Here is a 60,948-nt window from a genome sequence, read left to right on the forward strand (position 1 = left end):
AGCACTTTCCAACTTTAGATATATTCTCTAATAACATTTTCAAAGCTATTTTTCAAAAGGCTTATTAAAATTTTAGCTAAGTAACTTCTATAGCCATTTTCGAATATTTTTAGCAAATGCCTTCAAATTTAGCCAATTTTGAGAAAAATTCTATTTCAAATATAAAGTCTTTCGAATCTAACTAACTTTTCTCAAAAAGGCTTTTCAAAAGTTACCTAAGTGCTTTTTCGAATTGTGCTAAGTTACTTTTCAAAGTCAAAATAATCTTCCTTAGTTAAAAACTTAAAACTATCTTAAAAGATCTTCTCTGAATCCTTAACATTTACTTAGCTAAATGTTTTACAAAGAAAATTTCTTCTAAGTGATTGTGTTTTTTTCAAAAGAAAAAAGGTTTTTCAAATTTAACTAAGTGTTTTGATATCACAAAACTAGCTAAGTTATTTCTCAAAGTTGAAATAATTTATGACTTAGCTAAAAGTCTTACAAGAACATTTCTTCTAAAAAGCTAAGTATTTTTTCAAGGTATGAGTAAACCTTTCTCAAAATCTTTTTCAAATCTATCTAAGTACATGGTTTCTTTACTCTCCTTATATTTTGATGTATGGCAAAGGGGTTGAGTAGCATAAAATTCAAAAAAAAAGCTCTAATTAAGGGGGAGCCTTACACCTTAAAGTTTTAGCTTAAGTTTTTTTTGCGTCTAAAAATTATTTGCATCTAAAATTGTTTACTTATGCTTGTTTATACTAAAACTCTAAAAAATTATTACTTATGCATCTGTTTACTTATGCCTGTTTTTACTTAACTTTGAATTTCGGATGCTTCCCGCACCAACAATCGAACCCGCGTTTTGATAATGGCAAAGGGTTCAAAATTAAGTTATGTTATGATCTAACAGTTTGAATGAGCTTGCAGGAAAGTTCTAAGTGTAATTAGGCAAAAGTCCTAGCTGCGGTTAGACAGGTGGAAAACCCTAAGGGGTGGTAACCCTAGGTCATAGGGGGTGGTAACCCTATGCGAAAAGTCTTGGCGAGTCGAGGACTTCAGGCAAAAAGTCCTAGGGGGTGGTAACCCTAGGTGGAAAGTCCTAGTGTCGCGAACCAGGTGGAAAACTGGATGGGTCGGGGAGCGGACGTCCAGCACAAAGTCCGGAAGCATCGAGCGCCATGCAAAAGTCCAGTCGATTTGGAAGACTGGACTGGCATCAGGTAATCTCTCCTGAGGGGAGTAGGTGAGGACGTGTTCCCCGGAAGAGGGAACAGTAGGCTTCGGTTTGACCTAGGGTTTCCATTCGAAAATCCGAAGGCAGAACCGGACAGTCCGAAGACTGCCAAACTTAAGCTTCTTATATATTCTGTTTTGTTCTAACTCTGTTTTGCAGGAAACTAACAGTTTTGTGCAGGGCTAGAACTGACCGGGATCGGTCGACCGAACCTTGGGATCGGTCGACCGGGATCGGTCGACCGAACCTTGGGATCGGTCGACCAAGCCCCCAAGCCAGCAGATCAGAATCCCAGAGATTGGACCAGGCTCGACCAGAGGATCAGTCGACCGAACCTTGGGATCGGTCGACTGAACCAAGGATCAGCTACGATTGGATCAGGCCAAGTTGATCAAGTCAGAGAAGCAGATCGGTCGACCAAACGGCAGGATCAGTTGATCGAACCCGGGATAAGACTTGACCAGATCGAAGCGGAGCGAGCGGATCGGGCCGATCGGATGAGGAGGAGATCGCCTGATCGGTCGACCGAACCAGGGGATCGGTCAACCGATCCGCCTCGGGTCAAAGCTGATCCTGAACTTCGAGGATCTGGATCAAATCCATAAAAGCTATAAAAGGGGCTTCGAGCTGCAGCTTCATGAATGAATCTCGAACAGAACAACCGGTGCTTTTGAACGCTCTCCGAACGCTTCCACCACGCGTTGCTACTCCGACAACTGACGACCTTGTTTCTTCAATCCCTCTGTATTGTCGGTATCATTTATTTATTCAGCACTTGTAATCATCAATTGTAAAAGTTTTTCGGATTGATAGTAATTACCCACCGAAAGCGATCTTCGATGGCGGGTCTTACAGTAGGAGTCGCCACAGGCTCCGAACCAAGTAAACCCCTGGTTTCCTTTGTGTGTGCTGATTTCGTTTATCATTTTCGCTGCTTTAATTTGAACGTTCTACGAATACAAATATTGTGAAAGTCACGTGCGTTATTCTCTAGCGCTTTCGATCCAACATATTAGGGTTGCTATCTCAAAGGGGCCTCCACCTTACAGTGGAGATTCAAAAATTTATGAGGTTTATCATGATATTGTGGTGGAGCGATGGAATAAAAAACAATACACCTCTATATTGTTTGGTACATTCTTTCAATCCAAGGTAAAACTCTAAAATATTTTAACTAATTTTTAGAAAATTATAAATATTAGTTCATGTTTAATTATCAATCTTTTTATATAGATATTATAGCAATGAGTGGCTCCAATAATCTCCCAATTGTCTTCCTCCACATAGGGAAATCGAAGTTTCAAGAAAAAGGAAAAAGTGCATTGAAAGATATTACTCCTATTCATCATAACGAAAAAGTGCCAATGAGGAGTTTGCCTCTTTTTTAGCATCCATTGATGATTTTTATAATAAAAATACAATGCATGATCGAGGTTTGATGTCTCCAACTAAGTGGTGGGTTATCCATGGTACTTCCATACCGACTCTTCAAAGTTTAGCTTTAAAGCTACTTGGTCGGTCTTCTTCTTCTTGTTGTTGTGAGAGAAATTGGAGCGCCTATAATTTCATCCACTCATTGAAAAGAAACAAAATACTACCACAAAGAATGAAAGATTTGGTGTATGTTCACTCCAATATTCGTCTTTTGTATAAGAGGAGCCCACATTATAGTGAAGGAGAAAGCAAGATGTGGGATGTTGGAGCGGATGCATTTGATTCCATGGATATAGAGGGTGCTACTACCCTTAAAACTGTCAATTTATCTCTTGATGAACTTGAATTAGAGTCAGTCTTATTTACTGAGGAAGTGTTGATGATGAGACCGACATGGATGTTTGATTTCTTTTCAAAATTTACCTTATTATCGTATCTGTATCATATTCGATAGGATACCTCGACCCATATTCATGTAGCATAGATGGTCAGTAGTTGCTACACATTGTAAAAATTATATGCTAGTTTTTGTTGGTGCAGCAGGGCCGACAAGAGGGGGGTGAATTGCCTGTAAAATAAAAACAACCCCTTTCTTCTTCTTTTGACTTAGATTAGTAGCATAAGTTAATTAATCAAAAACAATTGACATAAAGAAATAGCAACTTAAAAGAGTAGGTAAAAGGTCAGGATTTATTTTGTTACAAACTAAATGGTTGTTAATCCAAGGCAGATGAAAGCTCACTAAAATTCTCCTTCATTGAAGGCGGAGAAGCCTTTTACACACGTTGACAACTCAGAAATAACTAGGAAAGTTAATACAAAAGTTGTTGTTCAGTTGTACATTCTTTTCTAGGTTCAGAGGTCTTTTTATAGCCCCTAAAAAATCTTATCCGAGGTTGGAAGGTGCCTCCAACAAGGTGGAAGGTGCCTCCAGTGAGGCAAACGAAGATAAAGTTTTATCTTCGCTAATGGTTAATTCTGCTAGTCTAAGGCACCTTCAAAGGATTAAAGGCGTCTTCTATCGGTGGTTGAAGACGTCTTCCCACTGAAAGGCATGGAGGTGCCTCCAACCACATTGAGTGTGCCTCCAGCAGCTCTGTAACTCCTCCTAGGCTCTTCCACTGCTCCGATCGCCTGGGTGATTTCCTCCATTCGAAATTGAACTCACCCGGACTCATCTTCCGGCTTTCTCCTCGAGCAAGTTTTCTTCCTGGCTTCTTTCCCCTCGAACGTCGTGCACATTCTTCTCGTCCACTGGTGTACTCTTCCGCAACATTTCGTCCCTCGGATGCACCGAGCCCGTCGGCTCTCTCCCGTGCCATCCTAGCTGCATCTTCCGCTCGACTTCTTGTGTTCCTAAGCTTCTACACACTTAGACACAAGGTTCAAATACAACAGGACCTAACTAAACTTAGTTGACCACATCAAAACAACCACAGGTTCTATAAAAATCCAAGGAGGTCATCCCTAAAGTATGTAAAGGCAAGGAACATATTGTGTGTTTCTTGTGCAATCAAAAAGGACATTATCAGAGTCAATGTCCTAAAGGGAAGAAGATGACCAAGAACAAAAGAGGAAACTCAACTCAAGGGGGAGCTCTTAAGAGTAAACCCAAGGTATCATTTATTGAATCAATTCCTTTAAGTCATGATAAAAAGCATGCTAGGTCTAATCTTTATCAATTTAATACAATTTATCATGAAAATAGGAAGCGTGATAGGGTTAAAGAAAAATATGTAGCATATCATGCTAAGACTACCTCACCTAAGGTTAGAAAGGTAGATAATAATTTAGGCAAAAACTCTAAGGATTTTAGGTATATAACTAAAAAGAAAAATGCCTAAGGGAATCAAGAAAAATCGAAATCTAAGGATTTAAAAATGGAAAATCAAGTCTTAGGATCAAGACTTGATAAGTTAGAAAAGACCCTAAAAATGATGGAAAATATCTTTAAAGGGTCAAATGAACAAAACCTAGGAATAGATAGGCAAGAGCCATTTAATGGTCATAGAGGTTTGGGTTACAAACCTAAAGCCAGGAAGGATGTCCCTTCTTATTATAGAGTTCCATATAGTTATGGAACCAACCCTAAGTCTAAAGGTCAAGTCAAGATTACAAGGGAGGCTATCCCTAGAGTTAATCTTGAAAAGACCAATGTGACTAAGGCTTTCAAGAAGCCTAAGAAAATTACTAAGAATGTCACAAGGGTTATCCCAAGAGTTGACCTAGAAGAATCTAGTGTAACCAAGGCCTCTAAAAAATCTAGAAAGGTCATTAGGAGGTATCAAGGGAAGTTATCCCTAGTGAATACCTAGAACACCCAAAGAGTATTAATCAGTTTTGGGTTCTTAAGAGTGTATTCTCTATATCCTAAAGGGATTTAGAGAGTGTCAACTCTAATTGGAAGGAGTTAACTTAACCTTGAAGAAGTTGACACTTGGAGGACATCTTCAAGGTAATTATACACCTTGAAAATGAGAAGGATTAATTGTTTACTCTTTTGGAAGAGTAATATGTGCCAAAATTTAAGAAATTGGACTTAATTAAAATTGGCACAAATAGGAAGAGTTAAAGAAATGCCAAGTTAGGATTTTAACATTTTCTTGGGAGAAAAAGAAACAACTTAGGATTAACTTTGACTTAGCAAATGGTTAAGGGTAGAAACACTTAGATAGATAATCTAGGTATTTCTTTTATACTAAATTACCATGATTGTTTGCCCATCATATGTCAAGACATCATATTTTACATTCATATTTGTTAGAAAAAATAAAAAATATTATGTCATATCATACATATATCATATAACTATAATAGATTTTTTTTTTTTTTGAAATACTCATTTTGATGCATGTCATAAATCATCATACATTATTTTAATTCCTTTTAATTAGGGGTAATAACATTAATCTGTAGGATCGAAAGTGCTAGAGGGGAGGAGGGGGAGGGGGGAGGTGAATAGCGCTCGTGGCTATTTCGTTCGTTTAGAAAAACTTAAATTAAATACGCATCGGAATAATAAAACACAAGCGCCAAGGGTACTTGGTTCGGAACCTGTGATGACTCCTACTCTTAGGCTCACGCTCGTTAAGCATTTACTTCGGGCAATCACTATCAATTTGAAAGTTACAATTTGAAGTAAAATATAAATGAAAAACTTATACCGACAAATAAGGAATTAGTAAACTTGAAGCTTCTGGTCGTCGAAGTCGAGTTGCAGCTTTATCATATCGTCCTTTGAGCAGCACACGGAAGACAGATTGTGTTTTTAGTTGTTGTTTTGCTGTTGGTCGAACCAGGCATATATAGCTTGTTGAGGGTGCCCTCAACCTCATTGAGGGTGCCTCCAATCCCCGGGTCAACCGCGCGTAGATAAGCCCTGCTTTGTCGCTGTTTATCCTCCTGAGGGCGCCTCCAAGCTCCATGGAGGCCGCCTCCATCAGCATCCAGGATGCCCTCCATCCAGCGTCCAAGGCGCCCTCCATCCAACATCCAGGGCTCCCCCAAGCTCCATAGAAGGTGCCCTCGTGCTTTGCTGAGGGGTTGTCAACCACGTGACCCGAGGAGCCTCCAAGCTCCATGGAGGGCGCCCCGGAACTATTCATCCGAGGCTTTCTTGTTCACTTTACGTCCTGCAAGGTATGTTAGTCTACAAACAAAGTATACCCTACAAAATAGAGTTAGTACAATAAAATAAGACAAATCAAAGTAATTTTGACAGTCACCGGACTATCCGATTCTGACTTCGGATTTCCCCTCCGGAAATTCTAGGTTGAACTGACATCTATTGTTCTTTTACTGGGGAGCGTGTTCTCACCTACTCTACTCAGGAGAGTTTACTTGTTGTCAATTGATCCTCCAAACCAGCTGGACTTTTGCTCAGCGCCCAAAGCTTCCGGTCTTCATGCTGGGCGTCCGCTTCACGACCCGTCCAGTCTTCCACCTGGTTCACGACACCATGATGTCAACCTAGGGTTGCACCCCCTAGGATTTTGCCCGAAGCTCTCGACCCACCAAGACTTTTCACCTAGGGTTACCACCCCCTAGGACCTAGGGTTACCACCCCCTAGGGTTTTGCACCTATCTAACCGCAACTAGGACTTTTGCCTAAGTACACTTAGGACTTTCTTGCAATCTCATTCAAACTCGTTAGATAACAAAACAACTTAACTTTGGAATCTTTGACATAATCAAAACACAGGTTCGATCGTCGAATGCTTCCCGCACCAACATAATCAATAAATAACATCCTAGGTGGATGATCAATTTAAAATGCCTAGATAGAAATGTATGTAGTTTAGGGAAAAAATTAAAATCTACATCTCACAAGGACTATAAGTTAACTTGTATGCGTCTTGATGCACATTAGATACAAGTGAGATGTTAGGAGGATAAACAAAACTCAAGATATTAGTTTAGTCATCTTTTTGAGTTTTAATTTCATCAAAATGTTGGTGCAATATTTCCTAGGTCAAGGTTGACCTGGTTGACTAAGCTTGAATTGGGTCAAGCTCGAGCCTTGATGTTTGGGTTTCGATGTTTGACAATACATGTAGACAACACATAGAGATTGTAGGTGCGATTGTTCATGTGGGGAGATTGTGAAGGAGAGTCAAGTAGGTCAAGGTTGACTGGATGCTTGACTTGAAAATCCTGGTGAGTGAAGTCAGGTAAAAGTCCTAACTGGGAGGTTAGGCAGACTGGAAAGTCCTGGTGAGTGAAGTCAGGTGAAAGACCTAGTGAGTGAAGCTAGACAGTTGAAATCCTAGTGAGTGAAGCCAGGTAAAAGTCCTAACTGAGAGGTTAGGCAGACTGGAAAGTCCTGGTGAGTGAAGTCAGGTGAAAGACCTAGTAAGTGAAGCTAGGCAGTTGAAATCCTAGTGAGTGAAGCCAGGTGAAAGTCCTGGTAAGTGAAGCCAGGCAGATGAGAAATCCTAGTGAGTGAAGTTAGGTGAAAGTCCTGGTGAGTGTAGCCAGGCAGTTTGAAAGTCCTGGTGAGTGAAGCCAGGCAGTTTGGAAATCCTAATGAGTGAAGCTAGGTGAAAGTCCTAATGAGTGAAGCCAGGCAGTTTGAAAGTCCTGGTAAGTGGAGCCAGGCAGTTTGTGTTGGTTAATCCTAAGAAAACGTACCGATTCCACTGTACAAAAATTTTTGTACAAGTGTCGAACCTTTCCTTAAATAACCTATTGTGTTCTTTAGAAGTTAAATAAGGAATCGCAGACAGAACTTAATATCATTGATTCTAAATTTAACTTATCTGTTCTTAATGGTTTAGATTTAAATCACAAGCGGAACTTAACACTATTGATTCAAATCTACCTAAGCTATTAATTCCATAAATATTAATTTCCAAAATCGGCTTCCAGGACTGCATGGCGAGGCACATGGCCTTCTTGGATATGGGAGCAACCACCACCGCCTAGGCAAAGCCTTTTAAGGAAAGCTAATATTTATTTCCTTAAATAACTCTAGGTTAACCAAAAAGAACAATCGAATCACAAATTTGAAAAAGAAGAAAACACAAAATCTAAAAAATAAATTCGATTAAACTAGATCTAATTGCCTCTTGTATTTTGAATTCTTACAAAGAAAATAACTAGTATGATGCGGAAGAAAACTACTAGTTATACCTTCTCTTTGTAAGCTAATGATCTCAAGATCTTCTGCCGTATTCCTCGTCTCGCCTTGGACGTCGTGTGGGCGACGATCCTCCAAGATGAACACCACCCAAAAGAGTCCTTCCTCATCCTCTAGAATTCGGCCACCACCACCACCAAGGAGAATAGAGCAAAGGGAAAGGGAGAAGGGAGAAGGGAGAGGGTCGGCCACCAAGAGATCACCCAAGCAAAAGAATAAGAGTTGTGTCTCATGAAGCCCCCTCACCCCTTCTTTTATATTACTTGCCCAAGGTAAATAAGGAAAAACTTTTTTACAAAAAGTAAAATCATCCAAGAGTTTTTCCTTTTCCCTTTTATTTTTCCTTTTCTTTCCTCTTGATTGAATCAATCACCAAAATTAATTGGATGATGATTTTATTATTTTAATATGGCCGGCCACCTTGCTTGGGCACCAAGCAAGGTTGGCCGGCCCCCACAAGAGAAAGAAATAAATAATTTTTATATAAAATATTACAAGAAAAATTCTTATAAAATTTTACAAGCTCTCTTTCCTAAAGTAAGAGTTAAAAAAGGAAAGTTCTAAAAATTAAAACCATGTTTTAAAATTTAAAACTTCTCTTATAAAATTTCCTTTTTTAACATGGTGATAGAAAATTTAAATTTTAAAACTTCTTTTCCTTTTTTTTTCTTAAACCATGAGGATGGTTAAAAAAGGAAAGCTTTAAAAAATTTTAAACTCTCTATTTAAACATGTGGCCTAATTCAAATAAGGAAAGTTTTAAAAATTAAAATCTCTTTTTTAAAACTTATAGTTTTCTACAAAGAGAATATTTTAAAAATTCAAAACAACCCTCCCTTTTTGAATTATTGTGGCCGGCCCCTTCATGCTTGGTCACCAAGCAAAGGGTCGGCCCCTATAGGAGAGGATGTGGTCGGCCCTTACTTGGTCACCAAGCATTGGACCGGCCCACTTCTTGGACACCAAGAAGAGCCTTACATTTGGATGGACTTGAGGCTATAATGAGGCTACGACAAGGACTTAGAGGAGAAATTGGTTTTGGCCTTCCGATGAGTTTGAGTATCCCGTGTTCGCCCCGAACACACAACTCAAGTTCAACGATAATAACTCATTCCACTAGAGAGTTATTACCGCACTACCGCACCAATCCCAAATTACATTATGGGCTCCTTCTTATCATGAGTATGTTAGTCTCTCTGTGTTTAAGATTACGAATGTCCACTAATTAAGTAAGTTACTGACAACTCACTTAATTAATATCTAGCTCCAAGAGTAATACCACTCAACTTTATTGTCATGTCGGACTAAGTCCACCTGCAGGGTTTAACATGTCAATCCTTATGAGCTCCTCTTGGGGGCATTCTCAACCTAGATAACTAGGACACGGATTCCTTCTATAATCAACAACACACACTATAAGTAATATCATTTCCCAACTTATCGGACATATTGATTTATCGAGCTAAACCTCACCCTTTGATAAGTTAAAGAAATAAATATTAAATATATGTGCTTGTTATTATATTAGGTTTAAGAGCGCACACTTCCATAATAACTAAGGTCTAGTTCTTTTACTAAGTCAGTACAAAAAGAACATACATAAATGATCCTACTCAATACACTTAAAGTGTATCAGTGTAATTTATTAGTTAAGATAAACTAATACTTAATTACACTACGACTATACTGATAGTTTGTTCCTTTCTATCTTAGTCGCGAGCAACTATTTATAATTTATAGAGAACCGACAACATGATCTTCTGAGTGTGACACCACACTCCATGTTGTCTACTATATAAATTGATTGAACAATTACATTTAATAAATAAATGCAGATATTGACCAATGTGATTCTTTTATTTTAACAAATAAATGTTTACAAAAGCTAGGCTTTTAGTATACACTCCAACAGTTTGGAAGTCCTAGTGAGTGAAGCTAGGCAGAAGGGAAGTCCTGGTGAGTGAAACCAGGCACGAGGAAATCCAGGTGGATCGAGGTTGATCGGACACCTGGTGGAGATAAGTCCAAGTGGGTCAAGGATGACCGAACACTTGGCACGAGGAGAAAAGTCCAAGTGGGTCAAAGGGATTGACCAGACACTTGTTGAGGGAGTCCTAGCAGGTCAAGGGTGATCGGATGCTAGGCATGATGTACCAACAGGTCATGGTTGACCGGATGTTGGTGTAGGGGACTTTGGACTTATTTTTGAGCAAAAACAGAAGCTGGATCGATCAGCCGATTGATTGGTTCATGCCCAATCGATTGGCTGATCGATTGGGAGAGTCCTCGCGACAAAGTTCCTCCCAATCGATCAGTGGATCGATTGGGGAGAAGTGTCGCACGAACAGAAAGCCTCCCAATCGATCAGCCGATCGATTGGGAGGTGCATTTTTACGCGATAAGCCCTGGATCGATCGGTCGATCGATCCAGGCAATTCCAGAGATCACAGAGGCACTCTGGATCGATTGACCGATTGTTCCAAAGCCTCCCCAATCGATTGGAAGCAATCCAATCGATTGGGATCCGACCGTTGGCGCAGAATAAAGTCGTTGTCGAGTTCTTTCTCCGCTAACGCTTGCACTGTTCAGCTCCAATCTTCACAGCGATTCCAGAGCTTCTCCACACTGCTCTCACGCCAGATCTTGAAGGTTCTTGGAGGCTTGTGCTGGTGCACGTCCAAGTCAAGAGGCGAGGAAGAAGCTAGGGTTAGGGTTTCTTGTGCATATCTTGTAAGCTTTTGCTTGTATTGTATTTCCCTTCCCTTTCTTCTTGTACTGTGAGCTTGTAGGGTTTCTCCGCCTTCGGTAGTTACCGTAAAGGAGTGTTTTATTAGTGGAGGGTGCGTGAGTGTGTGGATCCTTCGACTAGTCACCTCTTCTTAAGGTGGATACCAAATAAATCTACGAGTTAGCGTTGTGTGGTTGTGTCTTTGTATTTTCCGCTGCATTTCATCACAAGAAGCAAGCAACGACGAGCACGAGATCGCGCCAAGCTATTCACCCCCCCCTAGCTACATTTCGGTCCTAACACAAAACACATTGTTATATGTTATCCAATCATTAAGAAAGCTAGTATACAAGTCATGTACATTTAGCCCAAGGAACATGGTTGGAAATTAGTTTGAAAATCATTTCGAAATACTTTTGAAAAATCTTAGTGAAGGCTATCTTTTGATAGAAATCGTCATTGTATAGTTAGACACAAACTTAAAAGAAACATTAAAGTTTTTAAGAGTTTTTAACTTTGTATCAATCTTTAAAAATGTGATGTATTTTCTTATAAAACTATTTTCCATGATAGTATATGACATAAGTAATGTCTACATAAATTTTTACAATTTTTAAAATTTTATAGAATTATTTATGCATTTCTGAATTTCGGCTGAAATTGATTTCAAAAATTCAGAAATCATAATTGATTAGGGTAATCAATTACACAACCTTAATCAATTGGGTCATTCGATTAAGGTGAATTCCCATGAACATAGTGGCTCATGAAATCGACCACTGTGATCAATTAAGAAGGTTATGTCACTTCGGGAGCTAGAGGGGGTTATTAGCTCTGTTCGCTTGGTCGATGAGTTGTTGCAGCGAAAAACATTTAAGCAAATGTTAACGCCAAAGATTTACTTGGTATCCATCTCAAGAAGAGGTGACTAATCCAAGGATCTGACCCTCACTCACACATCTACTATGTAAACTCTCCTCTTGAAAATAATCCGGATGCGGAGAAGCCTTGTACAAACTCATACAAAGAAATACAAGAAGAAGCTAATACAATATGAAATCGTACAAGATTTACAACAAATGAAACTCTAGCTTCTTACTTCTTCCTTGTAGGCACCTCTTGATCAACTTGGAAGTGCAGCAACACTTCTCTCTAAGTTAACAAAAATCTAGTATGAAGTCGTGTGAGCTCGGTGAAGAGAGTGGGAGAAGAGAGCTCTGCTGAAACAATGTATGAGAACCCTTTTATCGAGCTCACGATGGCTAGTTTTTCAAACATAATTGATTACACATGCCTAATCGATTAGGCATATTCTGTTTTAATGTGAGAATTAGCCATAAGCGATTAAGCAGCCTTGCTTAATCACTTACCAAAACTACTATTTCTTCGCAGAACACTTTATTCGATCACCCTAATCGATTAAGGTTCGTTGAATTGATTACCCTAATCGATTTAGCTTCATGTTGTTTCTCGTGACAACAAGCTTAATTGATTACCCTAATCGATTAAGCATGTCGTAATCAATTGCCCTAATCGATTATGGCACTTTCTGTTTCCTCACAAAAAGTTTCTTAAGATTTAAGCAAAATGCTTAATCTCTTAACACACTATGTAATCGATTAACCTAATCGATTACCAAACCCTAGCTTCCAAACCTATATCTAGGGTTCCTTGCCCAACATCTGGTCAAACGTGACCTATTGAAACTTCACATTACCTAGCATCCAGTCACCCTTAACCTGCTGAGACTTCTTTACTGTCCGGTCAATTCTTTGACCCACTTAGATTTTTCTAACTGTCTGGTTTGACTCACCAGGACTTCCTCATTGCCTAGCTTCACTCACTAGGGCTTTCACCTGGCTTCACTTATCAGGATTTTCTTCTGCCTAACTTCACTCGCTAGGGCTTTTATCTGGCTTCGCTCACTAGGATTTTCTCACTGTCTAGCTTCACTTACTAGGACTTTTAACTACCTGGCCACTCACCAAGACTTTCACACCAAGTGTCCGGTCAATATTGACCTACTTGGATTTTCAACTTCTACCAACCTTCTCGTTGGACTTGCCCTTATCTAACCTCCAATTAGGACTTCCCAATTAAGTATCCAGACAACATTGACCTACTTAACTCTTCTTCACATCAAATTAGTCAAACCTTGACTAGTGGAGAATTGCATCAATAATCTCCTCAAATGGACAATTGCACCTGCAATCTTCATATATTGTCAAACATTAAAACTTAAACATCATGACTCAAGCTTAGTCAAACTGGTCAACTTTGACCTAAGAAAATTGTACCAACAATCTCTCTCTTTTTTATGTTTGATGATACGTTTAAGTAGGTCAATCCCATAGTCACAACTTCTTCTTCATGCCAAAGCATGAATGAGGTTTTCCTTTATTCTCCCCCTAAAACCAAGGGTTTTACAATTTCCCCTTGTGAGTATAGAGAATTTTCTAACTTAAACTCTACATTCTCCTCCTTTAGCATACATCAAAAACTCCTCTCCTTAAGAGTTATCTCCACGTTGTTCACAACCTCGGTTGTTGTTCACAACATCACAATGAAGATCTCATTCCCTTCATTGTGTCCAAATGCTCAACCTAGAGTATATATAACAATGAAGATTTACAATCTTCCATTGTTTAAAAAAAAAAATCTAAGTCATGTCTTTAAGGAGTAGCTCCCCCTCAAAGCATGCTCCAAACTTATATTATTGCACCTGTTAGGATGTATACTAAAAGCCTAGCTTTTGTATAAACATTTATAATAATCACATCGGTCAAATGTCTACATTTATACTAAGTGTAGTTGTATATTTAATTTATATTGTAGATAACATGGTGTGAGGAGACACACAGAAGATCATATTATTAGTTCCTTATAAATTATAAACAGTTGCTCACGACCAAGATGGAACGGGGCAAACCATTGGAGTGGTTGCAATGTAATTAGGTATTAGTTTATCTTGACTAATAAATTACACTAGTACACTATGAGTGTATTGAGCAGGACCATTTGAGGTAGTATCTTTTTATACTGACTATATAAAAGAACAATACCTCTGTTATTATGCAAGTGTGTACTCTTAATCATGATATAATAACAAGCACATATACATAATATTTATTTCTTTAATTTATCAAAGGATGTGATTTAGCTCGTTAAATCAATAGGCCCGATAAGTTGGGAAATGATATTATTTATATGGTGTGTTGTTGATTATAGAATGAAATTGTGTCCTAGTAATCTAGGTTGATGATGTCCCCTTAAGGATCTCATAAGGATTTTCATGTAAACCCTACAGGTGGACTTAGTCCGACATAACGATAAGGTTGAGTGGTACTACTCTTGAAGCTAGATATTAATTAAGTGAGTTGTCAGTAACTCATTTAATTAGTGGGCATTCAATATCTTAAACACAAGGAGACTAACACACTCATGATAAGAATGAGCCCATATAGTAATATGGGATTGGTGTGGTAGTGCAATAATAACTCTTTAGTGGAATGAGATATTATTGATGAACTTAAGTTGGGTGTTTGGGGCGAACACGAGAAGCTCAAGCTCATCGGGAGACCAAAATCAATTCCTCCTCTCGGTCCCTATTATATCCTCTTATTTATAAAGTCTTATATGCACCAATACCCACTTTCTTACCCACCTCTTGGTGGTCAGCCAAGCCTAGCTTGGAGCCCAAGCTAGGGTCGGTCAAACCAAACCAAGTTGTGAGCCAAGTTGTGGTCGGCCCTAGCTTGGAGCCCAAGCAAGGGTGGTCGGCCACATTAAAATCAAAAGAGATTTTTAAATTTTAAAATCTTTCCTTTTGTGGAAGCCATGGCTTTAAAAAAGAGTTTTAAAATTTTAAAATCTTTCTACAAAGGATTAAGAGAAAGATTTGATATCTTTCCTTATTTGTAGTTAAGAGAAAGATTTTAATTTTTGATAAAACTTTCCTTTTTTGTAACCATCCACATGTTTTAAAAGAGAGATTTTAATTTATAAAATTTTCCTTTTATAACCAACCATGAAGGGATTTAAAGAAAGAAATTTTTTAATTAAAATTTCTTACCGGAAACAAATAAGGAAGTTTTATTTTCATGTTTAAAATTTTCCTTGTTTGGATTTAAAGGGGTGGCCGGCCATGACAAGAAGAAAAGGAAGTTTTAATTTTTTTATTTTAAAACTTTCCTTTTTAGTCATTGGCAAAAAATACAAGGAAGTTTTAATTATGTTTAAAACTTTCCTTATTTGTCAAGACCAAGGAATATAAAAGAGAGGGTAGAGGTGCCTCACCTGACAACACATCTATTATTCTTCCTCTCTTATTCCTTGTGGTCGACCCTTCTTATTCTCCTTCTCTTCCTCTTTGGTGGTCGGTGGCATCATCTCTTGGAGCTTAGTGGTTGGCCGGATTTTGCTTGAAGAAGGAGTAGAGAAAGGAGACATTGTTTCCTAGCATCCCTTGGAGATTGGTTGGTGGCCGGAACTCATCATCCTTGAAGGTTGTTGGTGGGTGAAACTTGGAAGCAAGAAGAGAGGGCTTGGGTGGATTTCATCTTGGTAGATCGTCGCTCACACGATGTCCAAGAGAAGGAGAGGAATAAATAGAAGATCAAGATGTCTATAAGCTACATAAGGTATAACTAGTTATTAGTTTCCGCATCATAACTAGTGCATCCTTTTGTATAGATCTTGTAAAACCAAACACAAGATGTTATCGGTTTTAGTTATCATTTTTGTTATCGATTTTCGTTTCGATTTCATGTTTCGATATTGTGCTTCTATTGAGGTCTCTATAGTTAAACCTAGTTTACTGTAAGAAGTCAAATATTCAATTTCTCTATAAGGCTTTGTCTAGGAAGTGGTGGATGATCTCATACCCAAGAAGGCCTAGTGCCTCGCCATGTTTAACCTGGAAGCCGATCTTAGAAATAGATATTTGATAACTTTTGTAATATGGTTTAATTTAGGAAGATCTCATCGGTTGAACTTGAAGTAAGAATGTTAAGTTTCGTTCCCAATCCAAGTTTAACTTCTAAATGGGAAATTTGGATTAATAATGTTAAGCATCGTTTGCAACTCAAATTTAACTTTAGTAGAGCATATGGGTAGCTAGGATAGTTCTATGCTTGTACAAATTTTTGTACAGGAGAATTAGGACGGTATTTCGAGTAGCAACCAACAGCACCAACAATGACTTTGAGTTCTTAAAACTCTTAGGAAACCCAAAATTTAAAGTTTTGAGGTTCAAAATTCAACTTTGAAACTAAACCTCATCTTAAACTTCAATTTAGTCTTCCTTAATCATTCCATTCTTATTTTCAACAAGAAAATTATCCTTAAATATTTATAAATAAATTTCTGAGGGTTAAGAATGATTAACACAACTAAACACAACCTTTTCAACTTGAATAAACTTATTTAAGCTGAAATCAGAACCTTAAGCGATTAGAGAAACTTCTTAATCGCTTAAATATGGCCTTAATTGATTAGCACATGTGGCTAATCCATTCAGCCATGTCCTAATTGATTAAGTAGTCTGCTTAATCGATTTCAACCCCTTAATCGATTGCAGTAATCGATTAAGCCTCTTCCGTGAGTTACTGTGCTCATGGAAATTCACCTTAAACGATTAACTTAATCGATTAAGGTGTGGTAATTGATTGCCCTAATCGATTACCATTTCTGAAATTCTGAAATTAATTTCAACTGAATTTTAAAAATACATAAATAATTCTATAAAATTTTTAAAATCATGAAAATTTATGTAGACATTATTTATGTCATATAATATCATGGTAAAATAGTTTTCTAAGAAAATACATCTTATTTTTAAAAATTGACATAAAGATAGAAACTCTTTAAAACTTCAATGTTTTTTCCAAGTTTATGTCTAACTATATAATGGTGATTCCTATTAAAAGATAACATTTACCAAGGTTTTTCAAATTATGTTTAAAATCTTTTTTAAAACTAAATTTTCAACCACAACCTTTGGGCTAAATGCACATGACTTGTATATTTGCTTTCCACATTATTGGATGACACATAACTATGTGTTTTGATGAAACCAAAACTCAAAAAGATGCATTAAATCAACATCTTGAATTTTATTCATCTTACTAACATCTTACTTATATCTAATGTGCACTAAAACACATACAAATTAATTTATAGTCTTTAGTATATGTATATCTTGATTTGCCTTAATTCCGAGATCTTTTTTATCAGTATATTTACTTATTGAAAGTTTGTCTTTGGGTTCTAAACTATAAGGAATGGTAAACATACTATTGTTCCTCATCTTTTGTAAATGAGATGAATCTCTTTCTCTCTTTCTCTTTAAGAAAGAGATTAATTAATAGAGAATTATATTGCTCATCGAAAACAATCCACAATCATTTTTCGATCCACAATCATAAACTTTGGAGTAGGGGACTAGGAGTATCATGTTGTGAATAAAAATAAAGCTATCTTTTGTATTGTGTTCTTTGTTTTTTATTCCACAGCTATTTTTGAAAAATGAAAAAAATAGATTTTAAATGAGAAAAAACGACGCGCTATTTACTCTCCGCTTCTATCATGCTACGTATTAATTTGTTCAATCTTTAATGTAATTATATTAAATGTATATTAATTCCTTTTTACTTGTTTATATATTTATGTTGTTACAAGGAAGTTAAAGATTTTACTACGTAGAGTAATAAAAAAAATACTTTTAGTTAATAAATTTGAATTTAAAAGCATATAACTAAATTACTTTTAATTTTAATTTAATTATTAAAATCATATACACAAGTCAATGTCTAATTAAATTCCATGGCCCCGGTCTAACCCTAATCATTTAGAACAACCTAAATAATTGGACAATTGATATCACCAATAATGGATATCAATCATCGTGCCACAATTATTACTATATTGTCAATTTTAATTAATGAATGAAGAAAAGATATGTTTTGCTTGCGTGAAAGAATAATGCTACGATAGATGATTAGCCACATTTGAATATTATGATTGAAGCTCATTATGAATATTATATTTTAAAATTCGTAGGCGAAAAAAGTAAGTCACATGAATGGTATTGTGAAGATTGTGTAAATGAGTGAACCCCTACAAACCTCAAGTTGAAGCAATGATATATATCGCACGTAAATGAGCTGGATACCTAGTGCCAAAATGCTCATCTATTGTTTTTCCCTTTCATTGTCCATGAAAAGCTAGCTCCCGTCTCAAGCAAGAAACAAAAGATTGATTGGAATTAAATCATTAATGGACCAATCAAGTCTATTCTAAATTTAATAGAGGATATATTCATATAATTTAGTTTAATGGTTTTAATTTATCATAATCACCTCATTTGGAAACCTTTTATCTTAATCACAATCAAAAGTTACTTGCACCACATGATATTTGTAATTATTTTTTATTCAAATCACATATTAAAAAAAATTAAAGTCATCGAAACTTTTTAGATTTAACTTATTAAGTACTTTATGCTGTCCACGTTTTTGATTAAATATCGACTTATAAGTCTTGGAAACCTTTAAAATTTTCACTTAAATATCTACGAGCTTATCCAATGGAGCATTAATTGTGCCACTTTGTATTATTTTATAATTATAAGAAGTTCAATCATATTATCAAATAGTTAATTGTATTTAAATATTCGAAAATTCAAAACACATCTCTTTTCCACCCGTGTTGGTGTGCTCATTGGGTTGCCACGTCAGTTACAAGCCAAAAACAATTAATGAGGGAAAGGAGGACAAATTAACATTAGACATCTTCAAAATTAATTAAAAGGGAGAAAGATGACAGATGAATAAAGTTTATAATTTATTCATAAATTCAGTTCGTATGAACAATAAATAATCAATGATTAATGAATAAAAAAAGTTGTGATTATTAATTTATGAGAGTAAATTAGAAAGAAAATAAATACTATGATCATATAAAATTGGAGGGAAGTAAAAGAAAAGGAATTATATGGTTGAAAAGAAATATTAATAATATAAAATCATAAATTAATTTTGAATATATATTCAATCCAAAGTCAATCAAACCACTTATGGATGAATATATACAATTAATTAATTAAATTTTCCTTACGAACTCAGTGGATTTTCTTATCTGACTTGATTTCTGTACAGTTTAATTAATTATGATGTGAGGAAGTAAAAAAAAATAAAGGTCTTTTTCACGACAAGTAAGAAATTTAATGGAGGTTTACTTTAATTTGATTGTAGCAGCTAACTTTACCTAACAATGTGTTGTGGTATTCTAATCTACCCTAAATATATTAGTCCTTAGAAATTGTGAAATAAAATATTTCATAAATTTTAAAACACAATAATATAGAAAAGGATCCACCATCTATATATATATATATATTAGAAAATTAATAGTCCTTTGATCAACAAGTTTTTTTTATTTGTGAGGATTAATTTGATGGAAATTCAAGAACATAATTCCAGTCCTTCTATTGATCTTAATCTTAAAGTATCTTTATTAATTCTTTAATGAGATGAATGTGACATGTGGGCTCATGTGTCTAGTTGTAGCATGTATTTTTATTTTAGCAAAAAAAGAATATACAAATGCATTCAGATTTTTTTCTCATTTACATATAATAAAATATCTTTCTTTAGTTATATTAAATTTGTCTGTCTTCTTAAATTTTCATATATCTAAAAAATCGAGTCTTAATTTTAACAAATTAATTGATAAACTTTTCGTAATAGATAATTAACTTAAGAAAATTTGACTGTTAAATTCCTTCTCAATTTATTTTGTTGACCGACAAAATTTTTTTCTAGATCTCAATTAAATATTTTTAAAATTAGTCAATATAAATTGAATATGTGATGCCAACTAAATTTGTCTGTCTTCATTTATACGAAGCATTTATTTAGTTGTATAAATTTTATTTTGATTTGGCATGTGTTTTTGTATTTTTATTTAGTTGTGGAACAAACTAGCTAGAACAGCTAAGAGTGGATTAACGTCATTGTTGTCAAACATTGCTCACTAAAGATCTATCTTCTCATATTAATTAACGTTTACCCTCTAATAGCATTCGCATTGATGGTATTGATTAAATAATTAAAGCATCGTTTTATCATATTTATTCAGATTAAATGTAATAGAGGATGTAATTATAATAATTTAAAGTAATTTTTTAACTATGACATATGGGCATACTATCCTATATTCTACTTCTATATTATTATAAAATATTAATTGCGTGATGATTGATGCAATATTTTATCAAATATCTGAATTGATAATTTAATAAATTAAAATTTCTAATTTAGCTTAAATTAACAGGAAGTAAGACATTCGCACTTATCATCCATGGTAATCTAGATATTCTGCTCTTATAATCCGGAGATAACCAGATCGGCTAGGATTAAGCTTCATAAATTTTCCAAACTCTCTAAATATAATATATTTTGAGTGAGATTTAAACTCTTATGGCCTAAAAAGTCCGCCTCATCTCTTATCATCGCACTATAGTCCTAGGCTGTGAATTATCATTATAATGTATATAGATAAGAACAAATTTAATGATCGAATCTAAGCAAGCCTAAGTCTCTGATACCACTATTAGGTTTTAAGCATGTTGAAGGCAGCAGCACAACAAGAAATAAAAATTCTCTTTGATCACCAGTCTAACATTAAAATCGATAAAAATAATCCAGTAAATTAGGCCACACAAATGTTTAATTTCTAATTTGTACATGCAATTAGAAAGCAGATATTTGCTCATTTATTGCATTTTTCTTCGTGACTTTATTTACAAAGGAGAATCCTATTGCAACCAATTAATAAACAGAGCTTAGCCCCCAAAGAATTGCATCTGTGTACCCTTGAACCACACTAATTATTTTTTTTCTGGTAAAAAAATAAAGAAGCAAAAAGTTGAACTTATTCTAACTTGATATGTTGAATATGGTGCAGAACCAACATTCAAGATATAGGAAGATCGACATCCCTGAGAGTGAAATGATGGGAATGATTTGTTTGATGACTTGCACATCAATAGTACAGTGTCCCTCCATGAGCAATCCAGTGAGCAAAGCTGGCAGAGAATTCACTGGCATTGGAACTTTCAGATGCTTGCCTTCCTTCGGCCTCACCAGCCTGTTCCCATTAAAATTTGACGTGGAATTTTACTTGATCTAATAACTATAAGATCGAATACTGAACTTTCATTGTAGAAGAAGAATCTAAGCTCATGTTAATTGTCAGCTTCAGTTTCCTAGTAAGTGTGATATAATGTACAAAACTAAAATTTGATGCTCCATGAGTTTTATGGTTTTGATAAATATAGACTACTCAAATTGGTTGAAACAATAAAATGCAGTAATTTTCAGGAAGTGCCCTTATTATGTAGTATCATTGAAAATCTAGGCACCCATTCTCTTTAAACTGTTAAAGTAAATTTCATGGAGACATTTATTGTGAATGAGAGGGAAACAAACCTCAATTTCAGCATCCTCTATGTTTAAACTGCTAATTTCCTCATTGATTGTTCCTTCGAGAACATTATCAGTGGAAACGTTTGCCATCGGTGAGTTGGTGATAGAGGATCTGCAACACAAGTAAAAAGTTGATAAACCACAAAATAAGCATTGACCGAGATGTCATGTAGAATGATGGCCACACTAACAAGCTTAGTATGCTTACATGGGTTAAATTATATGCTTTAATTTCAGTCTATGCCATGTTTGAAGGACTCACAATGATGAAAATGAAATTCTTTCTTAAACAAGGATATTACTAGGATTGATTGGCCAACACCCAACACAATCTTAAATCTTAATAGTTCATGAAATGAAATGAGTTGACAGCAAACATTAATTTTGTATGAGTTGCAGTAAATTTAGTCACTTAGGAAGCCAGCACCCTCAGATAATATTTTTATTTTTACTTTTCCTCTTTGAAATAAAGAAGGCATAAAAATTAGGCATGATTACCTGTCAAGGATAGAAGATTACCTGTCAAAGCCTTCATCATCACATGAATTGCCTGATGATGAAAGCCAATCGAAGTCAAGGAAGTTTGAATAGTTCAAGTCATAGAATCTATGTTTGCTGAAGCATATGTGTCCATTATCAGAAAGTATTTGCCTCCTGGCAATTGTTGACATGTACCTAATATAGAGAACAGGAGACTATCAAGCTTATGCAGGAGTTTGACACGCAATGGGAATGGTAACAAAATTAAGTTGTTTTAGTAGAATTTCAACTGCTATGCACTGCTGTTTCAGTAATCTGAATAAGTAACCAACAAAAGAAAAGACAAAAATAACTGTAGTTCAAGTAATTACCTCCTTGTCAGAAACCATAAACGGAATTTAAAATGAGTCCAAAATAGTATGTCTAGAGAAGCTCACCTGCAATATTGAATGTCGTTATCACAAGTTGAAATTTCAGGAGTGGAATCACAGAGACCCTTGACAACAGAATCTTGTTGTATTCTCGGAGGGAATGCAGAGGTAACAAGTTCAATTGATTCAGGATCACAGTTAGAGATGGGGATTTGGCTATCACATACAAAATTGCCATCTGATAGGGATCTCTTGATAAATGACCTGAAAAAAAAAAGAAACTGAATGTTAACTTGGGAAAGTGATCCTTAGAGTTTGTAAGATATTTTTCATAGATGTGCAAAGAGAAAAATAGCCAGTATATGCTTGTATTGGAAATAAGTATGATTTAAAATTAAAAGTATAAACGTTTAGTATCAATATCCAGTATATACTATCTACTGCGACGATGTGTGGCTATTATTTGCTTCTCTGTCATCCCGGTGACCGACTTGAGCTCCAAAACCCAACAAAGGATGACAAGCACATCTTTCTAATTATAGATATAAAAATTCTTGAGTGGTCTTAATTATACTTATGCTGTTGTAATTGTGTAACTAACTTTAATTAGAAATTGTACACGAAGTCAGAATTTAGCTCATGGGATATACCTAGTCTGTAGCTGTTCAAAGAAAATGCTAGACTAATACTGTCAAACCAGGTTAATGCAAATGCTTCCATCACCATTCTCCGCTTCCAAGAAAATGAGTTTTATTTCTCAATGAATCAAAGGAGAACTTGTCTTCTTCCCTCATTAACAAAAGCTTGTTATCTCGCCAATGAAATTGATCTTGTGCTATAACCCATTCCATTGGTGACTCATAGCACCATTAAAATTCTTATGGTGGTTTGTGGAAACTCCACAAATAGTTATCCTTTTTGAAGACCATGCAACTTTTGTATTAATCTTGCCCCTCCATTTTTTAATATTCTCCCTCCCAGAAAAAAACCACTCGCCAATATCCACTGTCCCGCTCTAGTACCAACAATCAAAACAAACTTTCTTCATCTCAACATATAGATCAGTTTTTTACCCTCCCATAAAGAAAAGATATTTGCAGAAAATGTTGCCTTCTTATCCCTCCCTTGCTGCCTAGACATTACTTGTTTCTCATTCTCAAAGTTTACTCTAGCACGGCAAATACCTATTCTCCATCTATGTGCAAATCCACTAGGAGACCTTCCCAAAAGAGATTCATAATACAAAAGGCATCTTCATTCATGCCCCTACCACCCCCTCCCTCTCTGAAGATGTTCACAAACTTATCTCCCCTCAGTTTATCTCCATCACATCTAACATCTATTCTCCTGCCATTAGAAATTTGTCCGTCCCTCTCTAATTTGTGTCTTTTCTTTCCACCATCCCCCAACTATCATTTTTGTCTATGCTCTTCCCTGCTCCAATCTGCTTTCCTTTACAATTAGATTCTTGAAGATGCCATCATCTAAAGTCTACTTCGCTATTTTCCCTCAACACATCTAGTGCATGAAGGTTGGATCAAGCTAAAAATTACATGGCCTAAGAAAAAACATAATTATTTTTTAGGGAAAAAATTTCTCTGAGTTTTTTTTTTTTGGCGGACCAGCACATATACCTTATGAAGAGTGACATTAAATGCTTCTCTGCCACATTATAAACTAACTTGGAACCCTGTTTGCAGTGGGCTAATTTTTCATAATCTCATCTGTTTTAATTCTATTTGTTTTTAAAATTAAAATTAGCTTTTAAAGACCACCAATGCCTATACCAGATTTCATGAAAAAGATTGAGGGTTACATTAGGCCTAGATGATCTGGGTTAGAAATGTCTAAACTCATAAAAAAGATAATTATAATTAGCTTTATTAGAAATAATTGAATAGGGAGTCAATCTACCAAGGGGCCAAAGTCCTAGAAATGTATTTAAAGCAACTCTATAAGAATTCTGAACAGATTAATTAACTATCCATGTGTTTTATATTTTACAGCGAAAATATCAGGCAAGTTTAATCTAAAACAATTCTTATTCTTTCTCCCTTATTCCTTTTCAAGAAGATTTGGAAGTCTCCTCAGTCCTCACAATGTATCCTAAAAGATAAATTGTTCTACTTCTATCATGTACCAAAGAATACTAGTTATCCTCACCAGTGGATATGAAGATCTAATACTGTGTCTTTAACAGTAGCCACAGCTTAGTTGTCATTTTCTTTGGATAAACACGTGTGAAAAGTCTAGTACTATCCATACACAATTCAAGAAAATCAACAAAATATGAATACCTTGTAATCTCATGACAATGTGTATTATGCCTTCCGATATTGTAATGTTGATCAGAACCCAGCTCCCAAAGTGCTGGTTTACCCTGGTGGGGTTGGAAATGACCCAAGAACCTACAAATTTCATACAGTTATCAGAATGAATCGAGACTGTTGCCCAGGAAGTCGTACTACAGGCAATATGTATACTTAAATATAAGCCACTGCAAGGAGCTTAAAGGTAATTTGTTGAAGAGAAACTAAGGACCTACAAGTTAATAGCATTTTGCTTCTCTGCATCCATATAGGCATTGTTATAGTATCGTTGTATTGTCCTCAACAACTCCTGAGACTGGGTTGCGGCCTTCCATTGACCTCTTCTTTCAGAAAATATCTGAACAGCATACAAAAAATAATATTTAAGAATTCAGTGGTGCTGCAAGCATATGAAATAATTTCATGCTACACAAAGGCTATGGAAAATGAATCTAGACTTTGTTTTCCTCATTCACCCGTATAATTTTCCCAAAAGCAGTGCTGACATTGTTAAACTAGGAAACTCCAGATACATCAAATTTAAAATAGCTAGGCTGAAAACAAACTAAACCTTTACCTATAGAAAAATGTGTTGGGGAAATACTTATACCAGAACTTCTCAAGGAATGAATCTGATTAGGCAAGTATTAACAAAAGATGTTGAAATTAGGCAGAGAAGGCTTATGCATTTTTCTAAGGAAATCAGTATATTACATGTAAAACCTGGAAAGAGGGGAATTAAATTTCAAAAATATCTAAGAAACATTGAAAAGAAATTATATAATAATATCTTTAAAAATATATATATCCCTCAAAGTATATATCATTTATCTGATGCATTTTAATACCTTGTTGTGAGCACCAGAACCACCATACTGCAGGGCAAGTGTGTCCCCCATTCTTTCATAGAGATCCATCATATCATCAGCTAAAGGGGAGTCCAAATTTACTTCTGGAACATCTATAAATCCCAAGGCATGAAGCTGATGGCCGAGTGCAGCCAAACCATAGGCATACTGTGCAACATTTGTTCTATCCAAGCAATCAATACAATTTGTTCTAAGGACGCCACTTTGCAGCCTTGGTGGTTTAGCCAAGTTGACTCTACACTCAACTTCATCTGCATAATAGTCACTGTGAGAAGTAGCGGGCTTATGTATTTCATTGGCTGAATTATCATCATCACATTTAGTTCTGTCCTCAAAGTATTCACTTTGAGAAATATCTGAGCTCTGCCCTTCATCTTTCCAGGATTTGTCATAAGAACCAATGGAAATTATTGGTACCCTGCATTGGTTATTGCATGACAATTTTCTAAAATCATGTCTCCTGTAGCATATCCCATAATATGGTAGTTAGCAGCAGTTTCAACCTCATAATTTTTTATATGATTTGAGATAATTAAAAAGGCTAGTGAACTTAAGTACGTACATTCTCAATCTAACATTTACCACTGCCATTTTGATTAAAGAATCTTAACAGCTTGACAATGTGTATTATAAATATGAAGAAAGATATCACCACTGCTTTACTCAGAAGAGGAGAAAACCAAAAGGAACAGTTTATAAGATAGTCATTAAATATACTGAAGCTATCGAAAAGGGAAATAATCAACATTGAGTCAGCCTTGTTGCTGGAATACTATATCCAAATCAATATATCTATTAAAAACAATATGCTACAGCTGGCATGCTTTGCCTGGGGTGTCAAAGAATTAAAAAATTGCATATCAGACCTATGGTACAAAGCAACTTGAGAAAGCCAACCTGTATAGCTTAAAGGTTAAAAGACTACTAACTTCAACTCATAAAATTATTTCACTAGTCTAATTTAAAAGTTACTTCATCCTTCTTGATCGGTCTTACAAACAAGCATACACTATTTGCAAATGATTGCTCCTGACATGGATCAAATATTAGATATTAAAGCTAAAAATAAATCAGAAAAAATCATATTTTTTTTATGAGTCTCACTAGCATTGTGTATTCCCAAGTGATCCCCCCTATTAAGCAATATTGTTACACAAATATATATTTACAGTTAATATTACTTTAATCTAAATTAAATAATAACACAAGGACTTCAAACCAAACTCCAAATTCACATGACGTTGAACTTCACCATTGTCATTCCAGACTATCAACACATTTAATTTCCAGTTCTTTTCAATATAACTTGTTAGATTGGGGCTATCTATTTTTTTAGTGATTCAAATTTTTGTGCTAACTGCTAGCAAATAATAAAAACTGAATGCTGAAAAACTGTGACGCTAATTGTGAAAGGAAAAGAGAAACCTAAATTAGCAATGATACAAACAGACAGCGAGCTAGAAAAAGATATCCTTACCCAATATCTAGCAGCAGATCAATATCTTGAATTTTCACAAAAGGTGGTAATTGGCAATAGAAAATTCCAGTTAGATTCAAGGCATACGCTGCCACTTTTCCTAACATTTCCAGCACGTTTTCACCTTTCCTAAATATATTTCAGTAGCCAATGATCAATTGAAACGTGAACAAGTCATGTAAACAAAGATAAAGGTCACAGATAATAACTCATTTCTTGCTCAAATGGTAAAAAAAAACCATAAAGAGACATTTGTTATACCAGCTACATACCTTCTAGATTGTTTTTGGATATCCCAATGCAAGAACTTCAAGCACTTTTCGCCAGGTAAATCTTTATTTATAAAATCAATTGCGTTACTGAACTCTTTTCGAAGCAAAGATTCTCGTGGCTTCTTTTCACGTGACTGATTGTGCGGAACAAACAAGTAGTGATATTACATGAGTACAAAAAATCTCTGACAATAATGGTGAACATATGTAGAGAAAATCGAAAAAAAAAAAACTTTCCTATTCACTAATGAACAGCAGAAATTCCCTACCTTAATCAAATTTAAAATAATAACAGGATTTCCATATCGCTTCACAAGATTTTCAAAGTGATGTCTGGTAGCTTCGAAGTTCTTGTCCTTCTTATGCACTAAAAAGAAGTGTTTCCGTATAAGTTACGTGTATAGTTTGACAAAGCTAATGCAAGAGTCAGGAACTTACAGATAATATCAGGCCTAACATTTAGCTTTGAAGCTTCCTGGGACCAGAAGAGGGGAATTGAACCTCGATTCTGAACAACTGAAGTTATTTCTGAAGACATCTGTTCGGCAATATCATCACATACAATCTGTTCTGTCTCAACATCGTTGGCTACTCTACCCTTCTCGTTAACACCACGTTTTAGGTACCTAATCCAGGACAAACTTAGTTACATTAAAGCATTGGCCAAAAAGACTATGGTCAGATTACATAACCCTTAAGTGAACAATTTTAGTATCTTGACAACATGCATCTGAAAGAGAAACAAGTCTTTGAAGCAAATACATCTTAATTAATCACCTGGTGCCTGCAAAGTGACGCGAGCGCCTGGCAATGAGTGTAAACTTAAAACTTTTGCCACAGACTGAAAGCCTAACCTGAAATCATACAGAAGCCAGAGTATGTTCTTACACAGTTAGAAATAATTCCTGATTGGGTGACAGAAAGATACTTGATAGGGACAAGGAACATTTTCTATTGGCCAAACATATGAAAAGGAAGCTGCAACTAAGCGAAAATGAAATTTTCAATTTTTTTTTGGCTAGCACCATAGTGAACAACCATATGTAGATATACAATCTATCAAGGAAATATATTAAAATGATTACTAATATAAAAAGGTCACCAGTCACCAGCAAGAGATGCAAATTTACAATTGAGGAATATAACCTAAACATCTAAAATCAAGAAACTACGCTAGATCATATTGTAGTTCACTCACAAATTTACAATTTGTTTTAATTTTCTGCGAACAGGTTGAATGATTTTAAATTAATTTTGAATTTAGGACTAAATTTTTTTTACCCATGAGAGTTTTGAATATGTAAATATATTCAAAATTTATTTTAAAATTTTAGTTATTGTTTTCAGGATTCAAAATTATTTGGTATTTTTGAGTAAATCAAGTTGATTTTTAAATTCCTAAAAAAAATTGAGTTAATTTCTCAATTCACTCAAGACGGTCAAAACTAATTTAAAATAATTTTTCAGAAATTATTGAAAGTTCAAAATCAAAACATATAAAATGATTTTGAAATTTTAAAATTAATTTATGTAAGAGCATTTAAAATTATTTAACATTTCATTGTTAATTCCTACAAAAATATGCATGAATTAAAATTGAACCCGAATTAAAGTCAATCCTACTTCAATCCATAATTATGTTTAAATCCAAACTGCATCCAATAAGATTACAACATCAATTTTAAAATAATAATAAACATCAAAATTTTCAAGTCAGATTCAAATTAACTTTCCTCTTCGTATCAAATTTAAACAATTTCAAATCAAATAATTAAAATTTTCAAATCCAAAATCTTTTTTGTCATGCTTAGTTCAAGATATAACAAACTTTCAAATAGGCTCTTAGCCTTTTCAAATCTATAAACCATGTTTAGTACCTCTACTTTAACTCTTAAATTATACTTTTAATTTCAAATTCTGATCTAAGCGTGGCGTGACAATATGAATATTAATGTTGACAAGATGAAATGTGAAAAGTACTCCAAATATGTCATAACAACTTCTGTGTATGTTTATGCTCATTTAAATCTTGATATCCTCTTATGCTCCTTTGGCCTTCTTTGATGCTTATTTATGAATCTTTAACCATATCTTAGTAGCCCTTATCTATGTTCACTTGAATTTCAAAATTTTGGGATGATCCTTTGCCCTTCGTTAGTGCTCATTACAATCTTAAACCTCAGCACACATTTTGATGGCTTCTGTATATGTTCACTCATACTTGAGATCCTAGATGATCTTTTGACTTTCACTAGTGCTGATTGAAATCTCGAACCTCTAACTATCTTGATGACCTCCCTTTATGTTTTACTAAATCTCAAGCTTTTAGGGTCCCTCGACCTTTACTAGTTCTATTTCCAATTTCAAACCTCTAAACACATCCTTTTTGTCTATCTTCACTCAAATCTTGAGTTTTTACGATTGTAGTCCCCAGGGCGTAGCACAACTGGGGGTGCATGGTTTCGTGGCCGAGAGGTCCAAGGTTCGATCCTCGGGTGTTATTACTGGGGTTAGCGTCCCGGCCATGCGGTTTCAGCTGTGTACCTGCATTTATTTCTTTCCATATCCGTGGGACCGGCTCTAGGGGGTTGCTGATGTGGCAGTTCCACTTTCTTTTTCTTTTTTTTTTTGAGTTTCTACGATTGTCCTTCGACCTTCACTAATGTTCATTAAATACGTTAACACATCTTAGTGACCTCTACCTATGTTTACTCAAACCTTGAGTTTTGGGAATGGATCTTTGGCTCTCATTAAAAATTTGACCCTTGAAAATGTCTTAATGACATTAGTTTATTTTCGTTCAAATCATAAGCCTCTAGGAAAGTGTTTCAACTTTCACAAATGCTCAATTTAAACTTTAATTTTTGAACATGTTCTTTGGCCTTTATTCACACAAGTTCTTCAATGGGGTGACAAGTAAAATTTAAAGAGAGAATGCATAGAGAAAAAAAAGCAGTTTTATTTTCATTATATGTTTTAATTTTAATTACTCATTAATTGAAGGCACTCTACTCTTTTAGAGATAATTAACAATGGTAGCTTTCATCTATGGAAAGCTATGAAACCATAAAATAATAAAACTCCTCTTAACAAGGTGAATTTGACAAGTTCACCTATTTGTATTTGTGGAACCTTAATACTGTATTCGCCAAATAAAATGATAAATTTTTACCTCAAAAAACCCTCTTACTAGGATTAGAATTTTTCTTAAAAACAATAAAAAAAAAGGTATTCCCTTCCCCCTCATCTCTTGATCCTCGCTCTCTCTATATATATATATGTGTCTCACTTGCGATAAGTCACCAAAGCTCTCCCTATGACCAAGATATCCACATGCAACACAAATCTAGAGTTGCACAAACCCAAGCTTCTACTGCACTCACAAGTCATGTGACTCTTGGATGTAGCAATCCTATGCCTTGGGTATTCATCCTTCAATTGACATCTTGATCATGATGGAAGCTGTCTTCCCTATTTCTAACCAGCTTCCATGTCAATCTTCCCCCCCCCCCCCCCCCCCCACCTGCCCCCACCCCAACACCACAACAATAGGTCACAGCCTTTAGAAGCTTTTTTGGCCTCCTTGATCCCTTTATATCACTCGAGCACCTCGTCAACTCAAGGCTTTGAAAGCAGAAAAGAATCAACTTATCATGGAGTGATAGAGGTTGAATAGGTTCTCCTAGAGGCCATCAGTAGATCCACCAGCCAACACATATTTAAGCACTAGTCCTATCCCCTCACATCTGTTCTTGCGATCAAAGCATTCTCTAAGCAAGAAGCCTAGGGTCTTGAACATATTGCAAGTTCTTGTGCAATATTTAACAAGTGTGAAAATAATCCAATGTGGTATGAGAATACTTAGGGGTACAAACGAATAGACCCGGTTTGCTAGCTTTTCAAGCCGGTTAGAAAAATATTTGATTTATATTTGAAATTATTGAATTCGAGCCGAATTCGAATATGTTTGATAATTTTTTTCGAGTTGAATTCGAATCCATAATATTTTGTTTGGTTGTTCATGAGCCGCTCTTGAGCCGAACTCAAATCAAATTCTAATAAATTTTACATAATTTTAATTTAAATATACTCAAATAAAGGTTCAAATAATTCGAACCGAATTCGTCATTTCGAATTATAGTTCGAATATGCTTGAATCAAGGTTTGAACAATTTGAATCGAACTCGAGCTCGAATTTTATTTCGAATCGAGGTTGAGCCAAAGCTATTTGTATTTTCGAGCTTCGAATATCATATATATTTTTCGAGCTCGAACTCAAATATTAATATTTTCATATTATTCGGTTCAATTAGATTAGTTTGCATCCCTAAGAATACTGACCTAACAGCTAAAGTACACCAGCGAACAACACTTCATCAACAGGAAGAGCAGTAGGTTCCCTGCTATGGTATTTCTTCCACCTGTTTAAGAGATAATGCAGATTGAAAAAGAAACGATTTAAAGATCTGAAAGCAATGATGGAACCAAGAGAAAAGGAGAAACGCCAAAAAAAAAAACCTTTGCTCACAACACAATCACCTACCTTTGCTCATTGTAAGGTCTACATAAGCACCCCCACTACCAACCTATGCTTGTGACCCAAAAGCCTATCAACAATCATACCTCACAAACACAAATGTCACTAGAAGCAACCTCTATTTGTAACATGACTACATATTTGCAACTGCACCTCACCTGGGGAGCTATATGCTCTATTAACTCATTTAAGTTCTGTTTCATGTAAGCTTAGGTGTTAATCTTTTATGTCTATGAGAGTTTCTCTAGTTTATATAATAAGGCAAAGATGATATCTTTGCTCCCACTTGACGGAGAGTGTCAGGGATCTAATTATAAATAGCATGTATTTATAAGGTTTAAAGCATAATATTACATTAATGAGTAAGTGCATAGTTAGAATAGACTATGAAGGGTAAGCAAGTCTAATGTTCCCCATTAACTTCTAGAATTGTAATCTACTTATATGCCTTATCTCATCACCATAATTCAGGTCACATCATTAAAGTCATTCTTAATTAGAATAATGAAATACAATCAATCGCTTGTTAGCTGTAGGTGTAGAATTGTTCATCTTGAATTAGGGAGCTCCAATAGCATCAAAAATCAGATGTTAAACAATTCAAGAGCACACAAAGGGCCATTTTTAGTGCTGCTGCTAGAGGTGATTTTCATCTGTGCTCGCATAGAGGAGACCTGAAAATGTTCAGCCTGCACAAACTTGATGTTCTCATAATATTTAATAGTCATTAAGTAGCTAGATGATATCATAGGGTACTTGGAACAGAAAATCCCTCCAAAATCATGCTGGCAAAACATTTCAAGCATAAATTGGATAAATATGTACCTGCTTAAAAAATCCATGAATCAGTGCGACTGTCCATGTAGTGTTTTTGAGAAGATTACGCACGCCATGTGTCAAGAACTCATTCCAAACAAACATAGTTTCATACAGAATTTGTCCTGTGTTGCCATCATATAGGTTCTTCTGAAGACTACGCATGATGTTATATGAGTAACTGAAGAAGAAGTCCTTTGTGAGATCCACACTACAGAGTAGCTTCTTGTATCTGTGTAATGGATAAGAAAGACAAGTTGTGAATGGTTCTGCAAGCAAGACAAACATCATCAAAGCATGCAAAAAAAAAAGTAACGATTATTTCCACAATAATAAAAACCACAAGAAACATGTATGTAACAGAAGCGACAATAAACCTGTATGTATTTCCTCCAATACCAGGAATCATGGAAATAATATGACAATCCAAATACTGATTCCAAGATCTAAAGTTGCCTGGTAAAATTGATCTGGCATTTAGGCCTCCAAAAACTGTTATGATTCCAATGGTATAAATGAAAGTTACATCTCAAAATGTTTATACAAGAAGATAGTACTTTTACACCACAAAAGTACAGAGTATTACCAAAATGTTTACACAAGAAGATGGTAGTTTTACACAGCAAAAGTACTGAGTATTAGAAAAATCAACTGGAAAATGGTATGCAGAACAAGACAACTGCAAATACACCAACAGTTAATGAAGCAATGTGATTGATACTTTACATAATTCTCCACATTACCTTATGATAATGATTGAAGCAAAAAACTTACAGGCACTTGATAACAATTGTTGTAATGTAAAATACCATAACTTAAACTGACAGATCAAGTTTATAAGTGTTTAGGGGACAATAACAATCAGTTTTTTTAAAGATTCAGCACGGTCTCCAGTAGAATAAAGTGTACAGAACAGCACATGTTTTACATGAAGAATGGACCAAAGACCTGTTTTCATCCTTCGAATGGGCCACAGCTGATCGCACAGTAGAATTTGGAATGATAATCATTTCACTTTTGGAGACACCATATACAGCATGACCACAAATGTTACCAATCTTCCTTCTCCTAGTAATGAGCAGCATGTAGTAAGGCCCAAGGAACTTGGCAAACCCTGAAAATGGACATGTGTTCCAGGAGAGCTTAATGTTTAAATGTTTGGAAGTGTTTGAAAGACTGCTAAAAATTAGCCAAGTACATATTGAACAGACACTGTACATACCAGCGAGACCATAACATTTTGTCACAAATTTTAATCCGCCTGTTGCTGTGTTACCCTCATGTACTCGGTTCAGCAAATCATTACATTCAATGGTGGAGTAGGTTGTTGGGTCCTCATGAATGTTCAGCTCGGAGGGTTCCAGCCTATCAATTATTAATACCCTCCATTGTGTCTTGTTATTATTACTTCCTACTAGATAGAATTTCTGCAACAAAGTAAACAGGTATTTAGGTAAAACAAAGAAAGTGACTTGAGTACTGCATATTTTATTACTTATACAGTCCAAAAATGAGTACTTAAATAGTTCAAGTAAAAAATTTATAATTTTAGATCCATCAAGATGTGTGACCAGCATGGAAAACTAGAGATAGGCCATTAAAGATTGTTGAACGAGTAAAAATCAGAGAAACATCTGGAAGGAACATAAATATTTGGTTTTTCTGCACAAACATCCATGAGTATTTGGAAGGGGGAGAAAAGATCACATTTTACTGATCAATGTATCAACAAACTCACTGAACAGAAACAATAGAATAATTCACTAGAATTTTTTATAGGTCACGGGTTATTAGGGTTAGCAGATAGCAAAGGTTAAAAACAAGGAAACTACTGTGCAGGATTTTCTCAAGAGCTTCAAGATCAAGAATTTTTAGATCTTTCAAGAAAGAGAATATAATGAAGCTAATGAAGGAACTATCCAGATTTCACAAATACATAATAGGAGAAGAATTAACAACAATGACAAAATTCACCAGAAATGATCCCCGTCAACAGACAGAGGAAGAGACAATTTCTACAAGTGGAATAAAGAGTACTAGAAGATTAATTCAAGCTCCGTTTCAAAAGGAGAGATCATTTATAAAAGTCGACGAAGGGCAATCAAGATCGAACCAACCATTAGGTAGTATAAATAAATAATCAAGATTCATCCGTTACGAGGAGCCCCAACTCACCGTATGAGTCTCATAAAGCCTGAACTTCTGGAGGTAGCCACTACTGGCGGATGCAGCGCTCACTGCCGCCACCGTTTCGTTGCCTGCCGCCATCGGATCCACCAATCCCGAGCTCCTCCGACCGCAGGTCGCTCGCTCACATAAGCCTTACCACTCTGTCGCCTCCATTCACGGGAGAGGCGCAAGCGAACAGGAACGCTCTAGAAAACAAACCGAAAGATGGGAAAGAAGAGCAACAAACAGGAAGGCGTGTTATGTTGCAGCAAATAGCTTGGAGTCGTCCACGAAGGAGACTTTTTTTAGCAACAGGCACAGAACCGAATCAAAAGCTAGCAAGAAAAAGGAAAGAGCTCGGTCTCATAAAGTTTCAAACTTCGCGAGAAAAAAATCGCGGAAGGATAGATCGGAAGGGGAATTTTCTTTCCCCTGCTCCCTTAGAAGCAAGTCTCTACGCCGGATCTGGAAACGGAATTTCTCGCAATATTTTGCAGACGTAACTCGGAAGTAGTCGTCGATACAACAGGAATCGAGGCGAACGACAGCCACTGAAACGGTGAGCCACGGCTTCCACAAGAAAAAAATGAAAAAGGCAGGAAAAAATGCAGCGCAAAAAATTGAGCCTTTTACTGCATGACGGATGAGGGAGTACAATAATTAGGTCGGAGTCACCTGCGCTTATATGGCTGCTCTGATCGAGATCTCATCGTCTAAAGATCACAAAAATAATTCACCATCAGTTACTGCAATCAAACTGAAGAGATTCGTGGGCCTCGTGGCGAGGAAAAAAAAATAAAGTGGTGGGGAATCGAGGAAGATTAGTGCTTCCCAATTACGGATCGCGGCGGATGCTGTCGGGGACGGCGGCCGATAAAGGAGAAGAAACGTGTTGAGTTGATACATGACAAATTTTTAATCGATATGTGTACCGATAAAATTTCAGTCGCATGGTTTGCGGCTCGGGCAGTGCCGTTGACTCCTTTTTTAATCTTATTCTTTTTGCTCAATTTAATATATAAAGGTAAAAATTGAAGGGCAATAAAAACTTATCTGAATTTCTACAATATAAAATTGTTTTTCTGTGTCTAAGTAAAACATTTAGGACAAACGTCAATTTGCAGAAGTTAACATCCAACTTCTCCGAGATATCAAATTAGATGTTAGGTTCTGGTAAAAATGAGTTGTTTAATTTCTATAAAAATAATTTTGTTTATTTGAATAATAATCTATTTAAAATAATATGTCAACTGATAACATAAATAATGGAGACTCCATGATATTGGTAGAAGTTAATATATAACTTTTATATTATGTAAAAGTTAGTTGTTAATTTATACCGTATGTAAAAATTAGTTACTAGTTTCTATAATTTATAACGAAATTTTTATATTATTTTATTTTATTTTAATGATAATTTAATTAAAAAAATATTTCAACTATGAAGAAGTCAGGATTACAAATGAATATAATTTAACTATAATATATATATATATATAACATATAATAATTATCGACTAATTTTTACATATTACAAAAACTAACTGTATTACACATTGTAGAATATATACATAGCTTCTGCAACCCTTGAGTCTAGGAATATTTTTAAAATAAAATCAAAAAAATACACTCATTTCTGTTTTTTTTAGAAAGAAGATGTCTCTATTAATTTGGTACGTTATTTTGATTTTTTTTTTCAAAATTTTATTATTTAAACACAGTAGAAACAAAGTATTTGATATCATTTGTTTAAAGCGTCCCTCTAAAAGTCTAAAATCTGTTCGTGAATTAAATAATATTTATTTTTATTTTAAAATAATAAAATATTATTTTTATTTCATTTGTAATGTCGACCAGTACAAGTCAACTCCCACCGGACTGGATGTGATAGGCAGATTGACAGGCTTTCATAATCAGAAGCAAAGATATTTTTAGAAAAATAAAACATAAAAAATTGCACTTCAATTTATACATTTAACATGAAAATCACATGTACCTAATTAGACTGGATCACAGTTCAGAAGAGATGATTTAATAATTTAGAATTACAAGTTCGACCATTTCAAACAGATCGATCCTTAATTTTAATCATCTAAAGATAATTATAGTTTATGATTTGGAATCATCGGTTCATGATTTGATTTATGATTCGTCATGGTTCAAGATTATTATATTAAAAAAATTACAAATTACAAATTAAAATCTATTAGAAAAAGTATTTGTACTTATTTAAATTACCTACGTATCCTTTTAGGTGAATCAAAGTCCACGTAGTTCTTTTACATTGTTACTCACTTTGATTTTCCATTCCTGTCGTATTTGTTCCTTCAGTATCAAAATCTTCAACTTCGTCATCTGAAAGTTGCATTCCTTGAATTCTTTTCTCCACTCTTGTCCAATCGTCCAGTAATGTTTAGGCTTATAATGAGTCAGGAGACAAAGTGTTGGGACCGAAAATATAGCTAGAGGAGGAGGGGTGAATAGCTCGTCGTGATCTCGTGCTCGTCGTTGCTTGCTTCTTCAATGATGTGCAGCGGAAATACAAGAAAACAAACACACAAGGCTAACACAAGGGATTTACGTGATATCCACCTCAAGAAGAGGTGACTAATCCAAGAATCCACACACTCACACACCCTCCACTATGAAAACGCTCCTTTTCGGTAACTACCGAAGACAGAGAAGTCCTACAATACTCTCAATACAACAAGAAACAAAGAGAAGCAAATACAAGGGAAAGCTTACACGGTTTACACATGAAACCTTAACCCTAACTTCTTCTTCTTGCTGTAGATCCGGCTCTTAACTTGGAAATACCTCCAAGAACCTTCAAGATCTGGCGGTGAAAACTCTGTGGAGGAGCTGGGGAATCGCTGTGAAGATCGGAGATGAAAGCCGAGAGATCTATCGATGAAATCGCTCGCCGACAGCTAAATACGACGCCAACGGTCGAATCCCAATCGATTGAATTGCTCCCAATCGATCGGAGAGGCTTTAGCTCGATCGACCGATCGATCCAGAGTGCCTCTATGCTCCTGGGAATCACCTGGATTGATCGGCTGATCGATCCAGGGCTTATCGCACAAAATCGCAGCTCCCAATCGATCACCCGATCGATTGGAGGCTCTCAATCAATCAGCTGATCAACTGGGAGGCTTTCTGTTCGCGTGACACTTCTCCCCAATCGATCCACTGATCGATTGGGAGGAGACTTGTCGCGGGACTCACCCAATTAATCAGCCGATCGATTGGGCATGAGCCAATCGATCAGCTGATCGATTCAACTCCTGTTTTTGCCCAAAATCAAGTCCAAAGTCCCTCAAACCAACATCCAATCAACCATGATCTGTTGGTACATCATGCCTAGCATCCGGTCACCCTTGACCTACTAGGACTCCCTCACCAAGTGGTCGGTCCTCCATGACTCACTTGGACTTCCACCAAATGTCTGGTCAACCTTGACTCATCTAGATTTCCTACGCCTAGTTTCACTCACCAGGACTTCCCTTCTGCCTAGCTTCACTCACTAGGACTTCTCCTCTGCCTGGCTTCACTCACCAGGACTTTCCTTACTACCTAGCTTCACTCACTAGGACTTTCACCTTGCTTTACTCACTGTGATTTCTTCCGCCTAGCTTCACTCACTAGGTCTTTCACCGGCTTCACTCACCAGGATTTTCTTCTACCTAGCTTCACTCACTAGGTCTTTCCACCGGCTTCACTCACCAGGATTTTCTTCTGCCTAGCTTCACTCACTAGGCCTTTCACCGGCTTCACTCACTAAGTCTTTCCAGTCAAGTATCCAGTCAACCTTGACCTTCTTGACTCTCCTTCACAATCTCCTCACATGGACAATCGCACCTGCAATCTCCATGTGTTGTCTACATGTATTGTCAAACATCGAAACCCAAATATCAAGACTCGAGCTTGACCTAATTCAAGCTCAGTCAACCAGGTCAACCTTGACTCAAGGAATATTGCACCAACAATCTCCCCCTTTTTGATGTTTGACAATACCTCTTTTAAGTTAGGCTAATCCCATAGCCTCAACTTCCTTCATGCCAATGTATGAATGAGAGTTTTTTTTCATTCTTCTCCTTTTCTAGAGGACAAACTCCCTCTTAGATAATGAAGGCCTAACTTAACCACACATTCTCCCCCTATTGGCACACATCAACAACTCTCCCCCTGAAGAGTTACCCAACGTTGTTTACAACTTCACTCGTTCACAACACAATAACGAAGGTCCCATACCCTTCATATTTCTCAACGCTCATCCTTGAGCATATACCACTTGGTATATTCACACATGATTCAAATGAAGGTCTCATACCCTTCATTGTCATCTAATGCTCATCCGTGAGCATACATCAAATGAATAATGAAGATATCCACTCTCCATTATATTCAAATGCCCAACCTTGAGCATTTTCGCTAAAGAAGGTTAACCACCTTCCAAGGTGTATGAAAAATATATTTTCATGTCCTTAAAGAGTAACTCCCCGTAAAGACATGCATGTAACTTCTGTCATTGCACCAATAATGACTTGGAATCCCTAAACCTTTAGGAAACCCAAATTTTGAAATTTTGGGGTTCAAAAATTCAATATTGAAACCAAACCTCAACTTAAACCTCTACTTAGTCTCCCTTAATCAATCCGTCCTTGTTTTCATCATGAAAACTCCCCCTAAATGGATATAAATGTGTTTTGAGGGGTTAGGAAAGGTTTTATAGACTAAAAATGGTTTAGAATGTTGAACATAAGCTTTTCCAACCAAAATCAGCATTCTCAATCGATTGGAATTGGGTCTCAATCGATTGAGTCCTCTTGAATCGATCCATTGATCGATTCAGATGTGTGGATCGATCGGTGGATCGATCCGTGAGCTTCTTCTTGCGGAAATCCTCTCAATCGATCGCCTGATTGATTGAGGTACTCCAATCGATCGGGTGATCGATTGAGCTCAAAAACTGAAAATTTATTTCGTGAATTTCATAAACTCCCTAAAATTCACAAAATCGAAAATCATGAAAATTCATGTAGACATTCCTTAGGGCATATACTATCAAGGAAAAATAGTTTTCTATGAAAATACTTTCTATTTTCAAAGATTGACACAAACTTAGAAACTTATAATAAGTTTAGTGTTTTCTTCCAAGTTTGTGCTCAACTATTCAATGATGATTACTATCAAAAGATAGCTTCATCAAGGTTTTCCAAAATATATTTAAAATTATTTTCAAAACCAATATCCAATCATATTCTTTGGGCTCAATGCACATGACTTGTACATTAGCTTTTCCAATGATTGGAAAACACATAACTATGTGTTTTGATGAACCTAAAACTCATAAAAATGCACTAAATCAACATCTTGAGTTTTGTTCTTCATCCTAACCTCTCACTTGTATTTAATGTGTACGAAACCACATACACGTCACCTTATAGTTTTTAGTGAGATGAAACTTTGGTTTTGCCCTAATCTAGGGATCATACATATCTATCTAGGCATTTTGAGATTATGAACATCCACCAAGGATGTTACTTGTTAACAAAAGTCATTTTTCCTTAATTTCAAGGAATTTAAAAATCATGCATGATGCGATATAACATACATCAAAGATAAATAATTTTCAAAAGAAAAATTTCTTAGAACTACATGATGTATGTATGACATGACATAGTATTTTTTTGTGTTTTTCATAATAAGTCATGAGTGCAAGAATCAATATGATGTCATGACATATGATGGGCAAACAAAGCATGGCAAATTAGCATAAATAAAATACCTAGAATAACTATCTAAGTATCCTTAAACCTTAGCTAATTTAAAGTTTAAATCCTATATTACCCAAAATGTCCTAAGAACATGTCAAAACCGAATTTTGACATTTCTTTTATTTTTCCTAATTTGTGCCAATTTAAATTAAATATATTCCTCAATTTTTTTTTTGGCACAATTTACTCTTTCAAGAGTAGCAAATTAAATTAAGGCTTAAGTTGCCTTCAATTTCCTAAGAACATACCACAATCTCAACTTTGTAGTTCTTATGATTTTCTCAAATGTGCCAATTTAATTTTAAAATCAAACTTCTCACATTATGGCACATCTTACTCTTTCCAAGAGTAAGCCATTAATCCGTATCTTTTTCAAAGGTTAACAATAACTTTGAAAATGCTCTTAGAGTGTCAACTTCATCATGATTGGGTTAACTACCCTTTCAATTAGAGTTGACACTCTCTAACCCATCTAAGGGTTAGAGAAAATGCTCCTAGGAACTCAAAACCTATTGGTGCTCCTTGAATGCTATAGGTACTCACTAGGGATAACCACCCTAGATACCTTCCTAATGACCTTGGTAGACTTCTTAGAGGCCTTGGTCACATTTTCTAGGTTAACCCTAAGGATTGCTTCCCTTGTGACCTTCTTAGTGACTTTCTTAGACTTTTTAGAAGTCTTAGTCACATTTGTTGTTGCAAAAATACTTCTAGGGATGACTTCCCTTGTGTTTTTGACTTGACCATTCGACCTAGGGTTGGTTCCATAATTATATGGAACCATATGGTAAAAAGGCACACCCTTTTGGTTTTAGGTTTGTATCCCAAACCTCTATGACCCTTAGATGATCATTGTTGTGCTAAACTTAGATTTTGCTCATTTTGCCCTTTTAGGATATTTTCCATCATTTTTAGGGTCTTTTCTAATTTATCAAGTCTTGACCTCAAGACTTGATTTTCTCTCATTAAATCCTTAGATTTTGATTTTTCCTTAAATCCTTGAGCATTTTTATTTATAGACTTATAACTATGGTCCTTAGTGTCATGTTATTGCCTAAACTTTTACTAACTTCATAACCCTAGGTGTGGTAGTCTTAGCATGGAGAGCCATATGTTTTTCTTTAATGCTATCATGCTCCCTATTTTTATGATAAATAGCATTAAAATGATAAAAAATGGAATTAGCATGCTTTTTACTATTATTTAAAGGAGTAGGTTCAATAAATGATATCTTTCGTTTTACCTTGGAGGCTCCCCCTTTACTCATGTTTCCTCCTTGAGCCTTGACCGCTTTCTTTCCCTTGGGACATTGACTTCTATAATGCCCTTTTTGATTGCAAGAGAAGCACACAATGTGCTCCTTGCTCTTCTTTGTTGTGGGAGCGTTCTCTTTGGGCTTCTCCTTGTCCTTTGGTGCCACTTGGCCCTTCTTCTTGGCCAATTTAGGGCACTTGCTCTTGTAATGCCCATGTTCCCTACACTCAAAACATATGATATGACTTTTATTTTTAATTGAAATACTTATACCTTCACATGTAGGGATGACACTTGCTCCTCCTTTTAATGCTTCTTGATTTTTGGAGGATGCATTGTCTTCTTCTCCGTTTGACCGGATATAGAAGCTTCTCCTTCTTCTTGATCCGGTGTCACTGAAAGTCGCTCCCCCTCAATCCTAGAGGTGGAGGCTTTTTCATCTTCATCTTGTATATGGAATAAAGAGTATGCTCCCTCTTTGCCCTTTTCATTGTATTACTTTGAAGATGAAACTTCTTGAACTTCTTCTTGAAAGTTGAGCATTTCTTAGCTTCGAGTCCTCCTCCTCTTGGTCTTGCTCAATGAGTCGCCTTCTATGGATTTGTCTTGGTTTTGTACAGTGGAGGGTCTTCATGAAGTTTGCCAATTTGCTCCAAAGCTCTTTGGCATCTTCAAATTCTCCAATTTTCTCCAAGATGTTGCTCGGCAATATATTGACTAAAAGCAGTCACTTTATCATTAGTCTCACACCTTTGATTTATTCTTGGCTCCACTTGCTCCTCTTGAGGATTTTGCCCTTTGAATTCTTTGGAGCTTCGAAGCCTTCCATTAAAGCAAACCATTGCTCTATCTCCATCATAAGAAAATTCTCGATCCTTGATTTTCAAGAATCGAAGCTTGTAGATACATATGGTGGAGGCACCCTTGTGTTGAATCCAAGTCCATCTTGGAATTCCATTTTGAAGTTGAGCCTTTTGATTAAGTCTTCGACTTGTAGGATTGTTCCAACTTCTTCACCCTCTAGTTTTTTGCCCCTTCCGACGATGACTCCGGTGAAGAGCAACCTTGCTCTAATACCACTTGTTGGGACCGAAAATGTAGCTAGAGGGGGGGTGAATAGCTCGTCGCGATCTCGTGCTCGTCGTTGCTTGCTTCTTCAATGATGTGCAGCAGAAATACAAGAAAACAAACACACAACGCTAACACAAGGGATTTACTTGGTATCCACCTCAAGAAGAGGTAACTAATCCAAGGATCTACACACTCACACACCCTCCACTATGAAAACGCTCCTTCTCGGTCGATCGATTGGGAGGCTTTCACTTCGCGCGACACTTCTCCCCAATCTATCCACTGATCGATTGGGAGGAGGCTTGTTGCGGGGACTCACCCAATCGATCAGCCGATCGATTGGGCATGAGTCAATCGATCGGCTGATCGATTCAACTCCTGTTTTTTCCCAAAACCAAGTCCAAAGTCCCCCAAACCAACAGCCGGTCAACCATGACCTGTTGGTACATCATGTTTAGCATCCGGTCACCCTTGACCTGCTAGGACTCCCTCACCAAGTGTCCGGTCCTCTATGACCCACTTGGACTTCCACCAGATGTATGGTCAACCTTGACCCATCTGGATTTCTTGTGTCTGGCTTCACTCACCAGAACTTCCCTTCTGCCTAGCTTCACTCACTAGGACTTCTCCTCCGCCTGGCTTCACTCACTACCTAGCTTCACTCACTAGGACTTTCACCTTGCTTCACTCACCAGGATTTTCTTCTGCCTAGCTTCACTCACTAAGTCTTTCACCTGGCTTCACTCATCAGGATTTTCTTCTGCCTAGCTTCACTCACTAGGTCTTTCCACTTGGCTTCACTCACTAGGATTTTCTTCTGCCTAGCTTCACTCACTAGGTCTTTCACCTGGCTTCACTCACCAGGTTTTTCCAGTCAAGTATCCAATCAACCTTGACATTCTTGACTCTCCTTCACAATCTCCCCATATGAACAATCGCACCTACAATCTCCATGTGTTGTCTACATGTATTGTCAAACATCGAAACCCAAATATCAAGACTCTAGCTTGAACCAATCCAAGCTCAGTCAACCAGGTCAACCTTGACCTAGGGAATATTGCACCAATGCAAAGTTGATCGTTGTTTATCTAATATGGTATCGCTGGCACTGAACGTCTGCTCCACAACAACAGTTGATACTGGATAAGCTAAAATTTCTTTGGCGATCACGAAGTGACGGGAAAGCTTTGAGCCTTCTGTGACCACCACTTTAAGATATCAAAATTTTCGCTATCTGTTTAATTAAAATCAAAATAAGTAAAATAATTCTCAAGTTCCTGTGTGGAGCTTGAGGATCCTCATGGATGTTTTGTCCGTTCTTTTAATAAAAGTTATAAGTTTTAAATTATTACTAGTAGTTTGTTGTATTTCAGAAAGATTAATTTGTATTCTATTTTTTTTACATAATATTGATTATAAATATCATATAAATAAATTATAACATTATATATAATATTAACTAGATCAGGAGAAGAAGAATCTTTAATTGGAATTAAAGCGTCATAATATAAAGTTAACATTTCTTATAAAACTTCTAATTTAAATCTGCAATCTAAAGCAAATGCAATTAAATAAATTTCAGGAATAAAATAAAAATATTTTTCCCATTTAGTTTTCATAGCCAAGATGCAAACAGATAAATATTCATTACTAATATGCTCATTTAAAGCTAATACTATATTAGAAAATTTTTCTAAAACTAATTGAGCAGCGGGATAATAAACGCTGAAAAGTTGTTAAGTTATATCATTAAATACTTTTAAAATTTCACAAATACTACTACAAATATTCTATTGTTGTGAAAATAAATATATATTAGTATTAGTATTTTATGCAAAAAATGAACATAATAATTCTTTATATTCAAATGAATCTTGTAATAATCGGTATGTTGAATTCCAACGTGTTGGTACATCACGTGAAAATTTTTTAGGTCTCATTCCATTAGTTTTACAAAACCTACCCCATTATTTCATTATAAATGGATGAGATCATAAATAAGAAATTACAATTCTAATTGATTTAATATAACTTTCTAAAATTTTTAAACCATCTTGAACACATAAATTTAAAACATGGCATACACAACGAATATGAAAAAATAAACCGCCAATAATAGGTTGATAAACAAATTTTAGATCATCTATACAAGCGGTATTGGAACTAGTATTATTTAATGATTTGAAAATATTTTATGAGTTAAGCCATATTCTTCTAAAATTAAACATAATAATTGTGCGATGTTATGAGCATTATGTGATTATCAAAAACTCTATAAGCTAACAATCTTTTTTGGAGGTTCCAAGAGTTATCGATCCAATGGCAAGTCACACTCATATACGAATGTGTTTGCCAATTATCACTCGGAACATAAAGAAACTTTATTATCTAATTTACTAAATTCATCAATTAAATTCTTTTTTCCTTGTTTTACTAATTTTTTAATTCTACGAGTAAGTGTAGTCCTAGTAACACGTTTAACACATGGATTAAGAGATTCTTTACAAAAATCTTCAAATGTACATTTAGATCCAAAACTAAAAGAAAGATGTTCTACATAAACAAATTTAGCTAATGATTCTCTTAATTTATTATCCGAATATAAAAATAAAATGGAATCAGTACTATACCGCTAGTTGAAAAAAAAATTGATATTTGTGTTTGAGAACGATCGAGTCCATATTCCGTCGAGTGCTTCATTTCTACATATCGTTTCAATTAGAAATTGAACACGAAGTCAGAATTTAGCTCATGGGATATACCTAGTCTGTAGCTGTTCAAAGAAAATGCTATAGACTAATACTGTCAAACCAGGTTAATGCAAATGCTTCCATCACCATTCTCCCCTTCCAAGAAAATGAGTTCTATTTCTCAATGAATCAAAGGAGAACTTGTCTTCTTCCCTCATTAACAAAAGCTTGTTATCTCGCCAATGAAATTGATCTTGTGCTATAACCCATTCCATTGGTGACTCATAGCACCATTAAAATTCTTATGGTGGTTTGTGGAAACTCCACAATAGTTATCCTTTTTGAAGACCATGCAACTTTTGTATTAATCTTGCCCCTCCATTTTTAAATATTCTCCCCCCCCCGAAAAAATCCACTCGCCAATATCCACTGTCCCGCTCTAGTGCCAACAATCAAAACAAACTTTCTTCATCTCAACATATAGATCAGTTTTTTACTCTCCCATAAAGAAAAGATATTTGCAGAAAATGTTGCCTTCTTATCCCTCCCTTGCTGCCTAAACATTACTTGTTTCTCATTCTCAAAGTTTACTCTATCACGGCAAATACCTATTCTCCATCTATGTGCAAATCCACTATGAGACCTTCCCAAAAGAGATTCATAATACAAAAGACATCTTCATTCATGTCCCTACCACCCCCTCCCTCTCTGAAGATGTTCACAAACTTATCTCCCCTCAGTTTATCTCCGTCACATCTAACATCTATTCTCCTGCCATTAGAAACTTGTCCCTCCCTCTCTAATTTGTGTCTTTTCTTTCCACCATCCCCCTACTATCATTTTTGTCTATGCTCTTCCCTGCTCCAATCTGCTTTCCTTTACAATTAGATTCTTGAAGATACCGTCATCTAAAGTCTACTTCACTATTTTCCCTCAACACATCTAGTGCATGAAGGTTGGATCAAGTTAAAAATTACATGGCCTAAGAAAAAACATAATTATTTTTTGGGGAAAAAATTTCTCTGAGTTTTTTTTTTTTTTTTTGCGGACCAGCACATATACCTATGAAGAGTGACATTAAATGCTTCTCTGCCACATTATAAACTAACTTGGAACCCTGTTTGCAGTGGGCTAATTTTTCATAATCTCATTTGTTTTAATTCTATTTGTTTTTAAAATTAAAATTAGCTTTTAAAGACCACCAATGCCTATACCAGATTTCATGAAAAAGATTGAGGGTTACATTAGGCCTAGATGACCTGGGTTAGAAATGTCTAAACTCATAAAAAAGATAATTATAATTAGCTTTATTTGAAATAATTGAATAGGGAGTCAATTTACCAAGGGGCCAAAGTCCTAGGAATGTATTTCAAGCAACTCTATAAGAATTCTGAACAGATTAATTAACTATCCATGTGTTTTATATTTTACAGCGAAAATATCAGGCAAGTTTAATCTAAAACAATTCTTATTCTTTCTCCTTTATTCCTTTTCAAGAAGATTTGGAAGTCTCCTCAGTCCTCACAATGTATCCTAAAAGAAAAATTGTTCTACTTCTATCCTGTACCAAAGAATACTAGTTATCCTCACCAGTGGATATGAAGATCTAATACTGTGTCTTTAACAGTAGCCACAGCTTAGTTCTCATTTTCTTTGGATAAACACGTGTGAAAAGTATAGTACTATCCATACACAATTCAAGAAAATCAACAAAATATGAATACCTTGTAATCTCATGACAATGTGTATTACGCCTTCCGATATTGTAATGTTGATCAGAACCCAGCTCCCAAAGTGCTGGTTTACCCTGGTGGGGTTGGAAATGACCCAAGAACCTACAAATTTCATACAGGTATCAGAATGAATCGAGACTGTTGCCCAGGAAGTCGTACTACAGGCAATATGTATACTTAATATAAGCCGCTGCAAGGAGCTTAAAGGTAATTTGTTGAAGAGAAACTAAGGACCTACAAGTTAATAGCATTTTGCTTCTCTGCATCCATATAGGCATTGTTATAGTATCGTTGTATTGTCCTCAACAACTCCTGAGACTGGGTTGCGGCCTTCCATTGACCTCTTCTTTCAGAAAATATCTGAACAGCATACAAAAAATAATATTTAAGAATTCAGTGGTGCTGCGAGCATATGAAATAATTTCATGTTACACATAGGCTATGGAAAATGAATCTAGACTTTGTTTTCCTCATTCACCCGTATAATTTTCCCAAAAGCAGTGCTGACATTGTTAAACTAGGAAACTCCAGATACATCAAATTTAAAATAGCTAGGCTGAAAACAAACTAAACCTTTACCTATAGAAAAATGTGTTGGGGAAATACTTATACTAGAACTTCTCAAGGAATGATCTGATTAGGCAAGTATTAACAAAAGATGTTGAAATTAGGCAGAGAAGGCTTATGCATTTTTCTAAGGAAATCAGTATATTACATGTAAAACCTGGAAAGAGGGGAATTAAATTTCAAAAATATCTAAGAAACATTGAAAAGAAATTATATAATAATATCTTTAAAAATATATATATCCCTCAGAGTATATATCATTTATCTGATGTATTTTAATACCTTGTTGTGAGCACCAGAACCACCATACTGCAGGGCAAGTGTGTCCCCCATTCTTTCATAGAGATCCATCATATCATCAGCTAAAGGGGAGTCCAAATTTACTTCTGGAACATCTATAAATCCCAAGGCATGAAGCTGATGGCCGAGTGCAGCCAAACCATAGGCATACTGTGCAACATTTGTTCTATCCAAGCAATCAATACAATTTGTTCTAAGGACGCCACTTTGCAGCCTTGGTGGTTTAGCCAAGTTGACTCTACACTCAACTTTATCTGCATAATAGTCACTGTGAGAAGTAGCGGGCTTATGTATTTCATTGGCTGAATTATCATCATCGCATTTAGTTCTGTCCTCAAAGTATTCACTTTGAGAAATATCTGAGCTCTGCCCTTCATCTTTCCAGCATTTGTCATAAGAACCAATGGAAATTATTGGTACCCTGCATTGGTTATTGCATGACAATTTTCTAAAATCATGTCTCCTGTAGCATATCCCATAATATGGTAGTTAGCAGCAGTTTCAACCTCATAATTTTTTATATGATTTGAGATAATTAAAAAGGCTAGTAAACTTAGTACATTCTCAATCTAACATTTACCACTGCCACTTTGATTAAAGAGTCTTAACAGCTTGACAATGTGTATTATAAATATGAAGAAAGATATCACCACTGCTTTACTCAGAAGAGGAGAAAACCAAAAGGAACAGTTTATAAGATAGTCATTAAATATACTGAAGCTATGGAAAAGGGAAATAATCAACATTGAGTCAGCCTTGTTGCTGGAATACTATATCCAAATCAATATATCTATTAAAAACAATATGCTACAGCTGGCATGCTTTGCCTGGGGTGTCAAAGAATTAAAAAATTGCATATCAGACCTATGGTACAAAGCAACTTGAGAAAGCCAACCTGTATAGCTTAAAGGTTAAAAGACTACTAACTTCAACTCATAAAATTATTTCACTAGTCTAATTTAAAAGTTACTTCATCCTTCTTGATCGGCCTTACAAGCATACACTATTTGCAAATGATTGCTCCTGACATGGATCAAATATTAGATATTAAAGCTAAAAATAAATCAGAAAAAAAATCATATTTTTTTTATGAGTCTCACTAGCATTGTGTATTCCCAAGTGATTCCCCCTATTAAGCAATATTGTTACACAAATATATATTTACAGTTAATATTACTTTAATCTAAATTAAATAATAACACAAGGACTTCAAACCAAACTCCAAATTCACATGACGTTGAACTTCACCATTGTCATTCCAGACTATCAACACATTTAATTTCCAGTTCTTTTCAATATAACTTGTTAGATTGGGGCTATCTATTTTTTTAGTGATTCAAATTTTTGTGCTAACTGCTAGCAAATAATAAAACTGAATGCTGAAAAACTGTGACACTAATTGTGAAAGTAAAAGAGAAACCTAAATTAGCAATGATACAAACAGACAGCGAGCTAGAAAAAGATATCCTTACCCAATATCTAGCAGCAGATCAATATCTTGAATTTTCACAAAAGGTGGTAATCGGCAATAGAAAATTCCAGTTAGATTCAAGGCATACGCTGCCACTTTTCCTAACATTTCCAGCACGTTTTCACCTTTCCTAAATATATTTCAGTAGCCAATGATCAATTGAAACGTGAACAAGTCATGTAAACAAAGATAAAGGTCATAGATAATAACTCATTTCTTGCTCAAATGGTAAAAAATTACCATAAAGAGACATTTGTTATACCAGCTACATACCTTCTAGATTGTTTTTGGATATCCCAATGCAAGAACTTCAAGCACTTTTCACCAGGTAAATCTTTATTTATAAAATCAATTGCGTTACTGAACTCTTTTCGAAGCAAAGATTCTCGTGGCTTCTTCTCACGTGACTGATTGTGCGGAACAAACAAGTAGTGATATTACATGAGTACAAAAAATCTCTGACAATAATGGTGAACGTATGTAGAGAAAATCGAAAAAAAAAAAAAAAAACTTTCCTATTCACTAATGAACAGAAGAAATTCCATACCTTAATCAAATTTAAAATAATAACAGGATTTCCATATCGCTTCACAAGATTTTCAAAGTGATGTCTGGTAGCTTCGAAGTTATTGTCCTTCTTATGCACTAAAAAGATGTGTTTCCGTATAAGTTACATGTATAGTTTGACAAAGCTAATGCAAGAGTCAGGAACTTACAGATAATATCAGGCCTAACATTTAGCTTTGAAGCTTCCTGGGACCAGAAGAGAGGAATTGAACCTCGATTCTGAACAACTGAAGTTATTTCTGAAGACATCTGTTCGACAGTATCATCACATACAATCTGTTCTGTCTCAACATCGTTGGCTACTCTACCCTTCTCGTTAACACCACGTTTTAGGTACCTAATCCAGGACAACTTAGTTACATAAGCATTGGCCAAAAAGACTATGGTCAGATTACATAACCCTTAAGTGAAACAATTTTAGTATCTTGACAACATGCATCTGAAAAAGAAACAAGTCTTTGAATCAAATACATCTTAATTAATCACCTGGTGCCTGCAAAATGACGCGAGCGCCTGGCAATGAGTGTAAACTTAAAGCTTTTGCCACAGACTGAAAGCCTAACCTGAAATCATACAGAAGCCAGAGTATGTTCTTATACAGTTAGAAATAATTCCTGATTGGGTGACAGAAAGATACTTGATAGGGACAAGGAACATTTTCTATTGGCCAAACATATGAAAAGGAAGCTGCAACCAAGCGAAAATGAAATTTTGAATTTTTTTTTGGCTAGCACCATAGTGAACAACCATATGTAGATATACAATCTATCAAGGAAATATATTAAAATGATTACTGATATAAAAAGGTCACCAGTCACCTGCAAGAGATGCAAATTTACAATTGAGGAATATAACCTAAACATCTAAAATCAAGAAACTACACTAGATCATATTGTAGTTCGCTCACAAATTTACAATTTGTTTTAATTTTCTGCGAACAGGTTGAATTTTTTTAAATTAATTTTGAATTTAGGACTAAATTTTTTTTTATCCATGAGAGTTTTGAATATGTAAAGATATTCAAAATTTATTTTAAAATTTTAGTTATTGTTTTCAGGATTCAAAATTATTTGGTATTTTTTAGTAAATCAAGTTGATTTTTAAATTCCTAAAAAAATTGAGTTAATTTCTCAATTCACTCAAGACGGTCAAAACTAATTTAAAATAATTTTTCAGAAATTATTGAAAGTTCAAAATCAAAACATATAAAATGATTTTGAAATTTTAAAATTAATTTATGTAAGAGCATCTAAAATTATTTAATATTTCATTGTTAATTCCTACGAAAATATGCATGAATTAAAATTGAACCCAAATTAAAGTCAATCCTACTTCAATCCATAATTATGTTTAGATCTAAACTGCATCCAATAAGATTACAACATCAATTTTAAAATAATAATAAACATCAAAAATTTCAAGTCAGATTCAAATTAACTTTCCTCTTCGTATCAAATTTAAACAATTTCAAATCAAATAATTAAATTTCTCAAATCCAAAATCTTTTTTGTCATGCTTAGTTCAAGATATAACAAACTTTCAAATAGGCTCTTAGCCTTTTCAAATCTATAAACCATGTTTAGTACCTCTACTTTAACTCTTAAATTATACTTTTAATTTCAAATTCTGATCTAGGCGTGGCGTGACAATATGAATATTAATGTTGACAGGATGAAATGTGAAAAGTACTCCAAATATGTCATAACAACTTCTGTCTATGTTTATGCTCATTTAAATCTTGATATCCTCTTATGCTCCTTTGGCCTTCTTTGATGCTTATTTATGAATCTTTAACCATATCTTAGTAGCCCTTATCTATGTTCACTTGAATTTCAAAGTTTTGGGATGATCCTTTGCTCTTCATTAGTGCTCATTACAATCTTAAACCTCAGCACACATTTTGATGGCTTCTGTGTATGTTCACTCATACTTGAGATCCTAGATGGTCTTTTGACTTTCACTAGTGCTGATTGAAATATCGAACCTCTAACTATCTTGATGAACTCCCTTTATGTTTTACTAAATCTCAAGCTTTTAGGGTCCCTCGACCTTTACTAGTTCTATTTCCAATGTCAAACCTCTAAACACATCCTTTTTGTCTATCTTCACTCAAATCTTGAGTTTCTACGATTGTAGTCCACAGGGCGTAGCACAGCTGGGGGTGCATGGTTTCATGGCCGAGAGGTTCAGGGTTTGATCCTCGGGGTGTCATTATCTGGGATTAGCGTCCTGGTCATGCGTTTTCAGCTGTGTACCTGCATTTACTTCTCTCCATATCCGTGGGACAGGCTCAAGGGGGGCCCCTGATGTGGCGGTTCCACTTTTTTTTTTTTTTTGAGTTTCTATGATTGTCCTTCGACCTTCACTAATGTTCATTCAATACGTTAACACATCTTAGTGACCTCTACCTATGTTTACTCAAACCTTGAGTTTTTGGAATGGACCTTTGGCTCTCATTAAAATTTTGACCCTTGAAAATGTCTTAATGACATTAGTTTATTTTCGTTCAAATCATAAGCCTCTAGGAAAGTGTTTCAACTTTCACAAATGCTCAATTTAAACTTTAAATTTGTGAACATGTTCTTTGGCCTTTATTCACACAAGTTCTTCAATGGGGTGACAAGTAAAATTTAAAGAGAGAATGCATAGAGAGAGAAAAGCAGTTTTATTTTCATTATATGTTTTAATTTTAATTACTCATTAATTGAAGGCATTCTACTCTTTTAGAGATAATTAACAATGGTAGCTTTCATCTATGGAAAGTTATGAAACCATAAAATAATAAAACTCCTCTTAAAAAGGTGAATTTGACAAGTTCACCTATTTGTATTTGTGGAACCTTAATTCTGTATTTGCCAAATAAAAATGATAAATTTTTACCTCAAAGAACCCTCTTACTAGGATTAGAATTTTTCTTAGAAACAATAAAGAAAAAGGTACTCTGTGTGTGTGTGTCACTTGCGATGAGTCACCAAAACTCTCCCTATGACCAAGATATCCACATGCAACACAAATCTAGAGTTGCACAAACCCAAGCTTCTACTGCACTCACAAGTCATGTGACTCTTGGATGTAGCAATCCTATGCCTTGGGTATTCATCCTTCAATTGACATCTTGATCATGATGGAAGCTCTCTTCCCTATTTCTAACCAGCTTCCATGTCAATCTACCCCCCACCCCCACCCCAACACCACAACAATAGGTCACAGCCTTGAGAAGCTTTTTTGGACTCCTTGATCCCTTTTTATCACTCGAGCACCTCGTCAACTCAAGGCTTTGAAAGCAGAGAAGAATCAACTTATCATGGAGTGATAGAGGTTGAATAGGTTCTCCTAGAGGCCATCAGTAGATCCACCAGCCAACACATATTTAAGCACTAGTCCTATCCCCTCACATCTGTTCTTGCGATCAAAGCATTCTCTAAGCAAGAAGCCTAGGGTCTTGAACATATTGCAAGTTCTTGTGCAATATTTAACAAGTGTGAAAATAATCCAATGTGGTATGAGAATACTTAGGGGTACAAATGAATCGAACCGGTTTGCAAGCTTTTCGAGCCGGTTAGAAAAATATTTGATTCATATTCGAAATTATTGAATTCGAGCCAAACTCGAATATGTTCAATAATTTTTTTCGAGCTGAATTTGAATCCATAATATTTTATTTGGTTGTTCATGAGCCGCTCTCAAGCCGAACTCAAATCGAATTCTAATAAATTTTACATAATTTTAATTTAAATATATTCAAATTAAGGTTCGAATAATTCGAACCGAATTCGTCATTTCGAATTATAGTTCGAATATACTTGAATCAAGGTTTGAACAATTTGAATCGAACTCGAGTTCGAATTTTATTTCAAATCGAGCTCGAGCCAAAGTTATTTGTATTTTCGAGCTTCGAATATCATATATATTTTTCGAGCTCGATCTCAAATATTAATATTTTCATATTATTCGGTTCGATTAGATTAGTTTGCATCCCTAAGAATACTGACCTAACAGCTAAAGTACACCAGCGAACAACACTTTATCAACAGGAAGAGCAGTAGGTTCCCTACTATGGTATTTCTTCCACCTGTTTAAGAGATAATGCAGATTGAAAAAGAAGTGATTTAAAGATCTGAAAGCAATGATGGAACCGAGAGAAAAGGAGAAACGCCATAAAAAAAAAAACCTTTGCTCACAACACAATCACCTACCTTTGCTCATTGTAAGGTCTACATAAGCACCCCCACTACCAACCTATGCTTGTGACCCAACAGCCTATCAACAATCATACCTCACAAACACAAATGTCACTAGCAGCAACCTCTATTTGTGACATGACTACATATTTGCAACTGCACCTCCACCCGGGGAGCTATATGCTCTATTAACTCATTTAAGTTTTGTTTCATCTAAGCTTAGGTGTTAATCTTTTATGTCTATGAGAGTTTCTCTAGTTTATATAATAAGGCAAAGATGATATCTTTGCTCCAACTTGACGGAGAGTGTCAGGGATCTAATTACAAATAGCATGTATTTATAAGGTTTAAAGCATAATATTACATTAATGAGTAAGTGCATAGTTAGAATAGACTATGAAGGGTAAGCAAGTCTAATGTTCCCCATTAACTTCTAGAATTGTAATCTACTTATATGCCTTATCTCATCACCATAATTCAGGTCACGTCATTAAAGTCATTCTTAATTAGAATAATGAAATACAATCAATCGCTTGTTAGCTATAGGTGTAGAATTGTTCATCTTGAATTAGGGCGCTCCAATAGCATCAAAAATCAGATGTTAAACAATTCAAGAGCACACAAAGGGCCATTTTTAGTGCTGCTGCTAGAGGTGATTTTCATCTGTGCTCGCATAGAGGAGACCTGAAAATGTTCAGCCTGCACAAACTTGATGTTCTCATAATATTTAATAGCCATTAAGTAGATAGATGATATCATAGGGTACTTGGAACAGAAAATCCCTCCAAAATCATGCTGGCAAAACATTTCAAGCATAAATTGGATAAATATGTACCTGCTTAAAAAATCCATGAATCAGTGCGACTGTCCATGTAGTGTTTTTGAGAAGATTACGCACACCATGTGTCAAGAACTCATTCCAAACAAACATAGTTTCATACAGAATTTGTCCTGTGTTGACATCATATAGGTTCTTCTGAAGACTACGCATGATGTTATATGAGTAACTGAAGAAGAAATCCTTTGTGAGATCCACACTACAGAGTAGCTTCTTGTATCTGTGTAATGGATAAGAAAGACAAGTTGTGAATGGTTCTGCAAGCAAGACAAACATCATCAAAGCATGAAAAAAAAAAGTAATGATTATTTCCACAGTAATAAAAACCACAAGAAACATGTATGTAACAGAAGCGACAATAAACTTGTATGTATTTCCTCCAATACCAGGAATCATGGAAATAACATGACAATCCAAATACTGATTCGAAGATCTAAAGTTGTCTGGCAAAATTGATCTGGCATTTAGGCCTCCAGAAAACTGTTATGATTCCAATGGTATAACTGAAAGTTACATCTCAAAATGTTTATACAAGAAGATAGTACTTTTACACCGCAAAAGTACAGAGTATTACCAAAATGTTTACACAAGAAGATGGTAGTTTTACACAGCAAAAGTACTGAGTATTAGAAAAATCAGCTGGAAAATGGTATGCAGAACAACTGCAAATACACCAACAGTTAATGAAGCAATGTGATTGATACTTTACATAATTCTCCACATTACCTTATGATAATGATTGAAGCAAAAAACTTACAGGCACTTGATAACATTTGTTGTAATGTAAAATACCATAACTTAAACTGACAGATCAAGCTTATAAGTGTTTAGGGGACAATAACAATCAGTTTTTTTTAAAGATTAAGCACGGTCTCCAGTAGAATAAAGTGTACAGCACAGCACATGTTTTACATGAAGAATGGACCAAAGACCTGTTTTCATCCTTCGAATGGGCCACAGCTGATCGCACAGTAGAATTTGGAATGATAATCATTTCACTTTTGGAGACACCATATACAGCATGACCACAAATGTTACCAATCTTCCTTCTCCTAGTAATGAGCAGCATGTAGTAAGGCCCAAAGAACTTGGCAAACCCTGAAAATGGACATGTGTTCCAATAGAGCTTAATGTTTAAATGTTTGGAAGTGTTTGAAAAACTGCTAAAAAATTAACCAAGTACATATTGAACAGACACTGTACATACCAGCGAGACCATAACATTTTGTCACAAATTTTAATCCGCCTGTCGTTGTGTTACCCTCATGTACTCGGTTCAGCAAATCATTACATTCAATGGTGGAGTAGGTTGTTGGGTCCTCATGAATGTTCAGCTCGGAGGGTTCCAGCCTATCAATTATTAATACCCTCCATTGTGTCTTGTTATTATTACTTCCTACTAGATAGAATTTCTGCAACAAAGTAAACAGGTATTTAGGTAAAACAAAGAAAGTGACTTGAGTACTGCATATTTTATTACTTATACAGTCCAAAAATGAGTACTTTAATAGTTCAAGTAAAAAATTTATAATTTTAGATCCGTCAAGACGTGTGACCAGCATGGAAAACTAGAGATAGGCCATTAAAGATTGTTGAACGAGTAAAAATCACAGAGAAACATCTGGAAGGAACATAAATATTTGGTTTTTCTGCACAAACATCCATGAGTATTTGGAAGGGGGAGAAAAGGATCACATTTTACTGATCAATATGTCAACAAACTCACTGAACAGAAACAATGGAATAATTCACTAGAATTTTTTATAGGTCACGGGTTATTAGGGTTAGCAGATAGCAAAGGTTAAAAACAAGGAAACTACTGTGCAGGATTTTCTCAAGGAGCTTCAAGATTAAGAATTTTTAGATCTTTCAAGAAAGAGAATCTAATGAAGCTTATGAAGGAACTATCCAGATTTCACAAATATATAATAGGAGAAGAAGTAACAACAATGACAAAATTCACCAGAAATGATCCCCGCCAACAGACAGAGGAAGAGACAATTTCTACAAGTGGAATAAAGAGTACTAGAAGATTAATTCAAGCTCTGTTTCAAAAGGAGAGATCATTTATAAAAGTCGACGAAGGGCAATCAAGATCGAAGCAACCATTAGGTAGTATAAACAAATAATCAAGATTCATCCGTTACGAGAAGTCCCCAACTCACCGTATGAGTCTCATAAAGCCTGAACTTCTGGAGGTAGCCACTACTGGCGGATGCAGCGGTCACTGCCGCCACCGTTTCGTTGTCTGCCGCCATCGGATCCACCAATCCCGAGCTCCTCCGACCGCAGGTCGCTCGCTCACATAAGCCTTACCACTCTGTCGCCTCCATTCACGGGAGAGGCGCAAGCGAACAGGAACGCTCTAGAAAACAAACTGAAAGATGGGAAAGAAGAGCAACAAACAGGAAGGCGGGTTATGTTGCAGCAAATAGCTTGGAGTCGTCCACGAAGGAGACTTTTTTTAGCAGCAGGCACAGAACCGAATCAAAAGCTAGCAAGAAAAAGGAAAGAGCTCGGCTCTCATAAAGTTTCAAACTTCGCGAGAAAAAAATCGCGAAAGGATAGATCGGAAGGGGAATTTTCTTTCCCCTGCTCCCTTAGAAGCAAGTCTCTACGCCGGATCTGGAAACGGAATTTCTCGCAATATTTTGCAGACGTAACTCGGAAGTAGTCGTCGATACAACAGGAATCGAGGCGAACGACAGCCACTGAAACGGTGAGCCACGGCTTCCACAAGAAAAAAAATGAAAAAGGCAGGAAAAATGCAGCGCAAAAAATTGAGCCTTTTACTGCATGACGGATGAGGGAGTACAATAATTAGGTCGGAGTCACCTGCGCTTATATGGCTGCTCTGATCGAGATCTCATCGTCTAAAGATCACAAAAATAATTCACCATCAGTTACTGCAATCAAACTGAAGAGATTCGTGGGCCTCGTGGCGAAAAAAAAAAAAGTGGTGGGGAATCGAGGAAGATTAGTGCTTCCCAATTACGGATCGCGGCGGATGCTGTCGGGGACGGCGGCCGATAAAGGAGAAGAAACGTGTTGAGTTGATAAATGACAAATTTTTAATCGATATGTGTACCGATAAAATTTCAGTCGCATGGTTTGCGGCTCGGGCAGTGCCGTTGACTCCTTTTTTAATCTTATTCTTTTTGCTCAATTTAATATATAAAGGTAAAAATTGAAGGGCAATAAAAACTTATCTGAATTTCTACAATATAAAATTGTTTTTCTGTGTCTAAGTAAAACATTTAGGACAAACATCAATTTGCAGAAGTTAACATCCAACTTCTCTGACATATCCAATTAGATGTTAGGTTCTGCCGTTCTGGTAAAAATTAGTTGTTTAATTTCTATAAAAATAATTTTATTTATTTGAGTAATAATCTATTTAAAATAATATGTCAACTAATAACATAAATAATGGAGACTCCATGATATTGGTAGAAGTTAATATATAACTTTTATATTATGTAAAAGTTAGTTGTTAATTTATACCGTATGTAAAAATTAGTTACTAGTTTCTATAACTTATAACGATAATTTTATATTATTTTATTTTATTTTAATGATAATTTAATTAAAAAAATATTTCAACTATGAAGACTTCAGGATTACAAATGAATATAATTTAACTATAATATATATATATATATATAACATCTATAACATATAAAATTATTGACTAATTTTTACATATTACAAAAACTAACTGATAGGTATTACGCATTGTAGAAGACATGCGTAGCTTCTGCAACCCTTGACCTTGAGTCTAGGAATATTTTTAAAATAAAATCATAAAAAGTACACTCATTTCTGTTTTTTTAGAAAGAAGATGTTATTAATTTGGTACGTTATTTTGATTTCTTTTACAAAAATTTATATATTTAAACACAGTAGAAACAAAGTATTTGATATCATTTGTTTAAAGCGTCCCTCGAAAAGTCTAAAATCTGTTCGTGAATTAAATAATATTTATTTTTATTTTAAAAAAATAAATATCTCGAAGTGATTGTCGACCAGTACAAGTCAACTCCCACCGGACTGGATGTGATAGGCAGATTGACAGTCTTTCATAATCGGAAGCAAAGATATTTTTAGAAAAATAAAACATAAAAAATTACACTTCAATTTATACATTTAACATGAAGATCACATGTACCTAATTAGATTACAGTTCAGAATCGATGATTTGATAATTTAGAATTACTGGTTCGACGATTCTAAATAGATCGATTCTTAATTTTAACTATCTAAAGATGATTATGGTTCACGGTTTGAAACTATCGATTTACGATTCGTCACGATTCAAGATTATTATATTAAAAAAAATAAAAATTACAAATTAAAATCTATTAGAAAAAAAGTTTGTACTTATTTAAGTTGACTACGTAACCCTTTAGGTGAATCAAAGCTCACGTAGTTCTTTTACATTGTCACTCACTTTGATTTTCTATTCTTGTCATATTTGTTCCTTCAGTATCAAAATCTTCAACTTCGTCATCTGAAAGTTGTATTCCTTGGATTCTTTTCTTCACTCTGGTCTAATCGTCCAATAATGTTTAGGCTTACAATGAGTCAGGAGACAAAGTGTTGGGACCGAAAATATAGCTAGAGGAGGAGGGGTGAATAGCTCGTCGTGATCTCGTGCTCGTCGTTGCTTGCTTCTTCAATGATGTGCAGCGGAAATACAAGAAAACAAACACACAAGGCTAACACAAGGGATTTACGTGATATCCACCTCAAGAAGAGGTGACTAATCCAAGAATCCACACACTCACACACCCTCCACTATGAAAACGCTCCTTTTCGGTAACTACCGAAGACAGAGAAGTCCTACAATACTCTCAATACAACAAGAAACAAAGAGAAGCAAATACAAGGGAAAGCTTACACGGTTTACACATGAAACCTTAACCCTAACTTCTTCTTCTTGCTGTAGATCCGGCTCTTAACTTGGAAATACCTCCAAGAACCTTCAAGATCTGGCGGTGAAAACTCTGTGGAGGAGCTGGGGAATCGCTGTGAAGATCGGAGATGAAAGCCGAGAGATCTATCGATGAAATCGCTCGCCGACAGCTAAATACGACGCCAACGGTCGAATCCCAATCGATTGAATTGCTCCCAATCGATCGGAGAGGCTTTAGCTCGATCGACCGATCGATCCAGAGTGCCTCTATGCTCCTGGGAATCACCTGGATTGATCGGCTGATCGATCCAGGGCTTATCGCACAAAATCGCAGCTCCCAATCGATCACCCGATCGATTGGAGGCTCTCAATCAATCAGCTGATCAACTGGGAGGCTTTCTGTTCGCGTGACACTTCTCCCCAATCGATCCACTGATCGATTGGGAGGAGACTTGTCGCGGGACTCACCCAATTAATCAGCCGATCGATTGGGCATGAGCCAATCGATCAGCTGATCGATTCAACTCCTGTTTTTGCCCAAAATCAAGTCCAAAGTCCCTCAAACCAACATCCAATCAACCATGATCTGTTGGTACATCATGCCTAGCATCCGGTCACCCTTGACCTACTAGGACTCCCTCACCAAGTGGTCGGTCCTCCATGACTCACTTGGACTTCCACCAAATGTCTGGTCAACCTTGACTCATCTAGATTTCCTACGCCTAGTTTCACTCACCAGGACTTCCCTTCTGCCTAGCTTCACTCACTAGGACTT

The 60,948-nt window shown here is 35.6% G+C and overlaps 1 protein-coding gene across 4 annotated transcripts; it reads right to left on the bottom strand.

Moving 5' to 3' along the window:
- Positions 1–20,697: 20,697 nt before the first annotated feature.
- Positions 20,698–58,283, bottom strand: LOC122023390 (phosphoinositide phosphatase SAC2-like). Of its 4 annotated transcripts, none has more exons than XM_042581468.1 (16): positions 57,424–58,283; positions 56,466–56,670; positions 56,191–56,356; positions 55,256–55,478; positions 50,726–50,802; positions 50,389–50,576; positions 50,220–50,317; positions 49,946–50,079; positions 49,674–49,802; positions 48,184–48,622; positions 47,573–47,694; positions 47,326–47,436; positions 22,424–22,621; positions 22,026–22,181; positions 21,510–21,618; positions 20,698–21,168 (listed from the first exon to the last, which is right to left on the bottom strand). In XM_042581468.1, the coding sequence occupies exons 1-16, from the start codon at positions 57,514–57,516 to the stop codon at positions 21,064–21,066; spliced, it is 2,553 nt and encodes an 850-aa protein (XP_042437402.1). In that variant the 5' UTR covers positions 57,517–58,283; the 3' UTR covers positions 20,698–21,063. The 4 variants fall into 4 exon arrangements, with proteins under 4 accessions (XP_042437402.1, XP_042437401.1, XP_042437403.1 ...); XM_042581467.1 differs by having other exon boundaries at positions 48,184–48,664; positions 57,424–58,282; XM_042581469.1 differs by lacking the exons at positions 47,326–47,436; positions 47,573–47,694; positions 48,184–48,622; ... (7 more) ...; positions 56,466–56,670; positions 57,424–58,283 and adding exons at positions 24,655–24,765; positions 24,903–25,024; positions 25,515–25,953; ... (7 more) ...; positions 33,860–34,064; positions 34,813–35,683.
- Positions 58,284–60,948: the final 2,665 nt, after the last annotated feature.

The sequence above is a fragment of the Zingiber officinale genome, chromosome 9B (genome assembly GCF_018446385.1).
Source record: "Zingiber officinale cultivar Zhangliang chromosome 9B, Zo_v1.1, whole genome shotgun sequence".
NCBI lineage: Eukaryota > Viridiplantae > Streptophyta > Magnoliopsida > Zingiberales > Zingiberaceae > Zingiber > Zingiber officinale.

What these genes read in the sequence shown, in the direction of transcription:
- LOC122023390 (XM_042581467.1), bottom strand. Translation starts at nt 57,516, where the DNA reads ATGGCGGCAGACAACGAAACGGTGGCGGCAGTGACCGCTGCATCCGCC. An exon ending in GTTCTGGTGCTCACAACAAG is followed by an intron (nt 47,695 to 48,183) that starts GTATTAAAATAC and finishes TATGCTGTTCAG; the next exon opens with ATATTTTCTGAAAGAAGAGG. An exon ending in CATTGTCATGAGATTACAAG is followed by an intron (nt 22,622 to 47,325) that starts GTATTCATATTT and finishes TTTTTTTTTCAG; the next exon opens with GTCATTTATCAAGAGATCCC.